At 35.3% G+C, this 72,089-nt stretch overlaps 6 protein-coding genes across 6 annotated transcripts; 1 reads left to right on the top strand and 5 right to left on the bottom strand.

Moving 5' to 3' along the window:
• Positions 1-14,284: 14,284 nt before the first annotated feature.
• Positions 14,285-17,382, bottom strand: LOC120636784. Its single transcript, XM_039908352.1, has 2 exons — positions 17,170-17,382; positions 14,285-15,368 (listed from the first exon to the last, which is right to left on the bottom strand). The coding sequence occupies exon 2, from the start codon at positions 15,069-15,071 to the stop codon at positions 14,349-14,351; it is 723 nt and encodes a 240-aa protein (XP_039764286.1). The 5' UTR covers positions 15,072-15,368; positions 17,170-17,382; the 3' UTR covers positions 14,285-14,348.
• Positions 17,383-28,943: 11,561 nt separating this feature from the next.
• On the top strand, positions 28,944-32,048 carry LOC120636787. The gene is made up of 2 exons (XM_039908356.1): positions 28,944-29,163; positions 30,965-32,048. Exon 2 carries the CDS (start codon positions 31,262-31,264, stop codon positions 31,982-31,984), a length of 723 nt encoding a protein of 240 aa, XP_039764290.1. The 5' UTR covers positions 28,944-29,163; positions 30,965-31,261; the 3' UTR covers positions 31,985-32,048.
• A 14,210-nt stretch (positions 32,049-46,258) lies between these two features.
• Positions 46,259-48,560, bottom strand: LOC120636763. Its single transcript, XM_039908325.1, has 3 exons — positions 48,439-48,560; positions 47,567-47,963; positions 46,259-46,315 (listed from the first exon to the last, which is right to left on the bottom strand). Exons 1-3 carry the CDS (start codon positions 48,558-48,560, stop codon positions 46,259-46,261), a joined length of 576 nt encoding a protein of 191 aa, XP_039764259.1.
• Positions 48,561-51,285: 2,725 nt separating this feature from the next.
• On the bottom strand, positions 51,286-52,225 carry LOC120636776. Its single transcript, XM_039908341.1, has 2 exons — positions 52,155-52,225; positions 51,286-52,030 (listed from the first exon to the last, which is right to left on the bottom strand). Exons 1-2 carry the CDS (start codon positions 52,158-52,160, stop codon positions 51,572-51,574), a joined length of 465 nt encoding a protein of 154 aa, XP_039764275.1. The 5' UTR covers positions 52,161-52,225; the 3' UTR covers positions 51,286-51,571.
• A 5,783-nt stretch (positions 52,226-58,008) lies between these two features.
• On the bottom strand, positions 58,009-59,025 carry LOC120636762 (piggyBac transposable element-derived protein 4-like). The gene has a single exon (XM_039908324.1). The coding sequence runs from the start codon at positions 59,023-59,025 to the stop codon at positions 58,009-58,011; it is 1,017 nt and encodes a 338-aa protein (XP_039764258.1).
• Positions 59,026-67,561: 8,536 nt separating this feature from the next.
• Positions 67,562-70,198, bottom strand: LOC120636761 (dentin sialophosphoprotein-like). The gene is made up of 2 exons (XM_039908323.1): positions 70,194-70,198; positions 67,562-69,875 (listed from the first exon to the last, which is right to left on the bottom strand). Exons 1-2 carry the CDS (start codon positions 70,196-70,198, stop codon positions 67,739-67,741), a joined length of 2,142 nt encoding a protein of 713 aa, XP_039764257.1. The 3' UTR covers positions 67,562-67,738.
• Between the last annotated feature and the right edge of the window lie 1,891 nt (positions 70,199-72,089).

Genomic DNA, 72,089 nt, shown 5'->3' with positions numbered 1-72,089 from the left:
TGGTACCTTTGTAGGTGTCTGTCATACAAGTTGTGCAGAAAAGTTTGAAACCCCCAAATTTATTCCCATAATTTTACACAACCTAAGTAACTATGATGCTCATTTCATTGTGCATGCATTAAATTTTTCGGAGGGTGAAGTAAATGTCATACCCCAAAATAAAGAGCGATATATTTCTTTTTCAAAAATTATACAAATAGGTGTTAATAAGATTGAATTAAGGTTCATTGATTCTTTGAAATTTTTGTCATGTAGCATAGATTCGTTATCGAAAAATTTAAATGATGAAAACTTTACTGAACTGAGTAGGAATTTTCAAAATATTGATGATCTTCGTTATTTAAAACGTAAAGGTATATATCCCTATGATTTTATGACTTCATTTGAATCTTTAAAGTTAACGTCACTTCCCACACAAGAACAGTTTTTTAATACACTAACTAACAGTGCAGTATCAAATGAGGATTATAGACATGCTACGGAAGTTTGGGTTCATTTTAAATGTCGTGATATGGGTGACTATTCTGACTTATACCTAAAAACAGATGTACTTCTTTTAACTGATATATTTAAAAAATTTAGAAACGTATGTATTAAAACATATGATTTAGATCCCGTTCAATATTATACAGCACCGGGACTTAGTTGGGATGCAATGTTGAAGTATACACAAGTGACATTAGAGCTACTAACAGATTTTGATAAAATAGCTTTTGTAAAATCCGGTATACGTGGTGGTGTCTCCCAATGCAGCAACCGTTATGCACAAGCTAATAATAAATTTATGCCAAACTTTGATGAGCAAGTTCAATCATCTTATATTACGTACTTAGATGCTAACAATTTATATGGTTGGGCTATGTCTCAGTATCTTCCTACGGGTGGTTTTGAATGGGTGGATTGTAATACTGATTTTAATATTCCAATTGATTCTGATGTAGGATATATTCTTGAAGTCGATTTAGAATATCCACAAGATTTGCATGATCTGCATTCCGATTTTCCACTATGCCCAGAGAATATTTTAGCTGGAGGGAGCAAGCATTTAAAATTAGTTCCAAATTTATATGATAAAAATAAATATGTAATTCATTACAGAAACCTTAAACAATCTCTTGAAATGGGGTTAAAACTAAAAAAAGTCCATAGAATTTTAAAATTTCAACAGAGTCCTTGGTTACAAAAATATATTGATTTAAATACAAAACTACGTACATCTGCTCATTCCGATTTTGAAAAAGACTTTTATAAACTAATGAATAATTCAATATTTGGGAAAACTATGGAAAACATTGAAAAACGAGTGGATGTTAAATTATGTATGCATTGGGAAGATAGGGGTAAAGTCAGAGGTGCTCAAAAACTTATTGTGAGACCTGAGTTTCATAGCCTTTCAATATTCTCAGAAAATTTTGTCGCTATTCAACTTAAAAAAACGAAACTATTTTACAATAAACCCATATATTTAGGACTTTGTATTTTAGATATTTCTAAAACCCTCATGTATGATTTCCACTATAACTACATGAAAAAAAAATATGGATCCAATTGTAAAATGTTGTATACTGACACTGACAGCTTCATATATCAAATTTTTACTGACAATTTTTATGCTGATATTAAACCTGATTTAAACAAATATTTTGATACTTCAGACTACTGTTCTAATAACACATATGGTTTTCCTTTATTAAATAAAAAAAAAATTGGCTATTTCAAAGATGAAAATAACGGGACAATTGTCACAGAATTTGTTGGTTTAAGATCAAAAATGTATGCCATAAATTCATTAGATAAATTCGTTGCAAAAGCAAAAGGAGTTAACAAATCAGTTACTAAAACATTCCAAATGGAAAATTATAAAACAGTTCTATTCAAAAAGAAAAATGAGATATGTGAAATGTATAGATTTCGATCAATAAAACATGTTATATTTACCCAAAAAAATAATAAAATATCACTTTCACATTCTGATACAAAACGATTTTTTATCAATAACTCTAGTGAAACATTAGCTTGGGGTCACTACAAAATTAATTTGCTCAATACTGAATCATGAGTTTTATCGATGGTATTTGTTTGTAGAATAAGTTTTCTCTATACTTAATAAACTTATTTGTTATAATTTTTTTTTTAAATCATTAATATTGATGAATAATTTAGCTGACATACAAAGATGTATTAAAACTGTAAATAATGTAGACTACAAATAATTGTATTATGTATTAAAGGTGTATAAAATCGATTCCATTGTAATATTAACATTTTATTAAGCATATTATATTTGTGACTTTAAAATACTGTTATATTATTTTTTTAACCCATTCCCTGTTCTACCATAACCAAGACAGCACGTACCACTTCACAAATGTATCATTTTTTACATCCATTTACTGCTATAGTAGCAGGTCCAAGTGGTTGTGGTAAATCAAACTTTGTAACAACTTTTTTAAAAAACTGTACTAATGTATGCAGCACACATTTTTCTCAAGTTTTATGGTGTTATGATGAAATGCAACCTCTTTATAATTTAGAAAATGTAACGTATGTACAAGGAATTCCTGAAATGAGTATGTTTGATGGTCAGCAACCGCGTTTAGTAATAATTGATGATCTCATGCGAGAGTCTGATGGCCGCATCGTTGATATTTTTACTAAAGGTAGTCATCACAGAAATTTAAGCGTGTTTTACATTACACAAAATTTATTTCATCAAGGTAGAGGACAACGAGATATTTCTCTGAATACAAGCTATATTATTTACTTCAAAAATCCCAGAGACCGGACGCAAATACGTCATTTAGCACGCCAGGTGTTTCCAGATAATTCAAAATTTGTCGAAGAGGCCTATAAAGATGCAACTGTGGAACCTCATGGTTACTTAATGGTTGATTTGAAACAAAATACAAATGACGCATGTCGTTTTAAAACTAAAATTGACCCCTCTACTAATGACTGTGTAGTATATGTCCCTAAGAAGGGGTTTAAATATGGTGTGCAGCACTCGATTAATGTCAGTAACAAATAATGGTTGAAGGCAACACGACGTTACACATAAAAAAGTTAAGATTTGCATTGCAAACATTTAAACCAAAATATCGTAAAATTTTACTTCGTTCTCTTAAAAAAGAGGAAATAAATTGTGTATGTGAATATATCAAAGAAATTTTTAAAGACGATACCCCGAAATATAAAGAAGCAAGAGAACCCATCTTAAGCATAGTAAAACTGAATTGCTTTTTTTCTACAAATGTGATTTAAATATTAAAATACGAACATAATAATGTTTGGACGTGTAAAAACTCATAAAGATTTATTAAGGGCTTTACTTACGCTTAAACCTAAATATCGTACAGCGTTATTAAAAGTTTGCAAAGACGAAGAAATTGATTGTATTTTTAATATATTGAATGGTAAAGTACCTTTGAAGGATAGTGAGAAGGGTAAACTGAAAAAACACAAAACAATTCTAAGAAAATTAATTAAAAAAGGAAAAGGTAAAGTAAGAAAGCGTATTATTATTCAGCAAGGAGGAGCATTTCTTCCGATTATATTGGGGGCTGTTTTGAATGGATTGTTTAATTTAGTATAAAAATGGAGTACACTAAGAAAATGATTCTTATTGAACCAGAGGTAATTGAACGCTTAAAATCAGAAAATACGATACATGAAGACTCATTATCAAGATTAGACAAAGAAATGAAAAATATACTAAAAAGTAAAATGGACGACCGTGAAAAATGGTCATTGTATATGCAAATTTTACAAAGATATCTTCACCTTACCAGAGAAGAGAGGAGACCATTAAAACTACCCGTGACTATATGGAATGAGCAAAAGCACGATACTGAATTGCTTAAAAAGGAGAGCAAAGACAATTATTCTGCAGTTTGTGAGGACTCTGAAGATGAAAAGCACGCATGTGGTTCTTCAATTGATATTTCTTACACAACCACTTATATAAACAAACTTATACCAAAAACGTACAAAAAAAAGGGTGATATATTGTTAAATACTCTCCTAAACCATAAAGACAAAATTAGATGGAAAAATGATGGGGTATTAGTGTTAGATAATGAAGTTATAGATGATAGTAATATTGTTGATCTAGTGAATTATACGTTAAGATCATTAAAACGACCTAAACCTATCGGATGGGAAAAATTTATTGTTGCTCTAAAAAATATAGAAGTTCCTTCGACTTGTATTGGTAATCCGCAAGCTTTTGAAAATATTAGTAATAAATCACCAAAATTCAGAAGAAGTAGTACCTCAAATGATGGTGAGAGTCTTGAAACTCAAAAATCGTTAAGAAAAAAACACGACATTTGGGAAAGATGGAATCCATACTAGACATAAATGATATCTATTACGACATTTCGAACCCAGCTGGTTACAGTAGCATAGATCACTTGGTAAGAGCATTAAAGGGTAAAATGAATAGGAAACAAGTAAAAGAGTGGTTGCAAGCTCAAGAAACTTATACGTTACATAAGCCTGTGCATCGGAAATTCCCCAGAAACAAATACATATTATCTAATTTTAATGAACTTTGGCAGGCTGATTTAAGCGATATGCGTACTTATTCTCAATATAATGAAGGTTTTAACTATATTCTGTGTGTTATTGATGTTTTTAGTAAATATGCTTTTGCAAGAGCACTTAAAAAGAAAAATTCTAAAAATATAAAACAAGCATTTGAAAGCATATTTACCGAAGCTAAAGCAACTCCCACCCACTTACAATCTGATAAAGGTACTGAATTTGTGTCAAAAGATGTTAGACAATACTTTAAAAGTAAAAATATTAATTACTATACAACCAATAACCCAGATATTAAAGCTAGTATAGTTGAGAGATTTCAAAGGACACTAAAAACCAGAATGTGGCGTTATTTCACTCACAAAAATACCTATACTTATATTAATGTTTTACAAGATTTACTCTATGCTTATAACCATAGCTTTCATTCCAGTATAAAAATGTGTCCATTTGAAGTTAATGTAGATAATATCATGAAAGTATGGAACAATTTATATGGAAGCCTCAACAATAAAGTTAGTGTTACAAAGCAGACTAAGTTTTCAATCGGTGATCACGTGAGGATAACGAAATATAAACACATTTTCCAAAAAGGATATGAAACTACTTGGAGTGATGAAATATTTATAATAACGGGTATAAAAAATAGTATGCGTAAGGTGGTCTATACCATCACAGATCTTCAAGATGAGCCTATTGTAGGTACTTTCTATGAGGATGAATTGCAAAAAGTAACATATGACCCCACCACTCAATATAATATTGATAAAATACTATGCTCTCGCTATTCAGGTAACAGAAAACAATTGCTTGTCAAGTGGAAAGGTTATCCTGATAAGTTTAACAGTTGGATTTTAGAATCCAGCCTTAAAAAGTTATGATGGAAGAAAATTTTTATTTAACTTTACTTAGTAATAGTTCAATGGAGTACTTCCCAGAAAACACAACGACCAAGTTCTCAACCAAATTACCAAAATCACTTATTTTGGAAGGAGAATGGTATATTGGAGTTGTTGAAATTCAATATCCTTGTACTATGTATACAGTTCGGGAATCAGAAAACGTTATTTATACATCAAAATGGATTATGATACCTGATGAAGATATAATTTCATTAGTACACTATAGAAGCCATATTCCTGCTATGAATTATGATAGCATTCAACATCTTGTAGCTGAATTAAACAAACATACTCAACTTATTATTTATTTTTATTTATACTCTTTATTTGCACACAAATAAAAATACAAAAAAAAGAATAAAAGAAAACACAGACAGAAGAAGTATACAAAAGGCGGCCTTATCGCTTCGTAGCGATCTCTTCCAGGCAACCTTAGGATAAGGAAAACAAAAGGATAACATACTGCAGGTTGTGCATATTAAAAAAAAATTCATACTAATAACTACATACTAATACTTAAACTAGATTACACATATAAAATAATACATAATAAATTAAATAATAAAAAATAATAATAAACTAATATATACTATAACATATCATAAATACATTAACAACAGTAAATACTATTACAAGTCGTCTTCAATTCAAACTATAGTGGTTTTTGACAGCTTTCTTAAAAATACAAAGTGTCTTAGACTGCCTTATGTCTATTGGGAGCGCATTCCATAGCGCTATGGCTTGCACTGTAAACGAGTGCTCATAGAACTTAGTTCTATGAAAAGGCGTACTCAGAGTCAGCGCGCGACACGATCTTAAATCAGATTGCACTCCCAGAAAAGTAAACTTCTCCTTAAGATAAGAAGGAGTTTTTAAATGAAATAAAACACAGTACAGAAGCGAAAGTACATGCAAATCCCGGCGACGGCGAATAGGGAGCCACTTGAGTTTTTGTCGAAATTCGGAAACGTGGTCATATTTGCGTAGGCCAAATATGAACCGAATAGCAAGATTTTGGAGACGCTCAAGTTTGTTAATCTGGTCTTCAGTCAAATTAAGAAAGCATGCATCCGCATAATCGAGAATTGAGAGAAGGAGAGAATGGGCTATCATAACTTTGGTTGGGATTGGCAGAACAGCACGTAGGCGTCGCAATGAATGCATTGTCGCAAAAGTTTTCTTACTCAGCTCCTTAATATGCGTTGACCATGATAAATCCTGATCTATTTGAATGCCAAGATCTTTAACGGTGGCACTAAAAGGAATAGCGACACCATTATAAACAATAGAAGGGATGTTCTGCCAATCAACTTTTGAAATCATTCCCGGACTGCCAATAATTATTGATTGTGATTTTGCGGGGTTCACCTTCAGCCCATACTGCTTGCTCCATTCACAGATCAGTGAAAGGTCAACATTAACAGCAGTAATAGCAGAGCCAAGATTTTCAAAAGTTGAGTGGCGATAAATCTGGACATCATCTGCATACATGTGATAGAGAGAAGCTATTTTTTGAGTGATAGAATTAATGAATATGGCAAATAGTAAAGGAGATAACACGCCACCCTGAGGTACCCCGGCCGTAACATCACACCAAGATGAAACGGACTCATCAGTCCGAATGCGTTGTCGACGACCAATGAGGTAACTCCGAAACCAGTCTATCGCCGATGGAGATATGTTAATAGAGCGCAGAAGACTAAGCAAGATATCATAGTCAACGGTATTGAAAGCGTTACTAAAATCAAGCAGAGTCAGAACAGTAAGCTGCTTATTATCCATCGCCCACCGAATGTCATCGGTGACTTTGACCAATGCTGTAACCGTACTATGACCAGGACGAAATCCCGATTGCAAGGGACTAAGAAGATTATTTTTATTAAGAAATAGGCTTAACTGCTTGTAAACTAATTTTTCAAGGACTTTTGACAAGAAAGGTAAAATCGAAATGGGACGTTACGTTAACTTATGTTTAATTATGATGAAATAAAAAGTCAAGTATCAGTATTATGTATGGATAATGCAATTGATGTACTTAAGTTGTCAACCAAGTTATGTTTACAGCTAGGGTTTGAACCAAATACAAATCTAATTCAAAATAAAACGGGAACATATCCTTATAATTTAAAATTAGGATTACCCTCTCAATTGTTTATTTATTGTGATATTATCGAACCACAAATTGTTGGAGATGTCATGGCCCCTCTTCTTAGAATCGTTCCACTTGATCCTGCAGTCTATGTATACGGGGCAAACAAAATGCATATTTTTTCACCACCTCATTACCTACCTCTCATGCGAAGAGAGTTTGATGTAATAGAAATAGATATAAGAACGAGTACAGGTCAAAAAGTACCATTCCAGTTTGGGACGACGTGTATTAAAGTACATTTTAAGAGAATCAAGTGAAAAAACTTCCATTCAAAATGCCTTGCCCATACTTACATTATTATTCTTATCAAGCTGGTACAGGTATAGGTGCAATTTACAAGGGTGCACCGTATCAGCGAGGTCATGGTATAGGTAGTTTTTTGGGTGGATTATTTAGATCTGTTCTTCCACTTTTGAAAAATGGTGCAAAAGTTGTCGGTAAAGAAGCTCTGAATGCTGGTGTGGGTTTATTATCCGACATGTTGAATGTACAACCAATAGATGAATCTATCAGATCACGTTTTAAAACAGCAACTTCGAATCTAAAACAAAAAGCTGATAAAAAAATTGATTCCATCATGAACGGATCAGGATATAAAATTAGACGGCGAAAAAGAAAACGTGTCACTTCCAAAAACACTCTCAAACAGAAAGGTTCTAAGAAAATTAAACATAGTAATATTCAGGATATTTTTTTTAAAAGTTAAAATTTAAAAATGTCATTTTTACATCATAATTCTTGTGAATGCGTAAAATCAGAGTTGGATTTATTTGCTCTACCATCGACTCAGACTAGTATTGAGGGAGGTCAATGGATTCATTACAACCCCATTTCATCATTGACCGATGATGGACCAATTGAATTTTTAGTACCAGGAAATGGTGATGATTACATTGATTTATCTCATACCCTACTGCACATAAAAGCCAAAGTTCAGAATACCGATTCAAGTAACATTTCAAGTGCTTCTAATGCTGCTCCTGTTAACAATTGGCTTCACTCACTTTTTAGTCAGGTTGACATATATTTAAATCAAAAGCTCGTAACACCTCCAAACAACACTTATGGATATCGAGCTTACATCGAGACTTTGCTTAATTATGGTACAGCTGCTAAAAAATCTCACCTTACTTGTGGTCTTTGGTATAAAGATACGGCTTCAAAAATGGATTCATGTGATGCTTCAAACCAGGGATACGCAAAAAGAGAAGAATTAGCAAAGGAAAGTCAAACTATTGAAATGATTGGTCATATACATGCTGATATTTTTAATCAAGACAAGTTTTTAATCAATGGTGTTGAAATGCGTCTAAAACTCGTACGTTCTAAAGATAGTTTTAATCTTATGTGTTCATCTATAGATAGTAAATTCAAAGTGCATTTATCTAGTGCTAGCCTTATAATGCGTAAAGTTCGGATCAATCCTAGTGTATTAATTGCACATGAAAAAGTGTTAGCTACTACAACTGCAAAATATCCTGTCACTCGTGCTGAAGTTAAAGTGTTAACCATTCCATCTGGAATCCAGGGTAAAATGCTAGATAATGTGTTTTTAGGACAAATACCCAAAAGATGTATTATTGGATTCGTAGGAAACTCTGCTTTTAATGGAACTCTAAATACTAATCCTTTTAATTTTGGAAATCATGGACTTAACTTGTTCGGTTTATATGTTGATGGTCAATCCATACCATCTAAAACATTAACACCATCATTTGATGATAATGTGTTCACAAGTGCATATCATACTTTATTCTCTGGAACAGGAATTCAATTTTTGAATGATGGAAATGATGTCTCTAAAGAGGATTATAATAATGGGTATTGTCTTTTTGCTTTTGATTTAACCCCCGATTTGTCTGCTAATTCAAACTCTCACTGGAACCTCATTAAACGGGGCAGTGTAAGATTTGAGGTTCGATTTGAAAGAGCTTTAACGACAACTGTGAATTGCATAGTTTACGCAGAGTTTGATAATGTAATTGAAATAAATAAAAATCGAGATGTAAGTTTAGACTATAACAGTTAAGATAATATAAATAAAGATAATATTTAATTTTCAAGTCATTTCATAAACAACCATTATATAGAGAAGATTCTTTATTTGCTTTTAATTTTTTTATAAACTTTCAATGGACACCACAGAGATTGAGAACTATTTAAAAATTATCGATCCAAGTATTCACTTAAATGTTTTTGCTGCTAATAAGATACCGATATATTTAACATCACCAGCATATTTAATATCCAATTTAGATCCTGATACAAAACCTGGATCTCATTGGGTAGCAATATATGTTGATACTAATGGTGTCGGTGAATATTTTGACTCGTTTGGTCGCAAACCAATGGATTACCATGAAATGTTCCTAAAAACTAACTGTAAAAAGTGGATTCACAACGATAAAGTACTTCAGAACTATTTTAGCTCATTTTGCGGAATATATTGTTTAGTTTATATTTATTTTAAATTTAATAATATCTCAATGTCAAAATTTATAAATTTATTTTCTGATAATACTTTATATAATGATCAACTTGTTCAATCTATGTTTAAGACTTTATTTATAAAGAGATGAAATAAAAAAAAAATCGAAAAATTATAGTTTTTTATTTTAACAAGGTACAAATCTAACATTATATTATACAATGAAAAATATATCTTAAAGTATTAACTATAACTTTTGTGTACACTGTGACCAGAAAGAATGAGACGGATCTTGATCAGTTTCTTCTTCATAATAAATAACATAGTCCTCACGAAGAGCTGTCATCATCAGTCCTATGTTTAAGGGTAATATTGGACTGGAATACCCCTTATGCTCGCGTTCCATGTTCTCACATAAATCGTGCAACTGCTGATCGATATCCATATCTTCAACTATTTTTTCAACAAAGGAGTTTATTTTCGTCTCCACTTTTTCACACAACGTAACCATTTCTTCCTCGAAAGAAATGTTGCTGAACTCAGTTGTCATCGTGTAGTTTCGTAGAACGTTTGAATATGGAATGACGGATCTGACGAAATGAACCACCTCATTATTTGTCTATCCGAATGGTTGGAGTGGGATTTCATATTGTTATTTTTTTTACTGTTTGTAAAGTACTTTTTAATAGTCCCATTATTGTTTTCAAATAAATTTTAAAGCAAAATACAAAATAAAATACAACTACGTTTATATAGAGGGTCTTTTTACTTTGTGATGTTTACCGACCGCTGGTTCAGAGAATACTTATTGTTTCTGGTTATCTCTGTCAATAAAGTATTTTTTACAGTCATGCTTCCCAGCAATTTGCTTTGTAATGTTGTATATAATATCTCGCATGCTTTGATAGTGCTTATCACCAGCAGATTCAACGTAGTACTTTAATCGCAAATCTGCATATTTCCAGTATTCAAGAGGCGAAACATCTTTAAGACTCTTCATGTCATAGATGTCTATTTTGATTAGATGTGTTGCACTGATACTGTCATCGTCGTTGGATGAGATATATGATAGGCCCCCGTCACTTGCTTGCGCTACACATGAAGACTTTGACTGTCTCTTCTTTTTCTTTTGCTTTTCAAAAAAAGCATCTATACTGTTGCTCCTTCTCATTGCGGTCTTTTTATTGTCACTCATATCTTGATCATCTGATATATTATAAGTGTAGTGGATAATATAAGTGCTTTAAAGTATATTCATCATTCGGTGAATTCTAGAATAAATATGAGATCACGATTAAAACAAAATATTAATTAGATTCATAACAGTTCCACATCGTAAAGATTCAATTATAAGTTACGAATAGATAAAAAAAGACAAACGTATGTGATTCTTACCTCCATGATGAATAAATGTTGTTTCACACCACTGGTCGATCTTAGTAAGTGTTTAATAAGTAGACTTTTAAAACACTGGGTTGGATACTAACAGTCTGACACTGAATAAACTTATGCCTTAAAGACTTTTAAAATACTGGGTTAGATACTAACAGTCGGACACTGAATAAACTTATGGCTTGTATGGTTGAGTGAAACGTTTTATACGCACATTTTTATAATACAAGTTTGTTCTTGTCTTTAATTAATCATTGAAACTACCGTGGCTGTTTATTGCTTGTAACTAGGAATGGACAATAAAAAATACTTTGACAAAGGAAAGGTTGGGTTATTTATTACGGTGTTTCGTATAGTTAAATAAAAAAAATTCTTTAGATAATGTTCCAACGAACAATATATTTTTTTTTGAGTTGAACAAGTAAGTTCTTGTCTGCAATCAGGTAGGTTTATTGTTTGTAACGAGGAATGTGCAACAAAAAATACTTTGGGAAAGGTTACTTGCGTGTTATTTATTTCAGTGCTCCATAAAATAGAATTAAAAAAACTTTGGAATCTTTTCGAGACGAAAATAATTTATTAACAATACATTGTCTTATTTTAAACGATGCTCTACTAAGAATTTCTCTTTTTTTGTTATAAATATTCTAATGTTTCAAACATGATGTGCATATCCTTTGTCAATAACAATTATCGAGTCTTTAATACACTTAATCAAACCAAAATCATTTTGATAATGCTGTAATATGTTAAACCTATCGTAATATCAAATATAGAGTTCTTAATAAACTTAATCAAACGAAAATCCATTTGATAATGCTGTAATATGTTAAACCTATCGTAATATAAAGTCCTTAATAAACTTAATGAAACCAAAATCATTTTAATAATTCTGTAATATGTTAAACCTATCGTAATATCAAATATAGAGTTCTTAATAAACTTAATCAAACGAAAATCCATTTGATAATGCTGTTGTTAAACCTATCGTAATATAAAGTCCTTAATAAACTTAATGAAACCAAAATCATTTTAATAATTCTGTAATATGTTAAACCTATCGTACGTAATGTTTTCATAAACCTATTTTAATAAGTTGTAAATATTCTTATTTTCCAAATATTATGTGCATATACTTAATCAATATCACATATTGAGACCTTAATAAACTTAATCAAAACGTAATTATTTTGATAACGCTGAAATATGTTAAGTTTATATATTTTGGTTTCATCTTATCAAAGTATGAATTTACTAATTGAAATTACGATAATTTGAATTACTAATTTAAAGTACGAGAAAATCTAATAATAATTAGAATAATAGCTTTGGTTTTAGAAACTTGTTAGAATTCGAATATACCTATATCGAATAGTAAAGTTAATAAAAAAAGTTATATCTGCTATAGTGTAATGCGTATTGGAACTTATCCCAATACGCATTACACTCATCCAGGAACTATATTCCAATATGAATTAGAATCCACAGACTTAGGTAAAAACCTGAGGTAGTGAGGTAGAGTCGGCGCATATATGAGTGCTATGAGATAGTATTTTGACCTATATAACGCAATTGGAATTAGTTAGATTTTCATCAAAATCCAATAAGAATCTTATTAGAATCCTCAAAAAATTTTCGGATGAGGGAAACCGGGCTTCGCCCGGTTTCAGAAGTGAGGCAAATACGGCATTCTATACTACTTGCGTAGAACCCAGTAGCCTTTAATATGAATAGGTACTGTAATAAACAGTAGCCCCCGTCTAACAAGTCATACGTTACTAAAGCGATAACCTTTACCAAGGGTTTTCTGTCAGAGATTGCTTTTGCAATAAGACCACCTTTGCATACAACTGTATATAAATACTTTCTTGTGTTTCTTGTATTGTTTCAATATATGAGCGAACTTCTTCTTTTTCTACCTCACTACTGGAGGTTGGCCGTCAGCTCAGCGAACTTCTCGTGGCTTCTTGAACAATAAGTTCATGCTAACGATATTTGTCCATTCACGGATGTAGCGATGTAGGGATGACCCTTTACTTTGCCCATCATTATGAGCTGGAGTACTTAGTATCGCTCATGTCTCAGGACATGGTCCAAATAATCGACTTGTATGTGCAGTAAAGTTTTCTAAATAAATGAAAACGCTATTAACTATAGGTAATATAATAAACTTTGTTAACTTAAAAACTTAGAAAATATTATTTATGATCAAACGAACTTACCTGTAAGTGAAGTTCGATCCAAATTATGCGAGCAAGCTTCATTCGACGCGATTTGGGGTTTTACTTATTGTAGTAACACTCTCTAGCTATCAGCCTTCACGTTATTCATAGTAGGGAAAAAACAATTTTTCGTATGGTATCACTATATTTTTCCCACCCTCACGTAGACATCCCTACCATCAATCATTAGTTTAAAGCAATCTATTCTAAATTAAACTTTTTTTTTTATCTATCAGATGTATTATTTTTATCAAAGTGATAAAAATAATACATCTGATAGATAAAAACTGGGAGGGTTTTTTTTTACACTTAAAAATAGTTATTACCTTAGGGTGGGTCCCCCCAAATCGCGTCGAATGAAGCTTGCTCGCATAATTTGGATCGAACTTCACTTAAAGGTAAGTTCGTTTGATCATAAATTATGCTTCACAAGCTTCATTATATATATGTGTTTATAGCTGTATTTGTAAAAATAATACATAAAACAGGTATTCTTCTTAAAATAACACATCAAAAACTTTTTAAATTGAATTCTTTATTCTAATAAAGTTAACAAAAAACATTAAGTTACCTACTTTTAATTCACAGGTAGATAAAACAAAAAAAAAAAAAAAATAACAATCATATTAAATTTAAAATTCTTTCGTTTAACATTTAAGAAGTATATTTTCTTTAATAGAATGTAATAAACTCTTATTAATCTAATTATCTTAGTTACAATGGTTGCTGAGAATGGATTGAGCAAATGAGCTTTTATCGTTAACAATAACTTCCTTATTATAAAATTTAGCAAAAACTCCAGATGCTTCACTCCAACCAGCCGTTCTCCTTATAATGTCAAGATTGACTTCCAGCCTATAAGCCGACGAAGTTGATGCATGGCGAGTGCTATGGGCACTAAATATTGTAGTATCCAAGCCACTGTTAGCCAAAATAGTCTTTATCCAGCGACTTAATGTCTGCGTCGATATCTCTTTATAAGGTTTCTTGTAACTTAAAAATAATCTGTCTTGATTATTTACCGGCAAATTCTCAGTTCTATTTAAATAAGCTAAGACGCATAATGCTGGGCAGATTTCAGGCCGGGGAGTGAAGAAGGGGAGTTTTAACAAAGGTTGATGTGCATCTAACCTAGAAGTCTCTATAAAGTCGGGTATTTTGATAATCACTTCACTACCCTGATTTACAAACACGTTTCTAGTCTTTATGAGAGATATCGTCTGGACACGATGAGCCGTCACCAAGGCAATAAGTGTAACAGCTTTCTTTGAAAGGTCCTCTAAGCTCAACGTATGGTTGGGCCATAACTTGCTTAAATAATTCAAAACTAAATTAGGTTCCCAAGTTATATCATATTTAGGCGCGGGAGGCCGTAACCTATACACTCCCTTCATAAATCTCTTAACTCTGGTATCATCAATAGAATTTCCCATTAATAAACTTATTGCTGATTTATGAGAGTTAATAGTCCCATACTTTGCTCCCTGGTCAAAAAGCTGACTTAAATAATGTATAATTTCTGGAATCGATGCAGAGCAATAGTTTAGTTCTTTATTCTCGCAATATGTTATCCAAGACCTAATACATCCATCATATTGCTTATAGGTACTGTCAGCTAAAGACGATAAGATGATATCCACAGATCTTGAGGAAAGATGTCGTTCTATTAGCGTTTTCCTGACAATCGCACGGCAATCAATTCTAGCGAGCTGTGCAGATTGTGATGAAGTCTGAAAGGAGATACGAGCAATCGTTTATCTGGATGAAAAAATACCTCCTTAGAAATTTTAATCTTTTGGTATAATGGATACCACGGTTGGGTAGGCCAATTTGGTATTACAACAATGCCCTCCGCCCTATCATCCATAATTTTACGAATCATCTTTAGTACTAATGCAAATGGAGGAAAAGCATAAAAATTAAGATGAGTCCAAGATAATGTGAAAGCATCAATTGTCCAAGCATCAGGATCTTGTTTCCAAGATACATAAGTAGAACATTTCTTATTATTTCTAGATGCGAACAAGTCTACTGTAGGTTGTCCTAGCAACAGAATGATTGCTTGAAAGGCATAGTCTGCAAGTTCCCATTCTGTCTCCTGAAATTTAATTCTAGACATGGTATCAGCTTCCACATTATCCTTGGATCTGATATAAGATGCAAATATAAAAATTTCCCTATTTTCACACCATTGCCAAATTTGTCGTGTAATTTCTTCAAGGTGTGGATATTGTATACTACCCATTTTATTAATACATGCTATAGCAGTAGTGTTATCGATTCTCAAAAGAATCTCTGTATAAGTAATATGTTTAGCATAAACTTTTAAAGCAAAAAAAGCTGCTTTAAGCTCTAATGAATTTATGTGTTTCGTCCTTTCTGCGTTGGTCCAAAAACCATGCGATCCGTTTCCGTTACAATATGCTCCCCAACCCGTAAGAGAAGTGTCTGAGAAAATCTCAAAGGTAAAATTATGACTGCGTAGCTTAGCATAATCGGCTTTAATATGTCTCAACCACCATAACATATCTTCATTCAATCTTGCTGGAATTTGTATAATTTGATCGTACGACGAATTAGATAATAAACATAAAAATTTAAATCTTTCAAAACGCTTAGTATATAACCAAGAGTAATCTATAGCAGGGCAAGCTGATATTAAATTACCAAGAAAACTAGAATAATCCCGTAAACTACAAGTCTTTGTATTTAAGAACTTTAAAATTAATTGTTGAATTTTAGTTCTCTTTTCAAAGGGTAGCTCCAATATCATGTCTTCTGAATTAAATATATAACCTAAATATTTGCACTCCTTTGAAGGTGTTAAACAACTCTTATCATAATTTATTAGAAATCCCAGACCTTCGAGAAGGTTCTTGATAAATAGTTTTTATTGCACTCCACATATGAACTGCCAAATATTATTATATCATCTAAATATATAACTGTTAATATATTATTTGACCTGCAGTACTCCATTACTGGTTTTAATAGTTTTGTAAAAACGTACGGTGCTGTCGTTAAGCCAAACGGTAGGCAATTATATGCATAAAGAGTCTCATTAAATTTAAACTTTAAATATTTTCTGTGCAATCTATGAATTGGTAGTAAATAGTATGCATCCTTCAGATCCATAGAAGCCATAAAACAATTGGGAAACATTAATTTGGTGGCAGTACGGTAATCCTCTAATTTAAAATGTTCAATCTTTATAAACTTATTTAAACATTTTAAATTTAAAATAAATCTATTCTCTCCGTTTGGTTTAGGCACCAGAAAAACCGTAGAAATAAATTCCTTGTCCTCGTGATTCGATTCTGAAATGGCGTCGATATCTAATAATTTCTGTATACATTTATTAAATGCAAATAATTCCTTTTTAGATCTTACAATAGTACAAGCCCAATCATTGCGAATGGGTTGTGAAACAAAAGGAATCTTATAGCCCTTTAACCAGTCTAATATAAGCGGGTCACTAGTTATATTCCCCCATTGTTGAAAGAAATATGACAGTCGCCCCGCATAACGTACCTCGTGGTCAATGCTCAAAACCGCTGCTGTCTCTGACGCCGCGGAGGAGGTGGAGGGCTGCGGCGGTAGTGCCGCTGGCGGCCCTGAGCTGGCGCTGGAGTTGGTGCTGGCGCTGCACGGTCCTGCAGTCGTTGTTTCCCCATATAAGAACGTGCTGCTATTTTCCGATATGGGGTCCGTTGGTTTAAAGACTTTGGGACTGATGTAGTTGACGTAGCATTTTTACTCAAAAAACTTGTCTTCGGTACGACTTTTAAAATTTGTTTAAAATTAATACCTTGAGCTGTCTTTAACTTCTCCGACATGTTGTCACCAAAGAGATATTTTTCAGGTAATGTATCCATAACGATGTCTTTCATCTTCTGGTTTATCGAACTTAAAATAAGCATTCTTCGTCTTTTCGTTTCGAGCTGGTATACATCACATAAAATGCGACAAGCATCACTTAAATGTCTTAATAATATCGATTTTGTGTCGATATGTAACTTTTTGGCTGGGTCACTTATTATAGAGTCGACAGATTTACTAAGTGCTGACAATGCAAACCCGATCTGTTTTTGTTTATGAAAAATAGAAAAGTCTTGTTTTACTAAACTTTCTGCTAGTGCTACTTTTACTTCAGGATTGAGAATTGGTGGTACCAGTGTTTCTAAATTATTAGGTATAGGATATAACTTTACCAAGTCTCTTTTGATATCCTTTTTAAGCCCTCTTTTCAAAATGTCTTGCCATCTTGTGGTAATATCCTTATGGATAGGAGGTCCGAGTTCAGTAACAAGTTCGGGAACATCACCTAACAATGAAAGTACTGACCCATCCAACTAGAGGTCATTATTCCCCTCGATTTCAGAGACTGCTGAATCGGCACCGCCGATCTGCGAAACTGCTGGTATCTCAACAGCCGCCTCAGGCCGTGTTATGTGTATATGTGCCTCCAATGATAACACGATGTCTGGACGTCGCTCGGTGACATCATCAAGAGTGTCGAACAAATCCGGTAAAGCCTGGTATAATATGTCATTCTTCGTCTGGCTGACATCTGTAAACGTCCCCACGTTTAGACTTTAACATAGGTTACAAGATCACTTCTACTGTAAAAGTAGGTAGGTAGGAAAAAAATAAAAAAAAATAAAACCCATACTGTGCATAGTATAGCATAGCATAATTATTATGAAGGAGTAAACCAATTAGCGGAGTCTCACATCATGATAACATCTACCTAATATTCCTATTCCTCTTCCTATTGACCGCTTCGCACAAAAGATATTTTGTGCGAAGCGGTCAAGCGCGAGGAAGATTCTTTCGTTTAATTTTATACATACATTATTATACAAGTACCTACATACAATTTTGTAGAATTTACAATGAAGCCCGTCTCATTCGCTATAAAATAGCCAAAGTGACTATGAAATATTTTATTTTTTATAAATTATTATGAGCTAACGGCAAAAATGTTCACAAAGAAGAAATTTTCATGTATGAAACATAATTTAAGTATTTTATGAAAGAAGAAGCGAGAATTGAAAATGTGACGCTTTTTGACAAATAAAATACAAAAAGAAATTGGTAAATGAAAGAGGAAAATGCAAGATAATATCAAGAAACGGTATGCAATAAATTTGTTGCATTTCATTTCTTCGAAGTGTTTACAAGAATTGTTTCGAATTTTTTTCGTTGTTTCTTTCTAACGCGCTGGCTACGGGACAAATCGCGTCACGCGACAGGAGTAAGAGTATGGGTAACCATATAGCAAGCCGCGAAACCGATCGACTCTATCTGTGGCATGCTTAGTATATTTCTATACATTAGAAAAAGCTACTCAACACTCTACACACTAATTTTGAATTTTGATTTTTACAACGTCGTACCCAACTCAGTATTTTACTACATAAACTTACAAAGTCAAAGTCAAAGTCAAAGTCAAAAATATCTTTATTCAAGTAGGCCCACAGGTGGCACTTTTGATGCGTACATAAGAACCACACGGTAGTGAGATGATGGCGATAACCACATTCGTAAACTTAAAACTAAAGCTACGAGGGTTCCAAACGCGTCCTGGTCTAAGAAGAAGTCCACAACAAACTTAACCGGGTGTTTTTTTTTTTTTGTTATCACCATCTCACAATGTCATTTTAAATTATTAGAAGAGCAACCTGGTTAGAGCAATAATTTACACCCAAGCTTTTTTATCGTTTACGTAGTCCTTTATACTATAATAGGACTTTTCTATAAGCTTACGTTTAATACAAACTTTGAACTTTTTAAGAGACATCTCCAAGATGACAATTGGTAGTTTATTGTAGAATTGTATGCAATTTCCTTTAAACGAATTATGAATTTTATGTAACCTAGTATATTGCACTGTAAGTTTATTCTTACTTCTAATGTTTAAATTATTGCAGTCACATTTTTTCTTAAATTTAGAAATGTTTTTATGAACGTACATTAAATTTTCAAATATGTGCTGACTATACACTGTCATTATTTTAAAATCTTTAAATTTATCTCTCAATGACTCTCTCGGACCCATTTTGTAGATAGAACGAACAGCCCTCTTCTGCAGCACGAAAATAGTGCTAATATCAGCAGCATTACCCCAAAGTAAAATTCCATATGACATAATGCTGTGAAAGTAACTAAAATATACCAGTCTCGCAGTTTCTACGTCGGTCATATGTCGTATCTTCTTTACCGCATAGGCAGCAGAACTAAGCCTGTTCGATAAATTATTTACATGAGGGCCCCATTGAAGTTTAGAATCTAACGTTATTCCTAGAAAAACTGTCGTATCCTCCAGTTTCAGTTCCTCATTATTAAGTAGTACAGTGGTTTTCACGTGTTTAACATTAAGTAAAGTGAATTTTATACACTTGGTTTTTTTTCCGTTAAGAACCAAATTATTAGCTTCAAACCACTGTACCACTTTAGCGAGAGAGTTGTTTACGTCGTCAAAAGCTAGTTCAAGTCGATTTATTTTAAAAGTCAGTGATGTATCATCGGCAAACAGAACTATCCCGTGTTTATCCTTGGCAAGGTAAGGAAGGTCATTAATGTAAATAAGGAACAGAAATGGTCCTAATATAGACCCCTGTGGGACACCTATTTTCATAACTGATCCATAAGACCGTTTTCCATTCACGTCGACTTTCTGAATTCTATCGCGTAGATAGTTACTCATTAAGTCTAGAGCTACACCCTGAATTCCATAGTGGTGTAGTTTCCTAACTAACGTTTCGTGTTGAACACAATCAAACGCCTTAGATAAGTCACAGTCACAGTCAACACACCAAGTGCATCACGTGACTCCTCCCAGGCTTCAAATATGTTTTGTATTAGCTCAACACCTGCGTCGATTGTTGAGCGACCCCTTGTGAAACCAAATTGCTTAATATGAAGTAAATTATACTTATGAAAATGGTAAAGTAATTGATTTAAAATGAGTTTTTCAAAGATTTTACTGAAAGTGGGTAGTACGGATACTGGTCTAAAGTTAGTGGGGTCAGAAGTACTACCCGATTTAAACAATGGAACTATTTTACTAAGTTTCATTAAGTCAGGAAACACACCACAATCTATACAATTATTAAATATTAAGGCTAAATCGGGTGCAACAATATCAATTAATGATTTGACAACGTTTACGGAAATGCCCCACAGATCATTTGTTTTTTTATTAATTAATAATTTAAAGGCTTTAATAACGTCAGAGCCACTAACATGCGTGAATTTAAAAGAATGGTTACACTCAGGCACATTTTCCTTTAATAGAGAGAGAGCCATATCTGGTGAAGAGTTTAATGATTCTGTTGTGGAGACGGGAATGTTGGTAAAGAAGGTTTCAAAAGCAGTAGCCACCTCGAAATCTGTTGTTAAGGCTTTATTATCTACATTAAGTTTAAAGTTAATATTTCGTGGTGTTACTCTTCCCGTCTCCTCATTAATTTAAGTAGTTTTGATTGCATTGCTGCTATTTTTAATTTTATTTTTGATGTATCGCGTCTTTTCTAAGTGGCAAGCGCGTTTAAAATTCTTGGAAAACAATTTAACATAATCCCCAAACTTATCACCAGTGTTAAATTGACGTTCAGCATACAATTCGTACAGCTTTTGCCTATTTTTATGAAGTTCAACTGTCGCCCACTCACTAAAATTTAATGTATCAGTAATCACAACCGACTTACTAGTAAATATAGGAAAAAGGAGCTGTACATTGCATTTGGAGTCGCCCCTGAGAGTAGAAATGGGAGCATTTACTAGGCTAATTCTCATTTTCTCTATGCGGTTGAATGTTACAGGAACAAATGTTATTTTACGTTTAGAAACATTTTTCTTCACATTTTCAAATTGAATAATTTGACCACAATGATCAGAGTCTAATTTACTAATAATATTTTTGCTTATAGGAATTATATTTGTAAAGATGTTATCCAAACAGGTGGCGCTAGTAGCAGTTATTCTTGTGGGCTCCATGAACATATTTGATAGATTGTAAGTTTTAAATAAATTCAATAACTTGATACTTAAAGAGTTATTTTCTAAAATGTTTACATTAAAATCTCCGCATATTATTAACTTTTTATTACACTTTGATATTTTAAATAACACTTCATCCATTACCTTTTCAAAAAGTTCAAAGTTTGACAAGGGTGGCCTATAAACAGTAACAATTATAAATTGCTCTAGTTCAACCGAGGCTAGCTCTATTGTCCGTTCAACAGAAAGGCTAACAATATCGTTTCTGTTTTTAAATTTTAAATTTTTATTTAATAAAATTAAAGAGCCTCCATGAATCGCTGTAACCCTGGTGAACGAACTACCAACCTGGTGGTTACCAAAATTAAACAAATATTCATGGGTTTTCAACCAGTGCTCGGTTATACATAAAATGCTAATGTTAAAATCATTTAAAAATAATTCAATCTCTAAGTCTTTTCCTCTAATACATTGAATATTTTGGTGAACCAAGTTGATATAATTAGAATTAGATTTTTTATTATATTTTTGGTTTAATAGTACATTGTGCGACCCCTTACTATAATTTATTTCATATATGCCTGAGGGAGACTCAGTTGTCTGCTTTTCTAAGCAAGAGAAAACCTCTGTTGTCTCCTTAACTAGTTTAAACTAAAATGACTTGGAATAATTTCCAAGGTTTTCATGTCAAAACTATTACACTGCTCAATAAAAGCAGCTGGTTTAGCCAAGTTCTTGGCTGTTATGGTAAAAAAATATGATAGCGAAACAGCTATCTGTTGTTTAAAATAGTGTGATAGGTAATATCTATCTCGGTACAAATTATAAGTAGGATTAGCACATTTGCTAAAGTCTATAACATGAAATTTCTTATTATATGTACATAAATTGTACAAAGTCATATTTAAATTATACCTAATAGTATTTTCTTGGTGTGGCAAGTTATGAAAATAAGGAAATGTGTATAATACAATACTATTTACATTTAATGTATTTAAAGAATCAATAAGTTTAATCAGCTCAGGTTTGTTAACATTCCCTCTATTTCCCATTATGATAATTAAATTAGTTTTACAGTCAAACATATTCCTATTTCTACAAATTGCAGCTACAATAGCTTTTAAATTTGAGTTGGGTAAACAGTAGTTCAAAACTGTGTGTCCATTCAACTGAGAGTTAAGATATAAGCCCATGTTACATCCAATTTCATCGCTGTACATAATTGTTTTTATTGAACCGCTACTATGAGCATTTGCTTCAATAAAGGAATTATTATTAATATTTATGTTTTGTGATTTTGAGTTACTTAACCTGACACACACCTTTCTCACATTAGAGGGTGATGACACTGATGACACAAACTGGGGATGACTGCCTATACTATCAAAACTATGGGTAGATAGTGAAGTTAATTTACCACTGGGTTGTTCTGTCTTATGCCATTCATCTGAAGTCTGTGTGTACTCAGATATCATTTGCCTTTGATACATGTCAAACTTTACTGCCAGTGTACGTAAAGAAGTCTGTAATCTGGCTATTTGTGCTTCTAGGATTTGTGTGTCAGATTCATAACTTAATCTATTACTTTCTAACTGTGAACTATACATTTTAATTTCATTCAATAATTCTAAACGTTCTTTCTTTGGTTTCTCGTGGTTATTCGCGGCTTTCATCAACCACGCTATGTCAAACTACGCGCTGCCCGGCAAACGGCGAAGATCCGGCTCTATTGATGATGAAAGAATGCGACCGAGAAAAAGGATCAAATTCGAACGGTTGCAGCCAGTTACATTTATTTGCCGTGAAGGAAGGTTGTTGAGAGAAAATCGAATGCTAAAAATACAGTTGAAACGCTTAATAAAAGAGGTGAAAGAATTGAAGATCCAGAGAGATCGAGGCGATGTTCGATCCGCTCCGGAATCGCCAATGCTTGCTGCAAGGGACTGCCCTCCGTTTCGGAATATCGCCACGCATAGAAATTTCGAACCCTGGACATACTCAACGACCCGTCATACGATGTACGCCAATATGGAATATGCATCCCCCCAAGCCGCGTCGGATTCAACTGGTTTGAAAGAGTCATTTTTTTAAAGATAATTTTCATATTTTATATAAATGTTATATTTTTAAAATATGTTAGTATTCAACTGGTTTGAATGAGTCATATTTTATTTAAAATTATATAACTATAGATTAAGGTTATTTTTGTGCAGGTTTTTTTTAAAACTACATACCTAACATGTCATTCAAGAACCTTTTCCTCTGTAAATGAAATTGATCTTGCCATAGACCATTTGCAAAGAACCATTATTCGTGCGAGAGACTGCACAGTCCCTATGGGTACATATAAGACCAATAACGTTACTAAGTTGCCCCGACATGTTAGACAACTGATAAGTTACAAAAATTCGCGTCGCGTTGATAATTGTCTTACTAAAGGAGCTCTAAAAAAATTTGTTCGCCGTCTAATAAATCGTTTGTGTAGCTTGAATGAAGTGGTAACTAAGAACATTTCTGATAACAAATGGAATAAAACATTTTCAAAGATTGAAAACCCAAGAGTCGAGGAGTGGCGCGTATCTAGATCTCTGAAACCCAAGCGAATTACAATACCCCCCCTTAAGTATCCGGATGGAACCTTGACATCCAATGCAATTCCCTTCATTATATTTAAAGTTACAGTATTTCTAATCTGTCACATCCTGTTCGACCAGCGGAAGTGCGTACTATTTTAAAAACGCTTAAAACCCGTAAATCACCTGGGCACGATGATATCGTGAACACTCTTTTAAAGAATTTTTCACAGAAGGATGTTGTTCTCGTTACAAAAATTTTCAATGGTTGCCTGTATATAGGTTACTTTCAGAGCGCCTGGAAAACTGCTAAAATAATCGCACTAAAAAAAACCGGGCAAAGATGACTCAGTACCAACTAACTACAGACCCATTAGCTTACTTCCGTCTTTAGGCAAATTATTTGAAAAAATTGTGTACAATCGCCTACGCGCAGTTTCTGAGCACTTACTAATTAATGAGCAATTTGGTTTTCGCCAATCGCATTCAACTGCTCATCAGCTGGCTCGGGTTTGTGAACATATAACTCATAACCTCAATCTTCACCAATCTACTGGTATGGTCTTACTTGACATTGAAAAAGCTTTTGACAGCGTCTGGCACGAGGGCTTTCTTCACGAACTGGTGGTTCTTAACATACTCGTACCCTCACCATTGATAAAACTTGTCAAGTCCTATCTACGGGATCGTAAGTTTAGGGTTTATATTGGTGAGAGCGAATCATTGTGTCGGACAATGCCAGCTGGCGTCCCTCAGGGATCTATTTTAGGTCCATATTTGTTTCTGTTATATTTAAATGACATCCCAAGACAACCTAGAACAAATTTAGCCTGTTTTGCGGATGACACGGCATCTTATACATCTTCTGATGATATTGATAATTTGTCGCTTACAATTATCCATCGATCGGCTTCACACCTTTTTTACTAAATGGAAGCTTAGGCTTAACGAAAGCAAGACTGAAGCCATTCTATTTACTCGGCATCGTGAACCTCCCTTAAGAACATTAGAACTTGCTGGTTATATAGCGTCAAATGGAGACGGTCCGTCCGCTATCTTGGGTTAAACATGGACGTAAAACTAAATTGGTCGAAGCACATTGCAGATTTACGAGTAAGAGGTGCACAAACACTTGGTGCCCTCAGCCTAATCTTAAATCGAAAAAAGGAAACTTAGCGCGTCTACCAAGCTAAAAATTTATATTGTACTTGTCAGGCCAACAATAACTTATGCTTGCCCCATTTGGAGTAATACTTGTTCAACTAATTATAAATTATTACAAATTATCCAAAACAAAGCACTCAAAATAGCTTACAATACTCCATTTAAGAGATGTGTGTATTGCTGTAGTATATATATGTAAAGAAAGTATATTTCTTTAGAGTTTCAATATTGTATAATTTAAATTCTCCCGCGCTCCAAGCCGTCGGCAAAGCAGTTCAAAAGTTATGATAAAACAGTAACAAATATGGCAGTCAGAAAAAGACAATTTTGATGTGTCATTGTGCGTGACTTATAACGGATAACGGAATAAATCAAAAACCATTTGTGAACTTACTTAAGAAATAAACTTTAAATGTCGTTTCTTTGTTTTTACAGGTAGGAGTGATTTACATATTTGTCTCAAAATTGAATTGTAGCGTAATGTAATAAAAATAACGAAATAAATCTTTGTTTTTACAGAGCAACACATTTAAGTTGTTTCAGTTGACGAAATCATACGAAGTAAACTAAAAACCTATTATAAAACGACATTTTTGTTTATTAACGTCAATTGGAAATGGAGAAACTTCGTTTTGAATTTACACTGACGCCTGGGAATGATGGAAAATCGAACGTTTTTGCTATAACCTCAATAGCCACAAGTGATAACAAAGTGTACGCAATACCCGGGGAGTTACAACCAGTTAATCTTCATAAAGAAATATTGAAAACATCTGCGTATGTGAAAGTAAAAAATAGCATAAAAAAAGGCACCAGGTAAGAAGAGTCTGGATAACTTTGACAAAAGAGCTTGAAAAAGTTTATGTGGATGAGGACGGTAATTTACAATTTGGGGACCAATTTCTAGAAGAAATTTGCCAGGAAAAAGTTGCCGCTCTTACATCAGACACTGGTACATTGGAGAAGTTATTTGAAAAATTAGTAGAAAATACGCAGGTGAGTAAAACTCAGAGCTTGAAACATGTTGCTGAGAAGTTTGTGATAGAAAAATTTACAAGTAAAAATTCCAATGCAAACCAGTGGATTGACATTTTTGAAAAAGAATGCATACGCTTTGATGTGAAAACAGATGAACAAAAAATTTAAATACTCAGATTGTTTATGGATAAAAGTTGTGCTGATTGGTATAGCTCAATGATCATAAAATTAACCGTCAACTCTGAATGGTCAATGTAGAGAAACAAATTCTGTGAATCATTTGCGAACAAGGGCTGGAACCCAGTCACATATGCACTATTATTTAAATACAAAGAAGGTTCATTGTTAGATTATGCCATGAGAAAGGAAAAACTTTTGTTGGAAATGAGAAGAACAATTGACATAGGCACATTGTTGGATCTTATCGCAGCTGGTTTACCAGAGTTTATTCTTAATAGAATTGATAGAGAAGCATTACTTGATACAGTGGATTTATTCAATGAAGTGAGTAAATTTGAACACATGGTAAATAAGAGAAATTTTGTGGCTAAGGGAAAATATGGAAACCCTAGAGCACAGACTAAAAATGAAGATAAAATTCCTTGCAAAATTTGTGAAAAATTAAATAAAGGAAATCGGTACCACTCTGGGAGTTCATGTTGGTTTCGAACAAAAGAGGACGACAAATGGAAAAAAATGCTATCAAACATGTTAACAATTCGGTGATTGAAGCTGAGTTAAATGAAACCGACCAAAAAAACGAATAGCAACACCACTAATTAATGTAAAATTATTATTAAATGATAAAGTACAAATAAATGGAATTTATGATTCCGGCTCAAATGTTTCTCTGATTAACTTAAAGTTACTTAAACTAAAAGGAAAAAGAAACAGTTCAAATGAAGCTAATTTAGTAACAATTAATGGTGTTAAAAAGACAAGTGGTTTGACAACTTTAAAAATAAAAATCTTTGAATTGGAAAAAGATGTTGATGTATACATAATTGATGAAAAAAACTTTAAATATGAATTTTTGATTGGATTATTCGCGGCTTGCTATATGGTTACCCATACTCTTACTCCTGTCGCGTGACGCGATTTGTCCCGTAGCCAGCGCGTTAGAAAGAAACAACGAAAAAAATTCGAAACAATTCTTGTAAACACTTCGAAGAAATGAAATGCAACAAATTTATTGCATACCGTTTCTTGATATTATCTTGCATTTTCCTCTTTCATTTACCAATTTCTTTTTGTAGTTTATTTGTCAAAAAGCGTCACATTTTCAATTCTCGCTTCTTCTTTCATAAAATACTTAAATTATGTTTCATACATGAAAATTTCTTCTTTGTGAACATTTTTGCCGTTAGCTCATAATAATTTATAAAAAATAAAATATTTCATAGTCACTTTGGCTATTTTATAGCGAATGAGACGGGCTTCATTGTAAATTCTACAACATTGTATGTAGGTACTTGTATAATAATGTATGTATAAAATTAAACGAAAGAATCTTCCTCGCGCTTGACCGCTTCGCACAAAATATCTTTTGTGCGAAGCGGTCAATAGGAAGAGGAATAGGAATATTAGGTAGATGTTATCATGATGTGAGACTCCGCTAATTGGTTTACTCCTTCATAATAATTATGCTATGCTATACTATGCACAGTATGGGTTTTATTTTTTTTTATTTTTTTCCTACCTACCTACTTTTACAGTAGAAGTGATCTTGTAACCTATGTTAAAGTCTAAACGTGGGGACGTTTACAGATGTCAGCCAGACGAAGAATGACATATTATACCAGGCTTTACCGGATTTGTTCGACACTCTTGATGATGTCACCGAGCGACGTCCAGACATCGTGTTATCATTGGAGGCACATATACACATAACACGGCCTGAGGCGGCTGTTGAGATACCAGCAGTTTCGCAGATCGGCGGTGCCGATTCAGCAGTCTCTGAAATCGAGGGGAATAATGACCTCTAGTTGGATGGGTCAGTACTTTCATTGTTAGGTGATGTTCCCGAACTTGTTACTGAACTCGGACCTCCTATCCATAAGGATATTACCACAAGATGGCAAGACATTTTGAAAAGAGGGCTCAAAAAGGATATCAAAAGAGACTTGGTAAAGTTATATCCTATACCTAATAATTTAGAAACACTGGTACCACCAATTCTCAATCCTGAAGTAAAAGTAGCACTAGCAGAAAGTTTAGTAAAACAAGACTTTTCTATTTTTCATAAACAAAAACAGATCGGGTTTGCATTGTCAGCACTTAGTAAATCTGTCGACTCTATAATAAGTGACCCAGCCAAAAAGTTACATATCGACACAAAATCGATATTATTAAGACATTTAAGTGATGCTTGTCGCATTTTATGTGATGTATACCAGCTCGAAACGAAAAGACGAAGAATGCTTATTTTAAGTTCGATAAACCAGAAGATGAAAGACATCGTTATGGATACATTACCTGAAAAATATCTCTTTGGTGACAACATGTCGGAGAAGTTAAAGACAGCTCAAGGTATTAATTTTAAACAAATTTTAAAAGTCGTACCGAAGACAAGTTTTTTGAGTAAAAATGCTACGTCAACTACATCAGTCCCAAAGTCTTTAAACCAACGGACCCCATATCGGAAAATAGCAGCACGTTCTTATATGGGGAAACAACGACTGCAGGACCGTGCAGCGCCAGCACCAACTCCAGCGCCAGCTCAGGGCCGCCAGCGGCACTACCGCCGCAGCCCTCCACCTCCTCCGCGGCGTCAGAGACAGCAGCGGTTTTGAGCATTGACCACGAGGTACGTTATGCGGGGCGACTGTCATATTTCTTTCAACAATGGGGGAATATAACTAGTGACCCGCTTATATTAGACTGGTTAAAGGGCTATAAGATTCCTTTTGTTTCACAACCCATTCGCAATGATTGGGCTTGTACTATTGTAAGATCTAAAAAGGAATTATTTGCATTTAATAAATGTATACAGAAATTATTAGATATCGACGCCATTTCAGAATCGAATCACGAGGACAAGGAATTTATTTCTACGGTTTTTCTGGTGCCTAAACCAAACGGAGAGAATAGATTTATTTTAAATTTAAAATGTTTAAATAAGTTTATAAAGATTGAACATTTTAAATTAGAGGATTACCGTACTGCCACCAAATTAATGTTTCCCAATTGTTTTATGGCTTCTATGGATCTGAAGGATGCATACTATTTACTACCAATTCATAGATTGCACAGAAAATATTTAAAGTTTAAATTTAATGAGACTCTTTATGCATATAATTGCCTACCGTTTGGCTTAACGACAGCACCGTACGTTTTTACAAAACTATTAAAACCAGTAATGGAGTACTGCAGGTCAAATAATATATTAACAGTTATATATTTAGATGATATAATAATATTTGGCAGTTCATATGTGGAGTGCAATAAAAACTATTTATCAAGAACCTTCTCGAAGGTCTGGGATTTCTAATAAATTATGATAAGAGTTGTTTAACACCTTCAAAGGAGTGCAAATATTTAGGTTATATATTTAATTCAGAAGACATGATATTGGAGCTACCCTTTGAAAAGAGAACTAAAATTCAACAATTAATTTTAAAGTTCTTAAATACAAAGACTTGTAGTTTACGGGATTATTCTAGTTTTCTTGGTAATTTAATATCAGCTTGCCCTGCTATAGATTACTCTTGGTTATATACTAAGCGTTTTGAAAGATTTAAATTTTTATGTTTATTATCTAATTCGTCGTACGATCAAATTATACAAATTCCAGCAAGATTGAATGAAGATATGTTATGGTGGTTGAGACATATTAAAGCCGATTATGCTAAGCTACGCAGTCATAATTTTACCTTTGAGATTTTCTCAGACACTTCTCTTACGGGTTGGGGAGCATATTGTAACGGAAACGGATCGCATGGTTTTTGGACCAACGCAGAAAGGACGAAACACATAAATTCATTAGAGCTTAAAGCAGCTTTTTTTGCTTTAAAAGTTTATGCTAAACATATTACTTATACAGAGATTCTTTTGAGAATCGATAACACTACTGCTATAGCATGTATTAATAAAATGGGTAGTATACAATATCCACACCTTGAAGAAATTACACGACAAATTTGGCAATGGTGTGAAAATAGGGAAATTTTTATATTTGCATCTTATATCAGATCCAAGGATAATGTGGAAGCTGATACCATGTCTAGAATTAAATTTCAGGAGACAGAATGGGAACTTGCAGACTATGCCTTTCAAGCAATCATTCTGTTGCTAGGACAACCTACAGTAGACTTGTTCGCATCTAGAAATAATAAGAAATGTTCTACTTATGTATCTTGGAAACAAGATCCTGATGCTTGGACAATTGATGCTTTCACATTATCTTGGACTCATCTTAATTTTTATGCTTTTCCTCCATTTGCATTAGTACTAAAGATGATTCGTAAAATTATAGATGATAGGGCGGAGGGCATTGTTGTAATACCAAATTGGCCTACCCAACCGTGGTATCCATTATACCAAAAGATTAAAATTTCTAAGGAGGTATTTTTTCATCCAGATAAACGATTGCTCGTATCTCCTTTCAGACTTCATCACAATCTGCACAGCTCGCTAGAATTGATTGCCGTGCGATTGTCAGGAAAACGCTAATAGAACGACATCTTTCCTCAAGATCTGTGGATATCATCTTATCGTCTTTAGCTGACAGTACCTATAAGCAATATGATGGATGTATTAGGTCTTGGATAACATATTGCGAGAATAAAGAACTAAACTATTGCTCTGCATCGATTCCAGAAATTATACATTATTTAAGTCAGCTTTTTGACCAGGGAGCAAAGTATGGGACTATTAACTCTCATAAATCAGCAATAAGTTTATTAATGGGAAATTCTATTGATGATACCAGAGTTAAGAGATTTATGAAGGGAGTGTATAGGTTACGGCCTCCCGCGCCTAAATATGATATAACTTGGGAACCTAATTTAGTTTTGAATTATTTAAGCAAGTTATGGCCCAACCATACGTTGAGCTTAGAGGACCTTTCAAAGAAAGCTGTTACACTTATTGCCTTGGTGACGGCTCATCGTGTCCAGACGATATCTCTCATAAAGACTAGAAACGTGTTTGTAAATCAGGGTAGTGAAGTGATTATCAAAATACCCGACTTTATAGAGACTTCTAGGTTAGATGCACATCAACCTTTGTTAAAACTCCCCTTCTTCACTCCCCGGCCTGAAATCTGCCCAGCATTATGCGTCTTAGCTTATTTAAATAGAACTGAGAATTTGCCGGTAAATAATCAAGACAGATTATTTTTAAGTTACAAGAAACCTTATAAAGAGATATCGACGCAGACATTAAGTCGCTGGATAAAGACTATTTTGGCTAACAGTGGCTTGGATACTACAATATTTAGTGCCCATAGCACTCGCCATGCATCAACTTCGTCGGCTTATAGGCTGGAAGTCAATCTTGACATTATAAGGAGAACGGCTGGTTGGAGTGAAGCATCTGGAGTTTTTGCTAAATTTTATAATAAGGAAGTTATTGTTAACGATAAAAGCTCATTTGCTCAATCCATTCTCAGCAACCATTGTAACTAAGATAATTAGATTAATAAGAGTTTATTACATTCTATTAAAGAAAATATACTTCTTAAATGTTAAACGAAAGAATTTTAAATTTAATATGATTGTTATTTTTTTTTTTTTTTTTTTTTATCTACCTGTGAATTAAAAGTAGGTAACTTAATGTTTTTTGTTAACTTTATTAGAATAAAGAATTCAATTTAAAAAGTTTTTGATGTGTTATTTTAAGAAGAATACCTGTTTTATGTATTATTTTTACAAATACAGCTATAAACACATATATTATAATGAAGCTTGTGAAGCATAATTTATGATCAAACGAACTTACCTTTAAGTGAAGTTCGATCCAAATTATGCGAGCAAGCTTCATTCGACGCGATTTGGGGGGACCCACCCTAAGGTAATAACTATTTTTAAGTGTAAAAAAAAACCCTCCCAGTTTTTATCTATCAGATGTATTATTTTTATCACTTTGATAAAAATAATACATCTGATAGATAAAAAAAAAAGTTTAATTTAGAATAGATTGCTTTAAACTAATGATTGATGGTAGGGATGTCTACGTGAGGGTGGGAAAAATATAGTGATACCATACGAAAAATTGTTTTTTCCCTACTATGAATAACGTGAAGGCTGATAGCTAGAGAGTGTTACTACAATAAGTAAAACCCCAAATCGCGTCGAATGAAGCTTGCTCGCATAATTTGGATCGAACTTCACTTACAGGTAAGTTCGTTTGATCATAAATAATATTTTCTAAGTTTTTAAGTTAACAAAGTTTATTATATTACCTATAGTTAATAGCGTTTTCATTTATTTAGAAAACTTTACTGCACATACAAGTCGATTATTTGGACCATGTCCTGAGACATGAGCGATACTAAGTACTCCAGCTCATAATGATGGGCAAAGTAAAGGGTCATCCCTACATCGCTACATCCGTGAATGGACAAATATCGTTAGCATGAACTTATTGTTCAAGAAGCCACGAGAAGTTCGCTGAGCTGACGGCCAACCTCCAGTAGTGAGGTAGAAAAAGAAGAAGTTCGCTCATATATTGAAACAATACAAGAAACACAAGAAAGTATTTATATACAGTTGTATGCAAAGGTGGTCTTATTGCAAAAGCAATCTCTGACAGAAAACCCTTGGTAAAGGTTATCGCTTTAGTAACGTATGACTTGTTAGACGGGGGCTACTGTTTATTACAGTACCTATTCATATTAAAGGCTACTGGGTTCTACGCAAGTAGTATAGAATGCCGTATTTGCCTCACTTCTGAAACCGGGCGAAGCCCGGTTTCCCTCATCCGAAAATTTTTTGAGGATTCTAATAAGATTCTTATTGGATTTTGATGAAAATCTAACTAATTCCAATTGCGTTATATAGGTCAAAATACTATCTCATAGCACTCATATATGCGCCGACTCTACCTCACTACCTCAGGTTTTTACCTAAGTCTGTGGATTCTAATTCATATTGGAATATAGTTCCTGGATGAGTGTAATGCGTATTGGGATAAGTTCCAATACGCATTACACTATAGCAGATATAACTTTTTTTATTAACTTTACTATTCGATATAGGTATATTCGAATTCTAACAAGTTTCTAAAACCAAAGCTATTATTCTAATTATTATTAGATTTTCTCGTACTTTAAATTAGTAATTCAAATTATCGTAATTTCAATTAGTAAATTCATACTTTGATAAGATGAAACCAAAATATATAAACTTAACATATTTCAGCGTTATCAAAATAATTACGTTTTGATTAAGTTTATTAAGGTCTCAATATGTGATATTGATTAAGTATATGCACATAATATTTGGAAAATAAGAATATTTACAACTTATTAAAATAGGTTTATGAAAACATTACGTACGATAGGTTTAACATATTACAGAATTATTAAAATGATTTTGGTTTCATTAAGTTTATTAAGGACTTTATATTACGATAGGTTTAACAACAGCATTATCAAATGGATTTTCGTTTGATTAAGTTTATTAAGAACTCTATATTTGATATTACGATAGGTTTAACATATTACAGAATTATTAAAATGATTTTGGTTTCATTAAGTTTATTAAGGACTTTATATTACGATAGGTTTAACATATTACAGCATTATCAAATGGATTTTCGTTTAAGTTTATTAAGAACTCTATATTTGATATTACGATAGGTTTAACATATTACAGCATTATCAAAATGATTTTGGTTTGATTAAGTGTATTAAAGACTCGATAATTGTTATTGACAAAGGATATGCACATCATGTTTGAAACATTAGAATATTTATAACAAAAAAAGAGAAATTCTTAGTAGAGCATCGTTTAAAATAAGACAATGTATTGTTAATAAATTATTTTCGTCTCGAAAAGATTCCAAAGTTTTTTTAATTCTATTTTATGGAGCACTGAAATAAATAACACGCAAGTAACCTTTCCCAAAGTATTTTTTGTTGCACATTCCTCGTTACAAACAATAAACCTACCTGATTGCAGACAAGAACTTACTTGTTCAACTCAAAAAAAAATATATTGTTCGTTGGAACATTATCTAAAGAATTTTTTTTATTTAACTATACGAAACACCGTAATAAATAACCCAACCTTTCCTTTGTCAAAGTATTTTTTATTGTCCATTCCTAGTTACAAGCAATAAACAGCCACGGTAGTTTCAATGATTAATTAAAGACAAGAACAAACTTGTATTATAAAAATGTGCGTATAAAACGTTTCACTCAACCATACAAGCCATAAGTTTATTCAGTGTCCGACTGTTAGTATCTAACCCAGTATTTTAAAAGTCTTTAAGGCATAAGTTTATTCAGTGTCAGACTGTTAGTATCCAACCCAGTGTTTTAAAAGTCTACTTATTAAACACTTACTAAGATCGACCAGTGGTGTGAAACAACATTTATTCATCATGGAGGTAAGAATCACATACGTTTGTCTTTTTTTATCTATTCGTAACTTATAATTGAATCTTTACGATGTGGAACTGTTATGAATCTAATTAATATTTTGTTTTAATCGTGATCTCATATTTATTCTAGAATTCACCGAATGATGAATATACTTTAAAGCACTTATATTATCCACTACACTTATAATATATCAGATGATCAAGATATGAGTGACAATAAAAAGACCGCAATGAGAAGGAGCAACAGTATAGATGCTTTTTTTGAAAAGCAAAAGAAAAAGAAGAGACAGTCAAAGTCTTCATGTGTAGCGCAAGCAAGTGACGGGGGCCTATCATATATCTCATCCAACGACGATGACAGTATCAGTGCAACACATCTAATCAAAATAGACATCTATGACATGAAGAGTCTTAAAGATGTTTCGCCTCTTGAATACTGGAAATATGCAGATTTGCGATTAAAGTACTACGTTGAATCTGCTGGTGATAAGCACTATCAAAGCATGCGAGATATTATATACAACATTACAAAGCAAATTGCTGGGAAGCATGACTGTAAAAAATACTTTATTGACAGAGATAACCAGAAACAATAAGTATTCTCTGAACCAGCGGTCGGTAAACATCACAAAGTAAAAAGACCCTCTATATAAACGTAGTTGTATTTTATTTTGTATTTTGCTTTAAAATTTATTTGAAAACAATAATGGGACTATTAAAAAGTACTTTACAAACAGTAAAAAAAATAACAATATGAAATCCCACTCCAACCATTCGGATAGACAAATAATGATGTGGTTCATTTCGTCAGATCCGTCATTCCATATTCAAACGTTCTACGAAACTACACGATGACAACTGAGTTCAGCAACATTTCTTTCGAGGAAGAAATGGTTACGTTGTGTGAAAAAGTGGAGACGAAAATAAACTCCTTTGTTGAAAAAATAGTTGAAGATATGGATATCGATCAGCAGTTGCACGATTTATGTGAGAACATGGAACGCGAGCATAAGGGGTATTCCAGTCCAATATTACCCTTAAACATAGGACTGATGATGACAGCTCTTCGTGAGGACTATGTTATTTATTATGAAGAAGAAACTGATCAAGATCCGTCTCATTCTTTCTGGTCACAGTGTACACAAAAGTTATAGTTAATACTTTAAGATATATTTTTCATTGTATAATATAATGTTAGATTTGTACCTTGTTAAAATAAAAAACTATAATTTTTCGATTTTTTTTTTATTTCATCTCTTTATAAATAAAGTCTTAAACATAGATTGAACAAGTTGATCATTATATAAAGTATTATCAGAAAATAAATTTATAAATTTTGACATTGAGATATTATTAAATTTAAAATAAATATAAACTAAACAATATATTCCGCAAAATGAGCTAAAATAGTTCTGAAGTACTTTATCGTTGTGAATCCACTTTTTACAGTTAGTTTTTAGGAACATTTCATGGTAATCCATTGGTTTGCGACCAAACGAGTCAAAATATTCACCGACACCATTAGTATCAACATATATTGCTACCCAATGAGATCCAGGTTTTGTATCAGGATCTAAATTGGATATTAAATATGCTGGTGATGTTAAATATATCGGTATCTTATTAGCAGCAAAAACATTTAAGTGAATACTTGGATCGATAATTTTTAAATAGTTCTCAATCTCTGTGGTGTCCATTGAAAGTTTATAAAAAAATTAAAAGCAAATAAAGAATCTTCTCTATATAATGGTTGTTTATGAAATGACTTGAAAATTAAATATTATCTTTATTTATATTATCTTAACTGTTATAGTCTAAACTTACATCTCGATTTTTATTTATTTCAATTACATTATCAAACTCTGCGTAAACTATGCAATTCACAGTTGTCGTTAAAGCTCTTTCAAATCGAACCTCAAATCTTACACTGCCCCGTTTAATGAGGTTCCAGTGAGAGTTTGAATTAGCAGACAAATCGGGGGTTAAATCAAAAGCAAAAAGACAATACCCATTATTATAATCCTCTTTAGAGACATCATTTCCATCATTCAAAAATTGAATTCCTGTTCCAGAGAATAAAGTATGATATGCACTTGTGAACAAATTATCATCAAATGATGGTGTTAATGTTTTAGATGGTATGGATTGACCATCAACATATAAACCGAACAAGTTAAGTCCATGATTTCCAAAATTAAAAGGATTAGTATTTAGAGTTCCATTAAAAGCAGAGTTTCCTACGAATCCAATAATACATCTTTTGGGTATTTGTCCTAAAAACACATTATCTAGCATTTTACCCTGGATTCCAGATGGAATGGTTAACACTTTAACTTCAGCACGAGTGACAGGATATTTTGCAGTTGTAGTAGCTAACACTTTTTCATGTGCAATTAATACACTAGGATTGATCCGAACTTTACGCATTATAAGGCTAGCACTAGATAAATGCACTTTGAATTTACTATCTATAGATGAACACATAAGATTAAAACTATCTTTAGAACGTACGAGTTTTAGACGCATTTCAACACCATTGATTAAAAACTTGTCTTGATTAAAAATATCAGCATGTATATGACCAATCATTTCAATAGTTTGACTTTCCTTTGCTAATTCTTCTCTTTTTGCGTATCCCTGGTTTGAAGCATCACATGAATCCATTTTTGAAGCCGTATCTTTATACCAAAGACCACAAGTAAGGTGAGATATTTTAGCAGCTGTACCATAATTAAGCAAAGTCTCGATGTAAGCTCGATATCCATAAGTGTTGTTTGGAGGTGTTACGAGCTTTTGATTTAAATATATGTCAACCTGACTAAAAAGTGAGTGAAGCCAATTGTTAACAGGAGCAACATTAGAAGCACTTGAAATGTTACTTGAATCGGTATTCTGAACTTTGGCTTTTATGTGCAGTAGGGTATGAGATAAATCAATGTAATCATCACCATTTCCTGGTACTAAAAATTCAATTGGTCCATCATCGGTCAATGATGAAATGGGGTTGTAATGAATCCATTGACCTCCCTCAATACTAGTCTGAGTCGATGGTAGAGCAAATAAATCCAACTCTGATTTTACGCATTCACAAGAATTATGATGTAAAAATGACATTTTTAAATTTTAACTTTTAAAAAAAATATCCTGAATATTACTATGTTTAATTTTCTTAGAACCTTTCTGTTTGAGAGTGTTTTTGGAAGTGACACGTTTTCTTTTTCGCCGTCTAATTTTATATCCTGATCCGTTCATGATGGAATCAATTTTTTTATCAGCTTTTTGTTTTAGATTCGAAGTTGCTGTTTTAAAACGTGATCTGATAGATTCATCTATTGGTTGTACATTCAACATGTCGGATAATAAACCCACACCAGCATTCAGAGCTTCTTTACCGACAACTTTTGCACCATTTTTCAAAAGTGGAAGAACAGATCTAAATAATCCACCCAAAAAACTACCTATACCATGACCTCGCTGATACGGTGCACCCTTGTAAATTGCACCTATACCTGTACCAGCTTGATAAGAATAATAATGTAAGTATGGGCAAGGCATTTTGAATGGAAGTTTTTTCACTTGATTCTCTTAAAATGTACTTTAATACACGTCGTCCCAAACTGGAATGGTACTTTTTGACCTGTACTCGTTCTTATATCTATTTCTATTACATCAAACTCTCTTCGCATGAGAGGTAGGTAATGAGGTGGTGAAAAAATATGCATTTTGTTTGCCCCGTATACATAGACTGCAGGATCAAGTGGAACGATTCTAAGAAGAGGGGCCATGACATCTCCAACAATTTGTGGTTCGATAATATCACAATAAATAAACAATTGAGAGGGTAATCCTAATTTTAAATTATAAGGATATGTTCCCGTTTTATTTTGAATTAGATTTGTATTTGGTTCAAACCCTAGCTGTAAACATAACTTGGTTGACAACTTAAGTACATCAATTGCATTATCCATACATAATACTGATACTTGACTTTTTATTTCATCATAATTAAACATAAGTTAACGTAACGTCCCATTTCGATTTTACCTTTCTTGTCAAAAGTCCTTGAAAAATTAGTTTACAAGCAGTTAAGCCTATTTCTTAATAAAAATAATCTTCTTAGTCCCTTGCAATCGGGATTTCGTCCTGGTCATAGTACGGTTACAGCATTGGTCAAAGTCACCGATGACATTCGGTGGGCGATGGATAATAAGCAGCTTACTGTTCTGACTCTGCTTGATTTTAGTAACGCTTTCAATACCGTTGACTATGATATCTTGCTTAGTCTTCTGCGCTCTATTAACATATCTCCATCGGCGATAGACTGGTTTCGGAGTTACCTCATTGGTCGTCGACCACGCATTCGGACTGATGAGTCCGTTTCATCTTGGTGTGATGTTACGGCCGGGGTACCTCAGGGTGGCGTGTTATCTCCTTTACTATTTGCCATATTCATTAATTCTATCACTCAAAAAATAGCTTCTCTCTATCACATGTATGCAGATGATGTCCAGATTTATCGCCACTCAACTTTTGAAAATCTTGGCTCTGCTATTACTGCTGTTAATGTTGACCTTTCACTGATCTGTGAATGGAGCAAGCAGTATGGGCTGAAGGTGAACCCCGCAAAATCACAATCAATAATTATTGGCAGTCCGGGAATGATTTCAAAAGTTGATTGGCAGAACATCCCTTCTATTGTTTATAATGGTGTCGCTATTCCTTTTAGTGCCACCGTTAAAGATCTTGGCATTCAAATAGATCAGGATTTATCATGGTCAACGCATATTAAGGAGCTGAGTAAGAAAACTTTTGCGACAATGCATTCATTGCGACGCCTACGTGCTGTTCTGCCAATCCCAACCAAAGTTATGATAGCCCATTCTCTCCTTCTCTCAATTCTCGATTATGCGGATGCATGCTTTCTTAATTTGACTGAAGACCAGATTAACAAACTTGAGCGTCTCCAAAATCTTGCTATTCGGTTCATATTTGGCCTACGCAAATATGACCACGTTTCCGAATTTCGACAAAAACTCAAGTGGCTCCCTATTCGCCGTCGCCGGGATTTGCATGTACTTTCGCTTCTGTACTGTGTTTTATTTCATTTAAAAACTCCTTCTTATCTTAAGGAGAAGTTTACTTTTCTGGGAGTGCAATCTGATTTAAGATCGTGTCGCGCGCTGACTCTGAGTACGCCTTTTCATAGAACTAAGTTCTATGAGCACTCGTTTACAGTGCAAGCCATAGCGCTATGGAATGCGCTCCCAATAGACATAAGGCAGTCTAAGACACTTTGTATTTTTAAGAAAGCTGTCAAAAACCACTATAGTTTGAATTGAAGACGACTTGTAATAGTATTTACTGTTGTTAATGTATTTATGATATGTTATAGTATATATTAGTTTATTATTATTTTTTATTATTTAATTTATTATGTATTATTTTATATGTGTAATCTAGTTTAAGTATTAGTATGTAGTTATTAGTATGAATTTTTTTTTAATATGCACAACCTGCAGTATGTTATCCTTTTGTTTTCCTTATCCTAAGGTTGCCTGGAAGAGATCGCTACGAAGCGATAAGGCCGCCTTTTGTATACTTCTTCTGTCTGTGTTTTCTTTTATTCTTTTTTTTGTATTTTTATTTGTGTGCAAATAAAGAGTATAAATAAAAATAAATAATAAGTTGAGTATGTTTGTTTAATTCAGCTACAAGATGTTGAATGCTATCATAATTCATAGCAGGAATATGGCTTCTATAGTGTACTAATGAAATTATATCTTCATCAGGTATCATAATCCATTTTGATGTATAAATAACGTTTTCTGATTCCCGAACTGTATACATAGTACAAGGATATTGAATTTCAACAACTCCAATATACCATTCTCCTTCCAAAATAAGTGATTTTGGTAATTTGGTTGAGAACTTGGTCGTTGTGTTTTCTGGGAAGTACTCCATTGAACTATTACTAAGTAAAGTTAAATAAAAATTTTCTTCCATCATAACTTTTTAAGGCTGGATTCTAAAATCCAACTGTTAAACTTATCAGGATAACCTTTCCACTTGACAAGCAATTGTTTTCTGTTACCTGAATAGCGAGAGCATAGTATTTTATCAATATTATATTGAGTGGTGGGGTCATATGTTACTTTTTGCAATTCATCCTCATAGAAAGTACCTACAATAGGCTCATCTTGAAGATCTGTGATGGTATAGACCACCTTACGCATACTATTTTTTATACCCGTTATTATAAATATTTCATCACTCCAAGTAGTTTCATATCCTTTTTGGAAAATGTGTTTATATTTCGTTATCCTCACGTGATCACCGATTGAAAACTTAGTCTGCTTTGTAACACTAACTTTATTGTTGAGGCTTCCATATAAATTGTTCCATACTTTCATGATATTATCTACATTAACTTCAAATGGACACATTTTTATACTGGAATGAAAGCTATGGTTATAAGCATAGAGTAAATCTTGTAAAACATTAATATAAGTATAGGTATTTTTGTGAGTGAAATAACGCCACATTCTGGTTTTTAGTGTCCTTTGAAATCTCTCAACTATACTAGCTTTAATATCTGGGTTATTGGTTGTATAGTAATTAATATTTTTACTTTTAAAGTATTGTCTAACATCTTTTGACACAAATTCAGTACCTTTATCAGATTGTAAGTGGGTGGGAGTTGCTTTAGCTTCGGTAAATATGCTTTCAAATGCTTGTTTTATATTTTTAGAATTTTTCTTTTTAAGTGCTCTTGCAAAAGCATATTTACTAAAAACATCAATAACACACAGAATATAGTTAAAACCTTCATTATATTGAGAATAAGTACGCATATCGCTTAAATCAGCCTGCCAAAGTTCATTAAAATTAGATAATATGTATTTGTTTCTGGGGAATTTCCGATGCACAGGCTTATGTAACGTATAAGTTTCTTGAGCTTGCAACCACTCTTTTACTTGTTTCCTATTCATTTTACCCTTTAATGCTCTTACCAAGTGATCTATGCTACTGTAACCAGCTGGGTTCGAAATGTCGTAATAGATATCATTTATGTCTAGTATGGATTCCATCTTTCCCAAATGTCGTGTTTTTTTCTTAACGATTTTTGAGTTTCAAGACTCTCACCATCATTTGAGGTACTACGTCTTCTGAATTTTGGTGATTTATTACTAATATTTTCAAAAGCTTGCGGATTACCAATACAAGTCGAAGGAACTTCTATATTTTTTAGAGCAACAATAAATTTTTCCCATCCGATAGGTTTAGGTCGTTTTAATGATCTTAACGTATAATTCACTAGATCAACAATATTACTATCATCTATAACTTCATTATCTAACACTAATACCCCATCATTTTTCCATCTAATTTTGTCTTTATGGTTTAGGAGAGTATTTAACAATATATCACCCTTTTTTTTGTACGTTTTTGGTATAAGTTTGTTTATATAAGTGGTTGTGTAAGAAATATCAATTGAAGAACCACATGCGTGCTTTTCATCTTCAGAGTCCTCACAAACTGCAGAATAATTGTCTTTGCTCTCCTTTTTAAGCAATTCAGTATCGTGCTTTTGCTCATTCCATATAGTCACGGGTAGTTTTAATGGTCTCCTCTCTTCTCTGGTAAGGTGAAGATATCTTTGTAAAATTTGCATATACAATGACCATTTTTCACGGTCGTCCATTTTACTTTTTAGTATATTTTTCATTTCTTTGTCTAATCTTGATAATGAGTCTTCATGTATCGTATTTTCTGATTTTAAGCGTTCAATTACCTCTGGTTCAATAAGAATCATTTTCTTAGTGTACTCCATTTTTATACTAAATTAAACAATCCATTCAAAACAGCCCCCAATATAATCGGAAGAAATGCTCCTCCTTGCTGAATAATAATACGCTTTCTTACTTTACCTTTTCCTTTTTTAATTAATTTTCTTAGAATTGTTTTGTGTTTTTTCAGTTTACCCTTCTCACTATCCTTCAAAGGTACTTTACCATTCAATATATTAAAAATACAATCAATTTCTTCGTCTTTGCAAACTTTTAATAACGCTGTACGATATTTAGGTTTAAGCGTAAGTAAAGCCCTTAATAAATCTTTATGAGTTTTTACACGTCCAAACATTATTATGTTCGTATTTTAATATTTAAATCACATTTGTAGAAAAAAAGCAATTCAGTTTTACTATGCTTAAGATGGGTTCTCTTGCTTCTTTATATTTCGGGGTATCGTCTTTAAAAATTTCTTTGATATATTCACATACACAATTTATTTCCTCTTTTTTAAGAGAACGAAGTAAAATTTTACGATATTTTGGTTTAAATGTTTGCAATGCAAATCTTAACTTTTTTATGTGTAACGTCGTGTTGCCTTCAACCATTATTTGTTACTGACATTAATCGAGTGCTGCACACCATATTTAAACCCCTTCTTAGGGACATATACTACACAGTCATTAGTAGAGGGGTCAATTTTAGTTTTAAAACGACATGCGTCATTTGTATTTTGTTTCAAATCAACCATTAAGTAACCATGAGGTTCCACAGTTGCATCTTTATAGGCCTCTTCGACAAATTTTGAATTATCTGGAAACACCTGGCGTGCTAAATGACGTATTTGCGTCCGGTCTCTGGGATTTTTGAAGTAAATAATATAGCTTGTATTCAGAGAAATATCTCGTTGTCCTCTACCTTGATGAAATAAATTTTGTGTAATGTAAAACACGCTTAAATTTCTGTGATGACTACCTTTAGTAAAAATATCAACGATGCGGCCATCAGACTCTCGCATGAGATCATCAATTATTACTAAACGCGGTTGCTGACCATCAAACATACTCATTTCAGGAATTCCTTGTACATACGTTACATTTTCTAAATTATAAAGAGGTTGCATTTCATCATAACACCATAAAACTTGAGAAAAATGTGTGCTGCATACATTAGTACAGTTTTTTTAAAAAGTTGTTACAAAGTTTGATTTACCACAACCACTTGGACCTGCTACTATAGCAGTAAATGGATGTAAAAAATGATACATTTGTGAAGTGGTACGTGCTGTCTTGGTTATGGTAGAACAGGGAATGGGTTAAAAAAATAATATAACAGTATTTTAAAGTCACAAATATAATATGCTTAATAAAATGTTAATATTACAATGGAATCGATTTTATACACCTTTAATACATAATACAATTATTTGTAGTCTACATTATTTACAGTTTTAATACATCTTTGTATGTCAGCTAAATTATTCATCAATATTAATGATTTTAAAAAAAAATTATAACAAATAAGTTTATTAAGTATAGAGAAAACTTATTCTACAAACAAATACCATCGATAAAACTCATGATTCAGTATTGAGCAAATTAATTTTGTAGTGACCCCAAGCTAATGTTTCACTAGAGTTATTGATAAAAAATCGTTTTGTATCAGAATGTGAAAGTGATATTTTATTATTTTTTTGGGTAAATATAACATGTTTTATTGATCGAAATCTATACATTTCACATATCTCATTTTTCTTTTTGAATAGAACTGTTTTATAATTTTCCATTTGGAATGTTTTAGTAACTGATTTGTTAACTCCTTTTGCTTTTGCAACGAATTTATCTAATGAATTTATGGCATACATTTTTGATCTTAAACCAACAAATTCTGTGACAATTGTCCCGTTATTTTCATCTTTGAAATAGCCAATTTTTTTTTTATTTAATAAAGGAAAACCATATGTGTTATTAGAACAGTAGTCTGAAGTATCAAAATATTTGTTTAAATCAGGTTTAATATCAGCATAAAAATTGTCAGTAAAAATTTGATATATGAAGCTGTCAGTGTCAGTATACAACATTTTACAATTGGATCCATATTTTTTTTTCATGTAGTTATAGTGGAAATCATACATGAGGGTTTTAGAAATATCTAAAATACAAAGTCCTAAATATATGGGTTTATTGTAAAATAGTTTCGTTTTTTTAAGTTGAATAGCGACAAAATTTTCTGAGAATATTGAAAGGCTATGAAACTCAGGTCTCACAATAAGTTTTTGAGCACCTCTGACTTTACCCCTATCTTCCCAATGCATACATAATTTAACATCCACTCGTTTTTCAATGTTTTCCATAGTTTTCCCAAATATTGAATTATTCATTAGTTTATAAAAGTCTTTTTCAAAATCGGAATGAGCAGATGTACGTAGTTTTGTTTTTAAATCAATATATTTTTGTAACCAAGGACTCTGTTGAAATTTTAAAATTCTATGGACTTTTTTTAGTTTTAACCCCATTTCAAGAGATTGTTTAAGGTTTCTGTAATGAATTACATATTTATTTTTATCATATAAATTTGGAACTAATTTTAAATGCTTGCTCCCTCCAGCTAAAATATTCTCTGGGCATAGTGGAAAATCGGAATGCAGATCATGCAAATCTTGTGGATATTCTAAATCGACTTCAAGAATATATCCTACATCAGAATCAATTGGAATATTAAAATCAGTATTACAATCCACCCATTCAAAACCACCCGTAGGAAGATACTGAGACATAGCCCAACCATATAAATTGTTAGCATCTAAGTACGTAATATAAGATGATTGAACTTGCTCATCAAAGTTTGGCATAAATTTATTATTAGCTTGTGCATAACGGTTGCTGCATTGGGAGACACCACCACGTATACCGGATTTTACAAAAGCTATTTTATCAAAATCTGTTAGTAGCTCTAATGTCACTTGTGTATACTTCAACATTGCATCCCAACTAAGTCCCGGTGCTGTATAATATTGAACGGGATCTAAATCATATGTTTTAATACATACGTTTCTAAAATTTTTAAATATATCAGTTAAAAGAAGTACATCTGTTTTTAGGTATAAGTCAGAATAGTCACCCATATCACGACATTTAAAATGAACCCAAACTTCCGTAGCATGTCTATAATCCTCATTTGATACTGCACTGTTAGTTAGTGTATTAAAAAACTGTTCTTGTGTGGGAAGTGACGTTAACTTTAAAGATTCAAATGAAGTCATAAAATCATAGGGATATATACCTTTACGTTTTAAATAACGAAGATCATCAATATTTTGAAAATTCCTACTCAGTTCAGTAAAGTTTTCATCATTTAAATTTTTCGATAACGAATCTATGCTACATGACAAAAATTTCAAAGAATCAATGAACCTTAATTCAATCTTATTAACACCTATTTGTATAATTTTTGAAAAAGAAATATATCGCTCTTTATTTTGGGGTATGACATTTACTTCACCCTCCGAAAAATTTAATGCATGCACAATGAAATGAGCATCATAGTTACTTAGGTTGTGTAAAATTATGGGAATAAATTTGGGGGTTTCAAACTTTTCTGCACAACTTGTATGACAGACACCTACAAAGGTACCAGTATATTTATTAAAATCTATTTTATGTTCCGAATCGAGATCTTTATCACATATATAACATGTAGTAGTGACAGATATTTTATTCTTCATATCCACCGTGAGGGGAATAGGGTTAATCACAGTTAAGTTTTGATTAACAATCCGTTTAACGTCTTCGCTTAACCTCTCCATAAATACTTTGGAACAATTATTACCCGTATATGTTTCATACTTAGACAAACTATCATTAAATGCACATTTTATATAGTACCCAAAACTGTATTCATCGTGTCTCTGAATATTTTCAGTATACGAGGTAGATGGATTATTACCACAGCCTTGTATAGGATTTAAAAATGATTCAAAATCTGCATAAATAACAAAAGGTACTTTTAACTTCCTCTCATATTTATCAAACGTCAATTTAGCTCTCGCAGCGTTCGGTAAATCGGTTCGGATGTGATTACAATCATGTTGTTGATGAATTTTCAATTTAGAATTAGTTTCAAAGTAAAGCAGACAACCATCACAAATATGTGTAGCATGTTCATGTGAATTTATTTGTCGGCTGACTAATCGAGAAAGATTTTTAATATAACAATAATGACCATTGGATCCATTGTTAATGAATAATAAATTAACATGATTTTGTTTACGACATTTTGTGAAATATAGTGGACCAATTATTTTCGTAGATTTATTTGTTATATCACGATCAAGACCAAAAACATTTATACTTATATTATTAAAGCACTCAAATTTATTAATATCTTTTAATTTAACCGGGAATGGGATATTTGTGAAATTTAAAGAGTTTTGTTTAGATAAATATGAAGATACTCTATCTGAATTTTTATTAACTGGATGCAAAGCAGAAAGTATTGCCCATTTAAAACATGATGATCTTTGTTTTTTTCATTAATTATAGCCCGCTTATGTTTAATGTCTAAAGGTAAATCTATATAAGAAGATCCTTTTAATGGGTTAAATTTATTAATGTTTATATCAATATACTTTATTTTTTTAAGACTCCATCCACTGTCTTTCTTTTCAAAATTACTTATTTTATTTGAAATTTCTGTACTGCTACTAGAATAAATAACACTAATGTCATCACCTAAACAAAACATATAATTAAATGTTTGAAAATCAAAAGTATTTTCTATATTTTTTGTTGGTTGTACAAAATCTCCTTGTAAAATAAAATTTACTTTTAATGTAGTATGCTCTTTTAAAGCATTATCAAGCAAATTATATACAGTATTTTTAATTATGTTAAGAAAGTGCTCAGGAGTTTCGAATATAGAATTAGTGTTGGTGGAATTGGGGATTCTGTACGTTACTATCCGCCGTCCGAAAGCAGTTTCTATTAATTGAACATTATTTAAGTTGGGATTTAAACTTAGAACATTTTTGCTATGAGTCTTGCTTTTAAGATGATTGGTATAATATTTTCTGTTAACATATACTTTGCAGTTAAGGCATTCGATAGTATTATTGTTTGTAGAACTTACAGATGTAGTTGTTTCTTCCTGTATTGGGTTCGTTGTTACCACCGCAGCAGATGTTGAAGGCTCTTGAGAAAATGGACGCTTACTCGAAGAATATTTTGTGACAGCAATTTTTCTTTTTACACCTCCTCCACTTTGTCTTGATCTGAAAATAATTAAAATGATAAAATCAAATAACATATCTTAAAACGTAATAGCATTACTAATACACTAGTAATAATTTACCATTTTTTATACACATTACGCAGTACGCCATCATAGGAAACACGCCATCAATTTCATCGCTTGAAATGGAACACGCGGAAGTAAAGTGATCCGTACAAGGGGTATAAAAAGGTTTTATGTCTGGATCTTCTAACAACCAACTCGGAAGTTTATCACTTATGTACCACAATCGTATATACCTATGCATCTTATTAACCACAAATGGTTTAGTGAATACACTAATGTCATCGTTGGTTAAAGATTCCATAGTGATTATTTTGCTTTCACAGTTTACCACTCAATGAGTAAAACTAAGAATCATCCGAACATTTATATATGGCACGCCCCACTCTCAGAACAGACAAGATGCAACAAGTATTCTTATGTAACTTAAACAATAGTGAAAATATACTCACAAAGCAGCTTGATCGGTTTCTACTTGTATACACAGGTTCACTAAGTCAAATTCAACTTCCGCTGCTTGACATAGCTCAACCATTTCTTCTTCGTAAACAAAGTCGTTGAGTTCGACAGTCATTGTGCAGTTTTGTGTGGTAACTTAGAATGATAATGAAAATAGGAAGAAGATTAGGAAATGTACTTCATGTACATTTCCTAATCTTCTTCCTCGGAGTCCCAAATGGGGCTCGGGGTAACCGCTCAGGGCGATGGCCCTTTTCGGTGGTAGCAACGCCGTCTGCAACTACAGACGGGTCACTTGGTGGGACCGTTGGGTCCGTGGTGTCGAGTCCGGGGAAGAAGTCGCGGCAGCGCGATCAAGCCTGCGTTATGACGCGGCGATCAGCGGTGCTGCGGCGACTTGGTATGTCCTGGATGGGGCTTACGCCCGCCGCTCAGCGAGGTCGAGCTTGCCAATGTGCATTGGCAAGCGCCCGTCAGCCAGCGGCGAGGAAGCGTTTGGAAGTCCGGTGGTTACGTGGTCCTCGTGGGGCGCTCCGTAGACAGCGCGTCTTCATCCGCCACTTGAAGACGCCTGTCTTGCAAAGAGGTGCCCACAGTCTTGACTATTCGACGGGGAATAGCCGACGTGGGCATCTCATGCATGGGGCCGGTATACCAAATGGATAGTAGGTCCTTGTGAGGATGGGGTTTGTTCTTCAAAAGGCCCATCGGCATTCCGGGGGGCAATATGGAGCTCATCCAGTGCAGAGCTCCATTATGCATGCCAGGATGAGCGGGACTGGGTCGCGCTGCTCCTGGATCGCCATCAGGACCTGATTCAGGGCACCGATGACGCGGGTCGTCCTTGTGTCCAATGGGCCGCGGGCCGGCTGAACTGCCGACTGCGGTACTCCCACTCGCTTCGCCTTCGTCCCCCTTTCGGGGGCAGCGACCACGGTGGGCTTGGACGGTCCGGCGGGCTGCGCTAGAGGCTGCATCGTGATGAGGGGCGTCACTGTGGATGGTGCGCTCGGCTTGCGCGCTTTGGCGCGCTTACCGCCACGCTTGCGGCGTCGCTTGCGGCCTTGCTGCTGCCCTGGCTGGTTGGCAGCGGCCGTCAGTGAACCGGGTGCATCTGCTTCTCTTTGCAGAGTAGCAGCAGTTGTGGCGCGCGCAGCTGTGGTAGTGCGCGCAGTGGTACCCGCTCGGCGGTTGCGGGCCTCCTTGCGGAAGACCGCGCAGGCTGCGTTGTTCGCCGTGTGTGCCTCCCCACAGTTGGCGCACGTCGGCGGCTCCTCCCGGGGACGAGGGCAGTCCCGGGCTGGGTGACTTCCCCCACATCTCACACAGGCAATGGGCCTGTGGCAGTTGTGGGAGGAGTGCCGGAACTGCTGGCATCGATGGCATTGCGCGGGCCCCTTCCTGCCGCGCCATGCCTCAATAATGACGCCGGGCATACAGAGGAGCTCGCGCACCTCATATATGCCCGGGGTGAGGTCCGACGTACGCTGCAGTTGCGCGTACATCAAACAGCCCGGTCTGCCCGGGCGGGCGGGGATCGCTCGCACGTGCTCCGGCGTGTAGCCAAGCTCGCGCAGCTCCTGCTCCACTAGTGCCGGATCCGTGTCGGCCGGCAGGCCGCGGATCGCCACCTTGAGGCTCCTCTCTGCTGGCATCGAGTAGCAGAACCAGGAGATTCCGCTAGCACCCTCCAGCTGGGTCAGGTACCGCTGGATGAGGCGGAACTCCTGGTCCGACTTGGGTATAAAACGGACGCCCTTGCCATAGGGGCGTCCGTTTGGTGTGTGTCCCAGGAGCTTCTTCAGCTCCCGGAAGTGGTGCGGCCAATCCGGCAACGCCTCCACTATCAGTGGAGGGTATTTGGCTGCTGTCTTCGGCGCTCCTCCGATGTCGATGGTAGCGGCTGGGGCAGCAGCGGCGGCTGTGGCGTCGTTTGGGGCGACGTTGGTGGCGCGGGTGGGGGCCGCGCCGGCGGCCTGTCGTGTCCGGGCGGCGTATGTCGGGCTCGGGGACGCTGAAGCGTCCATCGGCGAGCTCGGCGATAGTGCGGGCATGCTTGATGGCATAAAAGCTGCCGGAGTCTTGGGTCCCCGTTTAGGCGGGGACGGGAATCTTCCCACGGCGATGTCCGCCTGTGCGGCGGTAAATCGCGGCGATCGCGGGGAAGGTATTGGTGCTGCAGTCCTGGTCCCTGGGTTGGGAGGTGCAGCAACGGTGGGCGTGGTCCGGGTCGGGGTCGGTGTCGCCTGTCGAGACAGCGCTGGCGACAGAGAGAGCGGGCTTGCAGCAAAAGCCACTTCTCCTGCTCCGGTGGAGGGCCCAGCACCGTGGGCCAAGGTGGTGCGGGTGGCGAGGCCGGTCGCGACGATCGCGTCCAGGCCGACTTCAAGCGCGGCGGTAGTGTTCCGCACGAACACTCTTCGCCTTATTGCGCGCGGACGGGTGGCACGCCGCTGCGGTAGCGGCGGCGGGTTAGGCGCCGGTGGCGGCATGGCCGAAGGCGCTAGGGTCGCGGGTAGCGGAGCCGAGGCTCAACGCTAAACACGGCGGTGCGGAGCGCAAGGCGCTCGACGCGGGAACGCGGGGGGGTGCGGAGCACGGGGGGCTCGACGCGGGACGCGAGGGGGTGCGGAGCGCGGGGCGCTCGACGCGGTACGCGGGGCGCTTCGGCGCGGGGCGGAGCTGCCTGACGTGGCCCGAGCAGCGGTGTCGGCACGCCAACCCCACCGACCCGGCCCCCGGGGCTTGCCGCTGGTGGCAGACCGGGGAACCAGAATCGGGGAGGAATGACGCGTAAATCCGAGCGCCGCCGCTGGACGCAGTTGGTTCGGTAGGCAGTCGCAGTGACCGAACACTAGGACGGGCCCGAACGCCGGTGCACAGGTGTGCACGCGATGGCAGCTCGAGCAACTCCTCATTTAACTCAACAACAACTCCTCCTCAGAAGTACATTTAAGAAAAAGGATAGCTTTTATATTAGTTTCGCTTGCATGAAGCAGTGGGGATAGCAAATAGATAAAGAAAAATATTTTTAAAATACAGGTAATAAGCACTTAAGTTTTCATGGGTTCGTATAGAGGGTCTTTTTACTTTGTGATGTTTACCGACCGCTGGTTCAGAGAATACTTATTGTTTCTGGTTATCTCTGTCAATAAAGTATTTTTTACAGTCATGCTTCCCAGCGATTTGCTTTGTAATGTTGTATATAATATCTCGCATGCTTTGATAGTGCTTATCACCAGCAGATTCAACGTAGTACTTTAATCGCAAATCTGCATATTTCCAGTATTCAAGAGGCGAAACATCTTTAAGACTCTTCATGTCATAGATGTCTATTTTGATTAGATGTGTTGCACTGATACTGTCATCGTCGTTGGATGAGATATATGATAGGCCCCCGTCACTTGCTTGCGCTACACATGAAGACTTTGACTGTCTCTTCTTTTTCTTTTGCTTTTCAAAAAAAGCATCTATACTGTTGCTCCTTCTCATTGCGGTCTTTTTATTGTCACTCATATCTTGATCATCTGATATATTGAGTGGATAATATAAGTGCTTTAAAGTATATTCATCATTCGGTGAATTCTAGAATAAATATGAGATCACGATTAAAACAAAATATTAATAAGATTCATAACAGTTCCACATCGTAAAGATTCAATTATAAGTTACGAATAGATAAAAAAAGACAAACGTATGTGATTCTTACCTCCATGATGAATAAATGTTGTTTCACACCACTGGTCGATCTTAGTAAGTGTTTAATAAGTAGACTTTTAAAACACTGGGTTGGATACTAACAGTCTGACACTGAATAAACTTATGCCTTAAAGACTTTTAAAATACTGGGTTAGATACTAACAGTCGGACACTGAATAAACTTATGGCTTGTATGGTTGAGTGAAACGTTTCATACGCACATTTTTATAATACAAGTTTGTTCTTGTCTTTAATTAATCATTGAAACTACCGTGGCTGTTTATTGCTTGTAACTAGGAATGGACAATAAAAAATACTTTGACAAAGGAAAGGTTGGGTTATTTATTACGGTGTTTCGTATAGTTAAATAAAAAAAATTCTTTAGATAATGTTCCAACGAACAATATATTTTTTTTGAGTTGAACAAGTAAGTTCTTGTCTGCAATCAGGTAGGTTTATTGTTTGTAACGAGGAATGTGCAACAAAAAATACTTTGGGAAAGGTTACTTGCGTGTTATTTATTTCAGTGCTCCATAAAATAGAATTAAAAAAACTTTGGAATCTTTTCGAGACGAAAATAATTTATTAACAATACATTGTCTTATTTTAAACGATGCTCTACTAAGAATTTCTCTTTTTTTGTTATAAATATTCTAATGTTTCAAACATGATGTGCATATCCTTTGTCAATAACAATTATCGAGTCTTTAATACACTTAATCAAACCAAAATCATTTTGATAATGCTGTAATATGTTAAACCTATCGTAATATCAAATATAGAGTTCTTAATAAACTTAATCAAACGAAAATCCATTTGATAATGCTGTAATATGTTAAACCTATCGTAATATAAAGTCCTTAATAAACTTAATGAAACCAAAATCATTTTAATAATTCTGTAATATGTTAAACCTATCGTAATATCAAATATAGAGTTCTTAATAAACTTAATCAAACGAAAATCCATTTGATAATGCTGTTGTTAAACCTATCGTAATATAAAGTCCTTAATAAACTTAATGAAACCAAAATCATTTTAATAATTCTGTAATATGTTAAACCTATCGTACGTAATGTTTTCATAAACCTATTTTAATAAGTTGTAAATATTCTTATTTTCCAAATATTATGTGCATATACTTAATCAATATCACATATTGAGACCTTAATAAACTTAATCAAAACGTAATTATTTTGATAACGCTGAAATATGTTAAGTTTATATATTTTGGTTTCATCTTATCAAAGTATGAATTTACTAATTGAAATTACGATAATTTGAATTACTAATTTAAAGTACGAGAAAATCTAATAATAATTAGAATAATAGCTTTGGTTTTAGAAACTTGTTAGAATTCGAATATACCTATATCGAATAGTAAAGTTAATAAAAAAAGTTATATCTGCTATAGTGTAATGCGTATTGGAACTTATCCCAATACGCATTACACTCATCCAGGAACTATATTCCAATATGAATTAGAATCCACAGACTTAGGTAAAAACCTGAGGTAGTGATGTAGAGTCGGCGCATATATGAGTGCTATGAGATAGTATTTTGACCTATATAACGCAATTGGAATTAGTTAGATTTTCATCAAAATCCAATAAGAATCTTATTAGAATCCTCAAAAAATTTTCGAAACCGGGCTTTCAGGATGGGGGAAACCGGGCTTCGCCCGGTTTCAGAAGTGAGGCAAATACGGCATTCTATACTACTGTACCTGTAAAAACAAAGAAACGACATTTAAAGTTTATTTCTTAAGTAAGTTCACAAATGGTTTTTTGATTTATTCCGTTATCCGTTATAAGTCACGCACGATGACACATCAAAATTGTCTTTTTCTGACTGCCATATTTGTTACTGTTTTATCATAACTTTTGAACTGCTTTGCCGACGGCTTGGAGCGCGGGAGAATTTAAATTATACAATATTGAAACTCTAAAGAAATATACTTTCTTTACATATATATACTACAGCAATACACACATCTCTTAAATTGAGTATTGTAAGCTATTTTGAGTGCTTTGTTTTGGATAATTTGTAATAATTTATAATTAGTTGAACAAGTATTACTCCAAATGGGGCAATCATAAGTTATTGTTGGCCTGACAAGTACAATATAAATTTTTAGCTTGGTAGACGCGCTAAGTTTCCTTTTTTCGTTTTAAGATTAGGCTGAGGGCACCAAGTGTTTGTGCACCTCTTACTCGTAAATCTGCAATGTGCTTCGACCAATTTAGTTTTACGTCCATGTTTAACCCAAGATAGCGGACGGACCGTCTCCATTTGACGCTATATAACCAGCAAGTTCTAATGTTCTTAAGGGAGGTTCACGATGCCGAGTAAATAGAATGGCTTCAGTCTTGCTTTCGTTAAGCCTAAGCTTCCATTTAGTAAAAAAGGTGTGAAGCCGATCGATGGATAATTGTAAGCGACAAATTATCAATATCATCAGAAGATGTATAAGATGCCGTGTCATCCGCAAAACAGGCTAAATTTGTTCTAGGTTGTCTTGGGATGTCATTTAAATATAACAGAAACAAATATGGACCTAAAATAGATCCCTGAGGGACGCCAGCTGGCATTCCGACACAATGATTCGCTCTCACCAATATAAACCCTAAACTTACGATCCCGTAGATAGGACTTGACAAGTTTTATCAATGGTGAGGGTACGAGTATGTTAAGAACCACCAGTTTGTGAAGAAAGCCCTCGTGCCAGACGCTGTCAAAAGCTTTTTCAATGTCAAGTAAGACCATACCAGTAGATTGGTGAAGATTGAGGTTATGAGTTATATGTTCACAAACCCGAGCCAGCTGATGAGCAGTTGAATGCGATTGGCGAAAACCAAATTGCTCATTAATTAGTTAGTGCTCAGAAACTGCGCGTAGGCGATTGTACACAATTTTTTCAAATAATTTGCCTAAAGACGGAAGTAAGCTAATGGGTCTGTAGTTAGTTGGTACTGAGTCATCTTTGCCCGGTTTTTTTTAGTGCGATTATTTTAGCAGTTTTCCAGGCGCTCTGAAAGTAACCTATATACAGGCAACCATTGAAAATTTTTGTAACGAGAACAACATCCTTCTGTGAAAAATTCTTTAAAAGAGTGTTCACGATATCATCGTGCCCAGGTGATTTACGGGTTTTAAGCGTTTTTAAAATAGTACGCACTTCCGCTGGTCGAACAGGATGTGACAGATTAGAAATACTGTAACTTTAAATATAATGAAGGGAATTGCATTGGATGTCAAGGTTCCATCCGGATACTTAAGGGGGGGTATTGTAATTCGCTTGGGTTTCAGAGATCTAGATACGCGCCACTCCTCGACTCTTGGGTTTTCAATCTTTGAAAATGTTTTATTCCATTTGTTATCAGAAATGTTCTTAGTTACCACTTCATTCAAGCTACAAAAACGATTTATTAGACGGCGAACAAATTTTTTTAGAGCTCCTTTAGTAAGACAATTATCAACGCGACGCGAATTTTTGTAACTTATCAGTTGTCTAACATGTCGGGGCAACTTAGTAACGTTATTGGTCTTATATGTACCCATAGGGACTGTGCAGTCTCTCGCACGAATAATGGTTCTTTGCAAATGGTCTATGGCAAGATCAATTTCATTTACAGAGGAAAAGGTTCTTGAATGACATGTTAATATTTTCATCCAACCAATTACGATAGTCACCTCAGTTGGCATCGTTATACAGGTAATAACGAGCTATCTTATTGCGGTGTAGGTTGCCTCCTATACTATAGCTAATAGGGTAATGATTTGATGAGAGTGCTACTACTACCTGGACTTCACTAATGTTTACAATATTATGTGACAGGACCAAATCGGGTTTAGTAGTTTTATAATCGGATGAATAATTCACCTGTGTGGGACTATCAGGAGCTAGAATATTGTAGTAGTTATGCAGCATATGATGAAACAAGACTTTGCCTCGGGTATTTGTGTAGCTGCTTTGACAATAGTCATTATTAACATTGAAGTCACCGGAGATGAGTACATGGGGGCCAAGATTTAATAAAATATCAAGATCATACTGAAGAAGCGGTAAGTTAGGGGACTGGTAAGCAGACACTAAAATATGTTCAACACCTTATAACTTAATGCTAATGCCAATTGCTTCAATATTTTTAGTGATAGGAACGGTAATCAGGGATTGTTTTATATTGCTTTTAATTAAGATAGCAACACCCTGACCACGGCCACTGGGATGCTTATCTTGTCGATAGCAAGTAAACGCATATAAATAATATATCAACAGATACAACATGCACTGCCAAATCGAGTAGTTCATGTATTTTACCACGTAGACCGTCGGCGTTCCATGAAAGTATGCGAACTTCCTTCTTACTATATATACTGACTGAGGTGAGTTAATACTAGCATAACCTTCTCTAATGGAGATTTGCAACAAGTAAATTGTGTTTTAAGTATTCTTAATATTGATAATATATCGATATACATTTCCTTGGTTGCCACATCATCTTGGATGGGTTGAGACATTTTGGGTAATATCGGGTTTTTGAAGTGTGTTATTTCTGCTTCCGTTGCTCCTCCATCAGTTGTAGTAGATGCGGCAACATTGGCCCAGGTTCTAGTTTTCTATAAAGGTTTAGACATAATATGTATTAGTTGAGGTGGCTTCCGTACATAATTATTCTGCTGAATACGTTCCAAGTAAGCTAGTCTGACTTTGCATTTACTGTAGTTTGCCGGATGATCCTCATTGCAGTTGCAACAGTAAGCAAGTTCATTCCGACTTTTCTTCAAACATTTAGAAGATGGGCGCATCTCTGTACATTTAACCCTTTATAAAGCAGAACTATCCAGAAGAATAAAACAACTTTTGTTTATAGTTTTGGCATATTTTTATTTATTTAAAAAAATGGCATTAAAAAAAATTGGAAAACTAATTAGGAAAATTGTGGAAATTTGGTGGGAAAAATATCTCCAACTACTCATGTGCTTACAGTATGGTATTGTGCAAAACACGGTGTAATGCAAAGCGGGACATTACATTTATCGCATTTTATTTTGCTTCGTTTGTCGCTCGTCTTTGTGCTGCAGAGCTTACAGCGCCGGTAGGTCTCCATGGCTGCTGGCATATGCACACCTACATTTTGGAATCGCACTTCTTCAGGCACAGCGTTGATACTTTTTTGGTAATTGTCTGTATCACATCGTAATTTCTTGGAAACGTAGGTGCCCACGCTCGACTTTCTTTTTCTGCTACTATAACCACCAATAAGTCCTCTTGCAAGAGCCACCCGAAATTCTAAATTGGTAAGCTTGTGTACCCTTGGTGTTTTGGAATATAAAATGAAAGCATTTGTCAAGCTTGCATCAACCAAAAAGTAGAATATCCGCAGCCACCAGCGTTTGCTTCTTCGTCCGATAGAATATGTGTTCTTGATTTGATCAAATAGGTCGACACCTGCCATTATTTTTGTGTATTCTTTCACTACCCTTGGGCATTTCACTGTCAGCTTAGTGCCAACTTGTTGAGTTCTTTGAACTGTAGTCATTCCTTCTTTGGGATGAAAAGCATTGGTTAGTAACAAAACCTCTTTGGTATCCTGCCATACAGTAAAAGCTACGTCTTGTTTAGTTCTCCACTTGAACTCGCCTTTTTTCAACTTCAAACTCTTGTTCCTGCCAGTTCTTTTTATTATACTAGGTAAAACTGCTCTATTTCTTCTAACCGTTCCACTTGCAAATATATTTTTTTCATATAAATACTGCATGAGTGACCAGTCGCAAAAAAAATTATCGAAGGTGATGTGTTTCTTGAAAGCTTTCTCTGACAATTTGATTGACAATCTTTTTACAACATTAGCACCTAAGCGCTATTCTGTTCCTTGTCCCGTTTTACCTGTATAAATTTCGAAATTATATAGATACCCTGTGCTGCTGTCGCAGCAACACCACACTTTATATCCCCTTTTTATAGGTTTCAACGGCATATACTGCTTCAAGCTGGATCTACCTTTGAAGAGGATCATGCTCTCATCGATGCTCTGTGATGATGAGTTGGTAGCATTATTTTGAAATGCATCATTGAGTAATGATATGAGAGGTCTAAGTTTATACAATTTGTCAAAATCGGGACTTCCTCTTTCGGGTTGTTCTCTGTTATTATTCAAATGAAGTGCCTGTAATATTTTCTTGAAACGTTTTACCGTCGTAACATCAGCAACTTCGTTTACTCTAAAGCCAGGGTCTGTTGACCAATACAAATCTATTTGGGGCAGAATGTGATATCCCATTATAATAAAAATGCCCAAAAAAGCACGAATTTCTGCTTTGTCGACAGGACTCAAATTCTTTATCCGTTCCTGTTCCGCATACAAGTTCGTCTGAGTGATAATCAAATCAAAGCCATCATCGTTGAAAAACTTTTCAAAGTGGGCTACTGGACGGGCTTTTCTATTCATAAGATACTTAGGTTGTACTGTTACCTCATCAAATTCAGGATCTGGCCGGGAATCCCACATATTTTTTCCCCATGACTCATCTTCACATTCTGATTCATCACTAGGTTCTTCCTCCAGTAATTCTGGGATCTGTTGGGTAGATTCAATACTCAAAGACTCGTCCTGATGTGAGTAATCTGATCTTCCAGCAGAAGTTGAATGTGATGAGGAAGGCTCTGGCTCTGGTCTATTTCTAAGTGTGTATTCTGATTGCTCCGGCGCAGGAGAACTTGTGGAAGAACTATTATCTTCCAGAACTCTTTGAATATTGTTCACATTGAATTCTTCTGCCTCATCAGACTCATTTCCGTCTTCTGAACCATCATCTGGAATCCCAAAGATCTCCTCCAAGGCCTTTTCTATTTCATCGTCACGCAAATAATGCTCCATTGTACGAGAAAATCTGAAAAAAATATGAACTAGTTGAACGACATACCCGGGCAGCGGGAATAATATTCCCACCAATGAAAAAAATCTTAGAAAAAAGAAAAAAGATGGTGAATTCAAAAATACAGGCAAAAATCATAGGAGTAATTATAATTCCACAAAACGAAACTAAGTAATTACCTCTTTCCAAGTAAAATTAAGAAGATTCACGGAGATTAAAACTGATCATGAAAAATACGCCAATTTTACAACAGCTGCATCGGCCATCACAAAAATTCCAAAGACAAATCTTTTTTTTTTTTAATTATTGACAAGACAGATAATTCATATTTGCCAGTGCAAAAAAATATATATTCCCTAATTTTGTTCTCACTGCTTAATCGGTAGAAAATATTGGTGGTAAAAATAGCCCCTCTGCCCTATAAAGGGTTAACACAACGCGGTGGCATATTACAGTTTTTCGAAGAATGTCCAAAGCCCTAACAACTTAAGCACTGTCTACCTGAAGAGAGGTTAGGTTTAAATTTTTCAATCGTTATAACACAGTTAAATAAGTATTTTATGTGTCGAAATTTGACAACATCAGAGCCTTCGGCGAGTTGAACTAAATATGGAGGACAAGGTGCCTCATTGTTTAATTTTAATTTAGTCACAGTAGCTCCCACAAAGCCAAGCTTTTTGAGCTCATCAGGAAGATCCTTTTCAGTATAGGCAGGTAGACCTTTGATAACTACCTTGGGTGTTTTTTCATCCTTGCGGGTGTATGTGTAATACACCATCAGCAGATCACCTTTTAACAGCTTGATGAGCTTCAGGTGAATAACAGATGACAGCTACTTTATTCCCGTTTCTGTATTGGAGATGAAACTGCTTTTTATATTTACTTACAGTGTCTTTGATGTTTTCATAGGTCATATTTTTGATATACCACGAGTGGTCTCCAGCGATGGCAAAAGGTCGTTTCTTATTGCAAACCCGACACCATGCTCACGTTTGGCAGATTCCTCTTTCCCTCTCCAAAAAAAAGTGTAGTGAGATTCTCTAATGGAGCCTTCGTCGGGAATTCGTGTTTCTTGTAAAGCTGTTACTGCTATGTTGAGCCTCTTTAACTCAAGATCAATTACAGCGGTTTTACGTAGGTCTTGTACGTTACCTAAGCCTCCACAGGTGTTTGGGAGACCTGTCCTCAATGTACGGACGTTCCGCGTCGCAAGACGCATAGATAGTCGGGTAATAGTAGGTTTTATTTTCGTGAATGCAGGTGTAACAGATAACGGCGCTAGTTATCTGGCTATAAGCCAGTGTTCTCCACACCTCAAAAGAACAGACTCGCACCGAGACGGATCAGTACCCAATTGGCCGGGGGCTGCCTAGCTTGAGCTGGTAACTGATCGATGAGTCTACAATGGACTCTCTCACTGTCGAGAATGACCCCTAGCGTCCACACTTACGCCTATTCATGCGGACTTATAACTGGTAACTGCCACTCTCCGTGTTGTTTCCGCGAAAGCTAGCTCTCACGTGTGAAGTGTCCTCTTCACAGACAGTGCATCGCCTGGGACGATATTGAGGAGATGTAGGGTTGCCCAAGACCTACACCACCCTCTCGGCCTAGCTGGTCTGACCCACAGGAACGATAAGTCGATATATGTGGAACCAGGTCGGCTGCAGGTGACTGCCGCTTAGACAGGTTGGACCCATGCGCGCCTAACAGAGTAACCATTCCGGGTTTGATTTTTGAGTTTTCCTTCTCCTAGACGGGTTGCAGACCAATGCTGACGAAGCCCATCCCTCCGAAACTTCTATATATGCAAGTGGAATAAACCCCTTAATTTCTGTTGATGGGTATAAGTAGAAAGAAATATCATAACAATTCATATTTTTCTAGCTTTTAAATCAAGATTCTATTTGAATTATGTTTTCCATATACCAACCAATCGGTCTGAAGTAGCCGCAGCTATAAATGCACCACTCTTAGAATAAGTAACAGCATTCTTTGCAGCATTAGATCTAAAGAATATAAAGCTTTTCCCATGGTTAAATCCACGACCTTCAAAGTGCCATCTTTACTTGCAGTCACTAAACATTTATTTTTAGGATGAAAAGCTAATTGTGTTATAAGCTGTATGTAAACTGAAATATTGCGCTGTTTTATGAGTTCTTGTATCAAATAGTTTTAATTTTCCCAATGATGTACCCACACCTAGAAATTTAGTTCCTGGTAACCAAGCTAAATTATTTCCATGACCGCTCAGATACTCGTATCTACGAGGGGGCGTTTTTAAGTTCGCGGCATCGGGGGTAAGACGTGGAAATAAAAATACAAGTTTATTTTTCCTTTTCAATATATTCTCCTGCAACCCTAATACATTTTTCAGATCTTTCAATTAGCTTATGTATACCCTCGAAAAAAAAATGTTTTTTCTTTGTCTGAAAAATAAGCTGAAACTGCTTCCTTCACTTCTTCATCGCTTGAGAACTTCTTCCCCCGAAGTTCTTTTTTCATTTTTGGAAAGAGATAATAATCACTGGGAGCCAGGTCAGGACTGTAGGGTGGATGAACCAAATGAAGATATCTTTTTGTTGATCTGGAACCTCCAAAGCCTCCAATCGTGTCTATAGAGATTATTTGAAAGGGTTTCGTGGCTGGGCCAAGCTGAGACATAAATCCAAATTTATCTTGTCCTCTTGATTTATTTTTAATACAAATTTCACAACTACTACAAACTTTTTTGATGTTCTTCATCAAATTTTTAGCTGCATAGTGTGGACTAATTGTCTTCTGCATTTGTCCAATTCCAATATGGCAAAATTTATCATGCACGTTTTTCAACAATTAGCTAAATTGTTCAGAAAGAATTATTTTTTTTCGTTTTTTACCCATTTTGAAGAAGACGTTGCATCGTTCAATTAATTTGCTTTTTTTGTTTTGTATTTCTTCGTAATTTTTTTGATCTTTTATGATATCTTCAAGTTTAATTAAGTTCACAACTTTTAATTGTTCATCTGTATTTTCATTGGACTCCAATACCGGATTTCTGCTCAGGCAATCCGCTTCCAAATTCTGTTTTCCTGGTGCATATTTTATTTTAAAATCATATTGTGAAAGATAATATGTTAAATCACCAAGCTCTTCATCAGCCCTACATTTCAGATTCATGTTTCCAAGTGGTTTGTGGTCTGAATAAACTGTAAAAGTTTTACCTATCAACCAGTGTTGCCAGTATCTCACCGCTTCCTTGATAGCTAAGCATTCTAAGTATATTGCTTTCTTTTTCTTTTGTGCTTCATTTAATTTTTTTGAAAAATATGCAATCGGATTTTCTTTACCATCCGGTTGTGTTTGTTTTAAAATAGCCCCAATACCTTCTAAAGAAGCATCAGTATAGATGTTTATTGGTAAGTCCTGATCATATATTTCTAGAACTGGTTGTGAGCATAGCAAGTTTTTTATCATTTCAAATGCTGTTTGGCATTTATCTGACCAAACACATTTTTGATTCTTCCTTAGTAAATTATGCAATGGTTCTAGTATTATTGCTCTTTTTTCTATATACTCGTAATTTTTTTGTGTTTTTGGAACTGGGAAATCTTTTATTGAAATCAGGTTATCTTTAAGTGGTTTTACAGAATTATTCTGAATTATGTGACCCAGGTATTTGACAGAGTCTGATGCAAAGGTGCATTTGGTAAAATTTTAGCCTGAAGCCTTCTGTTTTGATTGCATCTAATAACTGTGTTAGATGACCAATGTGTTCATCGAAAGTTTCGGAATAAATGAGTATATCATCAATGAAATTAACTGTGAAATCTATTAGTTTATACTTTCTCAATATATTACTTAATATTCTCTGAAAAATTGCTGGTGAGGTCTTTAACCCAAATGGAAGGCATGTCCATTGAAAATGTCCATCCTGTGTAACGAATCCCGTCTTTTTTCGATCTTCGATTCGTAAAGGGATAGACCAAAATGCTGAATTTATGTCTAATGTTGAAAAAAATTTGCATTCTCGTTTTCATCATTAAATCTTCAATTAAGGGAAATGGTTGAGCTTGAGGCACTACTATTTTATTTAAATCCCTGAAGTCTATGCATAGCCTGGACTTTCTGTTCTCCTCTTTTTTAAATGCCAATGTTACAGGCGCAGCAAATGGACTATAGGACTCTTCTATAAGTTTAGTATCCAGTAATTTTGCTATTAGTTTTTCTATTTCTTTTTTATCTTCTATAGTGCATCTATAAGGCCTCTTACTACAATATTTATCGACTAATAAGTCTATCCTCGCTTCATATCCATCAACCGAACCAACATCATATTTGTCCTTTGCAAAAACGGATTTATATTTGCTTATTAGTCTATCTATTTTATTTTTTTGATACTGATTTAAGTGCTCTATCATTAATTTGAAATCTTGTTTGTTAACATGCTCATTCAAATTTATTTTGTAATTCGACCAAATGCTATTATTTTTTTGTATTTCTTGTAATACTGTATTTGTTCTAATATTGGTAAAAAAAAATTCAGTTTTTTCATTTTCCGTATTAACACAGTGTTTTTGTGTTATTGATAAGTCTTCATTTTGAATAAGCTTAAAACTTTTAATTATGTATAATCCAATCAAAAATTCATATTTAAAGTTTTTTTCATCAATTATGTATACATCAACATCTTTTTCCAATTCAAAGATTTTTATTTTTAAAGTTGTCAAACCACTTGTCTTTTTAATACCATTAATTGTTACTAAATTAGCTTCATTTGAACTGTTTCTTTTTCCTTTTAGTTTAAGTAACTTTGAGTTAATCAGAGAAACATTTGAGCCGGAATCATAAATTCCATTTATTTGTACTTTATCATTTAATATTAATTTTACATTAATTAGTGGTGTTGCTATTCGTTTTTTTGGTCGGTTTCATTTAACTCAGCTTCAATCACCGAATTGTTAACATGTTTGATAGCATTTTTTTCCATTTGTCGTCCTCTTTTGTTCGAAACCAACATGAACTCCCAGAGTGGTACCGATTTCCTTTATTTAATTTTTCACAAATTTTGCAAGGAATTTTATCTTCATTTTTAGTCTGTGCTCTAGGGTTTCCATATTTTCCCTTAGCCACAAAATTTCTCTTATTTACCATGTGTTCAAATTTACTCACTTCATTGAATAAATCCACTGTATGAAGTAATGCTTCTCTATCAATTCTATTAAGAATAAACTCTGGTAAACCAGCTGCGATAAGATCCAACAATGTGCCTATGTCAATTGTTCTTCTCATTTCCAACAAAAGTTTTTCCTTTCTCATGGCATAATCTAACAATGAACCTTCTTTGTATTTAAATAATAGTGCATATGTGACTGGGTTCCATCCCTTGTTCGCAAATGATTCACAGAATTTGTTTCTCTACATTGACCATTCAGAGTTGACGGTTAATTTTATGATCATTGAGCTATACCAATCAGCACAACTTTTATCCATAAACAATCTGAGTATTTCAATTTTTTGTTCATCTGTTTTCACATCAAAGCGTATGCATTCTTTTTCAAAAATGTCAATCCACTGGTTTGCATTGGAATTTTTACTTGTAAATTTTTCTATCACAAACTTCTCAGCAACATGTTTCAAGCTCTGAGTTTTACTCACCTGCGTATTTTCTACTAATTTTTCAAATAACTTCTCCAATGTACCAGTGTCTGATGTAAGAGCGGCAACTTTTTCCTGGCAAATTTCTTCTAGAAATTGGTCCCCAAATTGTAAATTACCGTCCTCATCCACATAAACTTTTTCAAGCTCTTTTGTCAAAGTTATCCAGACTCTTCTTACCTGGTGCCTTTTTTTATGCTATTTTTTACTTTCACATACGCAGATGTTTTCAATATTTCTTTATGAAGATTAACTGGTTGTAACTCTCCGGGTATTGCGTACACTTTGTTATCACTTGTGGCTATTGAGGTTATAGCAAAAACGTTCGATTTTCCATCATTCCCAGGCGTCAGTGTAAATTCAAAACGAAGTTTCTCCATTTCCAATTGACGTTAATAAACAAAAATGTCGTTTTATAATAGGTTTTTAGTTTACTTCGTATGATTTCGTCAACTGAAACAACTTAAATGTGTTGCTCTGTAAAAACTAAGATTTATTTCGTTATTTTTATTACATTACGCTACAATTCAATTTTGAGACAAATATGTAAATCACTCCTACCTGTAAAAACAAAGAAACGACATTTAAAGTTTATTTCTTAAGTAAGTTCACAAATGGTTTTTTGATTTATTCCGTTATCCGTTATAAGTCACGCACAATGACACATCAAAATTGTCTTTTTCTGACTGCCATATTTGTTACTGTTTTATCATAACTTTTGAACTGCTTTGCCGACGGCTTGGAGCGCGGGAGAATTTAAATTATACAATATTGAAACTCTAAAGAAATATACTTTCTTTACATATATATACTACAGCAATACACACATCTCTTAAATGGAGTATTGTAAGCTATTTTGAGTGCTTTGTTTTGGATAATTTGTAATAATTTATAATTAGTTGAACAAGTATACTCCAAATGGGGCAAGCATAAGTTATTGTTGGCCTGACAAGTACAATATAAATTTTTAGCTTGGTAGACGCGCTAAGTTTCCTTTTTTCGATTTAAGATTAGGCTGAGGGCACCAAGTGTTTGTGCACCTCTTACTCGTAAATCTGCAATGTGCTTCGACCAATTTAGTTTTACGTCCATGTTTAACCCAAGATAGCACACTTACCGCCGCTACTGGTCGAGACTTTTTACGAGTCCACTGTCGGGGTGTTATTTCTGGCCTTCTGCGCCACCCTGCAAAAAGAAAAATAATTAATTTCATTGGAAAATTTTTGGACTTTTTCCGAAAATTTTCCGAGTTTCTAAATTTTTTAACTAAATTTTCACATAAGCGTGTGCTCCTCACTGGACTGCACGACACCCGCACGCGCGAGAGCGGCGCGCACGCGAATTTAGCACATTTTTAGACGGTCTAAAAAGACATTAATCTTGAACCGAGGCTTCATAGGCCCAACAAAACTGCCATACTTTGAGTGATTTCATTCAACAATTTGACTGCTAAACACACTTACCGCCGCTCCTGGTCGAGACTTTTTACGAGTCCACTGTCGGGGTGTTATTTCTGGCCTTCTGCGCCACCCTGCAAAAAGAAAAATAATTAATTTCATTGGAAAATTTTTGGACTTTTTCCGAAAATTTTCCGAGTTTCTAAATTTTTTAACTAAATTTTCACATAAGCGTGTGCTCCTCACTGGACTGCACGACACCTGCACGCGCGAGAGCGGCGCGCACGCGAATTTCGCACATTTTAGACGGTCTAAAAAGACATAAAAATCTTGAACCGAGGCTTCATAGGCCCTACAAAACTGCCATACTTTGAGTGATTTCATTCAACAATTTGACTGCTAAACACACTTACCGCCGCTCCTGGTCGAGACTTTTTACGAGTCCACTGTCGGGGTGTTATTTTTGGCCTTCTGCGCCACCCTGCAAAAAGAAAATAATTAATTTCATTGGAAAATTTTTGGACTTTTCCGAAAATTTTCCGAGTTTCTAAATTTTTTAACTAAATTTTTACATAAGCGTGTGCTCCTCACTGGACTGCACGACACCCGCACGCGCGAGAGCGGCGCGCACGCGAATTTCGCACATTTTAGACGGTCTAAAAAGACATAAATCTTGAACCGAGGCTTCATAGGCCCTACAAAACTGCCATACTTTTTTTTTTTTTTTTTTTTTCTTAAGAATACTTTATTTGTTGGTCAGAAAAATATGAATACAATTTTCTACAGAAAGTAATTATTTATAGTAAATCAATAGACAATGAATAAAAAGCAGTAGACAATGAATCAGTATTTAGTGACAGAGAATATTTATTCAAACATTATATTATTAAGTAAGGTAACAGAATCTAATTTTAATTGAAAAAATGGGGTTTTTGTTGGTCTAGTACTATACCTAGCTGGTACTATAGTTATTAAAAAATCAGGAAGGAAGCAAATAATATACTATTCCTTATTGAGTATCAAAGTAACATTAAAATTAAATTAAATTCTTAACTTAAGTATGCTAATAATAAATTTAATAACAAAGTATTTATATCAAATGTAAATTTTCAAATTAAATGACTTTTACAATGCAAATACACAATTTTCAAAAAAAATAGCTAGTTTTCGAGTATCGTATGTCCTACATGTTTGAGACAATGCAAATTATGTATTTTTTGGAAGTTTATACAACTTGGTAAAAAAATGTCTTCATAAAAATTATTTTTTACAGATGGATGATATTAACCTTTATTACTTAGGGTTTTAACCTTTCAAACATACTATCTATACCACCACAATACACCATAATATAGCTACAGCATTTTTGCGGCGCATCAAAAGACTCAATCTTATACAGGTACTAAACATATTTAATTGATTTTAATATTTCTGTAATTATTCTCTGAAATTATAATTTTTATTTTAGGGACGCAAATGTCAAAGTCAATGTAATAAAAAAACTTTTATTCAAAATAATGTTGCTTGAAGTGATGGCAATATTAGTTATTAAATTTATGTTTTTATTAGAATGCACAAACAAATTTAGGACCGACAGGATTAGAAACGGGAACTCTCTCGCATTGGCGGTATGACGACCATGTATGGTGAAGGCCGCGATTGCAGTCGCCAGTTCGCAGAACTACTGATGCCTGGGGTAGTAGGGCGGCGGGTACCGTTCCATCGCGTAGTGGCTGGGCTGATGTACGGGCGGCGGCGCGGGCGCAGCGGTCGGCGCGAACGAGACGGGCGGCGGGGGCGCGGGCGGCATCGCAAGTGGAACGTGTGCTCGCATTGCCTGGCTGTCTTGAGCCATTTGCATACCTGCTGTGTGGGCGCCTGCGAAGGGTGAAGGGTAGTAAAGCCCTGCTGGCGGCATTGGCTGATAGTGCTGGTAAGGCGGCGGCGCGGGCGCAACTTGAGGTTGCAAGAACGCCGGAGATGTCGCAACTCCGTGCGCAGTCGGCGATGGGAACCTACTCGAACTCACTGATGACACGGGTATATCTTGCCTATTCGAGTATTGTTGGGAGTCACTTATGTTACTATTATTTGAGCTTGCGTTGTTGCTTGTATCTAGGTTCACTTCTGCAGGCGCTGTTTCGTCAGTTGAATTAATTTGTTGTAAAATGTCCAAAAACGTTTGCAATATCTCAGGAGATGCGTTATTTTTATTATTGTGTTTTATTTTGACAGGATTACTTTCTCCAGCCAAAGAAGATAAAGCTTGAATAAGTGATTCATCAAAGCTCTTTTGTTGTGCCGTGACTGACGCTAACGCTGCTTGACTGAACATAGTATTATTGGATTGATTTTTATGGGCTCCGGACGCTAACGCTCCATGATTGTACATAGTATTATTGGATTGATTTTGAGAGGTTCCTGACGCTAACGCAGCTGGATTGTACATAGTATTATTGGATTGATTTTTATGTGCTCCTGACGCTAACGCAGCTGGATTGTACATAGTATTATTGGATTGATTTTTATGTGCTCCTGACGCCAACGCTGCTTGATTGTACAAAGCATTATTGGATTGATTTTGAGAGGTTCCTGACGCTAACGCAGCTGGATTGAACATAGTATTATTGGATTGATTTTTATGTGCTCCTGACGCTAACGCAGCTGGATTGAACATAGTATTATTGGATTGATTTTTATGTGCTCCCAAATCGCCGCCCTTGGCGTCGCCCATCATGTATTCCATGAGTTGTAATAAAAATTGATTAGGCACGGTTGAAACACCTGCATTTGACGGTTCTTCATCAAATATAGTATTATTGGATTGATTTTGAGGGATTCCTGCATTGAACGATTCTTGATCAAATATAGTATTATTATTGGATTGATTTTGAGAGATTCCCTCTACATTTTCTTCAACGAACTTTTGAAACAAATCAGTGCTGATTAGTGACTTCAATATTTCTTTCAAGTTCTGGTACTCCTCAATCATTTTTTTATAATCGAGAGTCCCATATTCCTCCTCTTCATTAATAGCTTCTAATTGTTTTTTTATCGCATCGATCCTTAGTTCCCTTTGCACACAATTTTCACACAGCTGGTCTGCAATTGTTTCATCCTCTCCCTTTTTCATTTTGATTCGCACATTTGAATCGTCATTCGAGGCTTTCCTTTTCGTAGGTTCGCTACTTTTTATTTGAGCGTGCGCTGGCATTATTGGCGGTGGTGGTTTACTGGAATCATATACCGGTATAGGTGGAGGTGGATGGGCCATTGTAAAAGGTGCCGTTGGAGGGGGTGCTGTAAATACAGGCGCCTGCTGCCGAACTGAAGTAGTTGGAACCGTCGGTGGCGGCGGCGGCGGCGGCGGCGGCAGCGGTGGTTGTCCAATAGGCATCACGGGACGCGGGGCGATTGGCGCAACCGACACGACGGGCGGTCGCGGGAACGCTGCAGCGGGGGCAACACTAGCCGGCGCAGACACAGCCGGCAAAGGTGGTGGCGGTGGCGGCGGAGGTGGGCCCGCGTAACTCTCTTGTATGTATAATGCAATCTGGGGGATAGTCTCAGCTGCGGCTGCAGACATGTTGGCGTGACGCTCCGCTAAAACCCGCGGCAGTTGCCCGGTAGATTTGAACAAACTCTGCTCCTCCTTAGTGGCGTGCAGATATGTACACAGTTCGCGAGAACATCCAGCCGAATTTTGAAAGTCGTGACAGAACTTCAAAGTCTTTTTTATAACCTCGAACACAAGCTCGTGGCGGTACTTGCACTGTGCACCCTTGTTACACTGCCCCCATATAAAGTCCCGGCAGAAACTTTATTTGACATAAAGAACTTAAAGAGACCGGCAAAAAGTTTATTTGACATATCTCGGTATTGCTCCCAGGCAATTTACTAGTGACAGTTTGGGTTGCTCTATACACAGCCCAAACATAACAATTACCAATTGTTACATGACTTGGGGCACTTTACACCCCCAAAAATAACAACATTAGAGGAACTTCAGTCCGCTTATTATCTTACTGACTGAAGCTCTTGACAAATTTTAATCAATAAAAATTACAAAATTATCGACCATTGGCAGGCAATTTACACCTCCCAATAATTCTAATTAGGTTAGAATAGTGAAGGACCACATTAAATACTGTGATATAGCCAATTTGTAATTCCCTGTTATTTATTAATTTGTATGTTTGTATCGTTGTATTGTTAGTTGTGTGACTTTTAAACTCTAAACTTACTTACGAATTATTATAATGGCATTCAGAGCGTCAAATGCAACTAAATCTTCTAACGTGGCCAGTGTCAACGTTAAGCACGTTGACCCAGAAAACCGCAAGCGCCCTCCTGTCAAGGCACCCTCTAAAGACCTGCCCTTCTTGGCGAAGTCGGCCGCGGAAGGCCCCCTTGAGGAGCTGGCTACCACGGCAAACCAGCTCTTCCAGGAAGCCAAGACTCAGTTGGAGCAGTCTGGAAATATAAAAGCGACTATAAAAGAGACACTGATCGAGTGCCTTAGCGGCCTGTACACAATTGCGCTGAGACTCAACGACAAAGCACCGTGTCCAGTCGTTCAAACTGCTCCCGTCGCTGACTTTGCCAAGGAGGTCTTGGAAGAAATCAGAAAACAGAGTGATCTTGTAGTTGCGGCCAGAACTGATATGGGTGCCGTCAGAGAAACGGTCGAAAAACTCAACGACGACATTAACAAAAACACTTTAGGCGGCATCTCATATGCGGCAATGGCCGCAACCACCAAATCGGAGAAGACCTCTTTCTCCCAGCCTGAGCGGGTCCACTCGCTGATCGTATCTTCAGTTGACGCTCATGATACCAGTGACGATGTGATAGTGAAAATCAGAACTGCAGTGAGCGCAAAGATATCGGGCCTGCGGGTGGACCGGCTCAGGAAAGTGAGAGATCAAAAAGTGGTGTTGGGATGTCAGACCCAGGAAGAGCTGGCCAAGGTAGCAGATAAGCTCAGGTCTGGCAATCCAACACTACTAATAGAAGAGAAAGCAAATAAAGACCCGTTGATTATAATAAAAAATGTTCTTAGCTATAATACAGACGAAGACATAACGGGCGCTCTGAAAAACCAGAATGCACACCTGCTGGCGGGGATACCTGAAGGGAACTACAGGGCCGTGGTGCGGTATCGACGGAAAGCGAGAAACCCACTCGAATGCCACGCGGTCCTGCAGGTGTCCCCATCAGTGTGGCAAAACCTTACCCAGGCTGGCAAGGTGCACGTGGATTTGCAGAGGGTGCAGGTCGAAGACCAGTCTCCGTTAATCCAGTGCACACGATGTCTGTCTTACGGGCACGGTAGGAAACTCTGCACGGAAGCGGCAGACCAGTGCAGTCATTGTACTGGGCCGCACCTGAGGAGGGACTGCCCACACTGGATGGCAGGAGAAAAGGCTACGTGTCGCAATTGTCAGGCGGCCAAACTGGATAAACTGGACCACGACACCTTTGACAAAGAATGCCCAATCCGCAAAAAATGGGATAGGCTGGCCAGACTTAGTGTCGCCTACTGTTAAAGGCATCACTAGAGCAATAGCGCATGATATTAGCGACGGCAGAGCGGCGAGCTTTAACCAAGTTGCAACAAACCTCGAAATCAGTAAAATAGAACTAAAGAATAACAAACAAAATGTGAAAAGGAAAAAATTGAGCGGGTTTCATGAGAAACTCGAACAAATTTTAATTGAGCATAGAAAAGGAATAAACATATATTTCATCAAAATAGCCTATATAGAACCAAAAATTAACATTAATAAATTTAGGAAACATCACTTACCAATCTCAAACGTCAAGCTCGTCACGCCGAAACCGAAAGTCGCCACCGATGCGCTATATACACCTAAAATAAAAAGAAAAAAGATATGAATATTAATATAGGGTTACTAAGATAAGGGGTGTAAGTGGGTGTGGCTAGTACCAGTCAGCCTCCCAAATTGCCAACCTCACCTGCACGTGGTGCACCCTGCCGTTTAACCGACGAGGCTCTGGCGACCGACAAG

The sequence above is a fragment of the Pararge aegeria genome, assembly GCF_905163445.1.
Source record: "Pararge aegeria chromosome W unlocalized genomic scaffold, ilParAegt1.1 SUPER_W_unloc_1, whole genome shotgun sequence".
NCBI classification, from domain to species: Eukaryota; Metazoa; Arthropoda; class Insecta; order Lepidoptera; family Nymphalidae; genus Pararge; species Pararge aegeria.
Note: the sequence above shows the minus strand (reverse complement) of the source record. Positions and strands in the feature narration are given on the sequence as shown.

Coding starts and splice junctions, on each gene's coding strand:
- LOC120636784 (XM_039908352.1), bottom strand. CDS start 15,071: ATGGGAAATTCTATTGATGATACCAGAGTTAAGAGATTTATGAAGGGA.
- LOC120636787 (XM_039908356.1), top strand. CDS start 31,262: ATGGGAAATTCTATTGATGATACCAGAGTTAAGAGATTTATGAAGGGA.
- LOC120636763 (XM_039908325.1), bottom strand. CDS start 48,560: ATGACTGTCGAACTCAACGACTTTGTTTACGAAGAAGAAATGGTTGAG. Junction 47,964..48,438: donor GAAACCGATCAAGCTGCTTT/GTGAGTATATTT, acceptor AATTATTTTCAG/ATCAAGACAAAGTGGAGGAG. Junction 46,316..47,566: donor TTAACATAATTAAAAATACT/GTATATAATTTG, acceptor GTACCTTTGTAG/GTGTCTGTCATACAAGTTGT.
- LOC120636762 (XM_039908324.1), bottom strand. CDS start 59,025: ATGGAGCATTATTTGCGTGACGATGAAATAGAAAAGGCCTTGGAGGAG.